At 39.4% G+C, this 72,089-nt stretch overlaps 1 protein-coding gene across 2 annotated transcripts; it reads right to left on the bottom strand.

The window, feature by feature from the left end:
• Positions 1–30,330: 30,330 nt before the first annotated feature.
• Positions 30,331–31,385, bottom strand: LOC6548610 (caltractin). Of its 2 annotated transcripts, XM_026982896.1 has the most exons (3): positions 31,226–31,385; positions 31,071–31,170; positions 30,331–31,006 (listed from the first exon to the last, which is right to left on the bottom strand). In XM_026982896.1, the coding sequence occupies exon 3, from the start codon at positions 30,992–30,994 to the stop codon at positions 30,446–30,448; it is 549 nt and encodes a 182-aa protein (XP_026838697.1). In that variant the 5' UTR covers positions 30,995–31,006; positions 31,071–31,170; positions 31,226–31,385; the 3' UTR covers positions 30,331–30,445. The 2 variants fall into 2 exon arrangements, with proteins under 2 accessions (XP_026838697.1, XP_001973909.1); XM_001973873.3 differs by having other exon boundaries at positions 30,331–31,011; positions 31,071–31,383.
• Between the last annotated feature and the right edge of the window lie 40,704 nt (positions 31,386–72,089).

The following is a 72,089-nucleotide window of genomic DNA, read 5'->3' as shown; positions in this document are numbered from 1 at the left end:
TCAAATGAATTCAGGCTTGACCATCTAAATAAAGAAGAGTCAAATGCCCTTACTAAAATTCTTCAAGAATTTAGGGACATACAATACAGAGAAGGTGAAAATTTGACCTTCACAAGTACTGTAAAGCATGTCATCAAAACTAAACATGAAGACCCAATCTATAGGAAACCTTACAAATACCCCCAGGCCTACGACAAAGAAGTCGAGGTACAAATCAAAGAAATGATTCAACAAGGCATTGTTCGAAAATCGAACTCACCCTACTGTTCTCCTATCTGGATAATACCGAAAAAAAGCGATGCTTCTGGTAAAACAAAGTTCAGGATAGTAATCGACTATCGCAAACTAAACGAAATTACTATTGATGATAAATACCCAATTCCTGTCATGGATGAAATACTAGATAAGCTAGGTAGGTCTCAATATTTCACTACCATAGATTTAGCAAAAGGTTTTCATCAGATCCAAATGGATGAAAGCTCGATTCAAAAAACAGCTTTTTCCACAAAAAATGGACATTACGAGTACACTCGAATGCCGTTTGGACTGAAGAACGCACCTGCAACATTTCAACGTTGTATTAACAATCTATTAGAAGACCTAATTTACAAAGATTGTTTAGTTTACATGGACGATATAATAGTTTTTTCCACTTCATTGGAAGAACACTTGTTATCTCTACGTAAAGTATTTGCTAAATTACAAGAAGCTAATCTAAAGTTACAACTTGACAAATGTGAATTTATGAAAAGAGAAACAGAGTTCTTAGGACACATTGTAACTACGGAAGGCATAAAGCCCAACCCAAATAAAATAGAAGCCATACAGAAATTCCCATTACCTAAAACAAATAAAGAAATAAAATCATTTTTAGGACTTTGCGGTTTCTACCGTAAATTTATCCCTAACTTTACAAAAATTGCTAAACCCATAACACAAAAACTAAAAAAAGGGTCCGTTATAAATTCTAAAGATACCGAGTATATATCAGCCTTCGAAAAATTAAAATTTTTAATTATGTCCGAACCAATATTAATTTACCCAAATTTCGAAAAAACATTCTCAATAACCACAGATGCAAGCAATGCCGCTCTAGGTGCTGTATTATCACAGGATCGTAAACCCGTTTGTTACGCTAGCCGCACTCTCAATGAACATGAACTTAATTATTCAGCAATAGAAAAAGAACTTTTAGCTATTGTCTGGGCCACTAAATACTTCAGGTCCTTTCTTTTTGGTCGAAAATTTCAGATCCTTAGTGATCATCAACCTTTAGTTTGGCTCGATAATATCAAGGAACCAAACATGAAACTCCAAAGATGGAAAATCAAACTAAATGAGTTTGATTACCATATAAAATATGTACCAGGAAAAGAAAACCATGTCGCCGACGCACTTTCACGTGTAAAAATAGAAAACTTCTACGGCGAATCTCCCACTTCAGCTGCTACCATACATAGTAGCCATGAAGATAACCAAAATTACATTTCCTTTACGGAAAGACCAATAAACTACTATAATAGACAAATAGAATTTGTCAAAGACGACAATAACAATACAGAAATAAGAAAATATTTTCATAAAACAAAACTAAAAATCCATTATAAAGAAATGACAAGCGCATATGCAAAAGAATTAATAAAATAATATTTGTGTAAAAAAATAGCGTAATTTATTTTCATAATGAAATAGATTTCCTTACATTTCAAAACGCCTTCTTACAAATTGTCAGTCCGAACAACAGACCTAAAGTTATGAGAGCAACCAGTAAATTAATAGATATTGAAACTTATTCAGAATTTAAAGAAGTAATAATAAAAACCCACAGAGAACTCTTACATCCAGGTATAGAAAAACAAACCAAAATTTTTAAAGAAAAATATTACTACCCAGACTATCAAAAGTTAATACAGAACATTATCAACGAATGTGAAGTATGTAACATATGCAAAACAGAACATAGAGACACTAAATTAAATTACGAGTTAACGCCAGAAATTTTCAATCCTAGAGAAAAATATGTTATCGATTTTTATTTAATCGATAATAAAACATTCCTGTCATGTATTGACGTTTATTCCAAATATGCCGCCTTAATTGAAGTCAGCTCTAGGGATTGGCTCGAAGCAAAAAGAGCTCTACTTAAAATTTTTAATGAAATGGGAAAACCGTCCGAAATAAAAGCCGATAATGACTCAGCATTTATGTGTGCTGCATTACATTTATGGCTAAAGTCCGAAAATGTTCACATTAACGTCACAACAAGTAAAAATGGAATTTCTGACATTGAGAGATTTCATAAAACTGTCTACGAAAAGTTAAGAATTATAAGCACTTAGTCCGACCCAGAGAATAAAATAACAAAATTTGAAACCCTACTCTATGTTTATAACCATAAAATTAAACATAATACAACAGGTAAAACACCAGCAGATATTTTTATATATGCAGGAACACCTGCACATGACACCCAGCAAGAGAAAATTAATAAAATAATTAAATTAAACGAAAATAGACATAGTTATGAAGTAGATACCAGATATAGACAAGCACCATTAGTAAAATCAAAGACAACAAACCCATATAAAAAGACAGGAGAAATTACACAGATTGTCGAAAAACATTATGAAGAAAAAAACAGAGGCAGGAAAATAACCCACTACAAATCAAAATATAAAAAGAAAAAGAAAATTAATGAAACTAAATATAACAATAATTCCAGCACAACCCAAAACGACCAAGGCAATCCAACATAATTACACAATTTTGATGATCCTTTACTATTTTCTATTATGTTTTATCCAACATGTCCAAGGACAAAATCTTGAAGTTAACCCAATTCATGCCAAAAATGGCTACCTTATATTTAATACTGGATCAATAAGTTTACCAATCAATTACAAGTATCACACTTATCTGTAAATATTACAAAAATAGAACAAACATATGATAACTTAATAAAACAATCAGAAGAATATGAAACTTCCCAAGTCCAATATTTAGCAGAGAAATTAAAAAGAGAAATGAATGGCATTAGAATAGCAAAGCGCAGCAAACGCGGCTTAGCTAATTTTATGGGCACAATTTATAAATACCTTTTTGGAACCTTAGATCAAGCAGATAAAGAAGAGCTAGAATATAAAATTCAAAATTTGTCCGAAAACAGCGTCCAAGCTAATGAACTCAACGAAGTCATAAAAACAGTAAATGAAGGCATAACATTAATAAATTTATTAAGTGCATTACATGAAAGCGATCAAAGATTAAACATTTTATTATTTAATTTACAACCGTTTACCGAGTATGTAGAAGATATTGAACTTGGAATGCAGTTAACAAGACTTGGCATTTTTAATCTTAAATTACTAAAACATGATTATCTAACAAATATAAACTCAGAAAAACTTCTACATATTAAAACTTCCACTTGGCTGAAAACGGATACAAATGAAATTCTAATATTTTCCCATATTCCAAAAGAAATAATTAAAACCCCAATCTTTACAATAATTCCATATCCAGATAGTAATCAAAACATTTTGATAGAAAATGTACAAAATAAATTTTATGTTCAAAATAATCAAACTTATTTGGCATCTTCAAAAACTTTAATAATAAACAAATGCTTAACGGGCATACTTAACCAATTTAATACAGAATGCAGATATGTAAAAACTCATAAAGAATTTGAAATCAATTATGTCGAACCTAATATAGTATTAACTTGGAACTTACCAAAAACCATACTTAACCAAAATTGCATAAATAGAGATATAATATAATATAATAGAGATGACAACATAATAAAAGCTTTTAACTGTTCCATACAAATCGAAGACATCTCAATATCAAACACTATGTTAGATTACACACAAACGATTTATGTTAACAACAATATCACTAAATTAAAAGCCCTTTCTTATATACAAGCTAAAGATATTTTTGAAATCCATAACAAAGCAAATAATAAATTTCAAATAATTACATTTACTATTTTAATAGTTTTAGTTGTCATAATAATATTCTATTACATCTACAAATATAAGAATATACCTAAGAAAATTATAATCAAATTCAAAAGATACCCACTCCTATTGAATCAAATATTATAAACAATGATGTAACAGAAATAGAAAATAATGTAAATCCTGTATTGTATCCTAAATTATCCGCCTGAGGACAGGCTAATTTCTTAAGGATGGGGAAGTAGCATATGTACCATAGTATAACACTTTGTCACACACACACACCACACACACACAGTACATATGTACCATTTGATCACACCCACCCAATCCATTTACCCCAACACATAAGACAGATCCCAAGCTCTTGGCGACAATAACAATTTCGGCTGCGTTAACATAAACAATTGATTCATAGACATAAACATCCGCCGATGCCGAAATTCGTTATTCCCACCAAGCAACCAAATAGCTTACGCAGCACAAATCCTGGTAATTTTCCATGCGCAACTCTCTTAAAGAGCGCAACGCATTTGAATAAAGAGGAGAGCCTTCATGCTCATATAAACCAAGGGTTTGCTAAGCGTTCAACTCACACTCCAGATTTAGTTCTAATTCATCCGCTATACCATTAAGACGTGAATTGACTCCGATTCAAAGTTGTATTTTTATCTTGAAATAAAAACTTATATTTTTTTTCAAAACTTACAACCGCGAACTCGTTATTATATATAATTACAACTTCGCGGTTTGTTGCTTTATAAAAAAAATATTTTTAATAATCAAAACCTTAAGCGAATGTCGGGGACAAATTCACGTCTTACACAATTGAAGTATGCATAAAATCTAAATCTAATTTGCAAAGCGAACGCTAAGCAAACCCTTGGCTGAGCTTATTTACTTCTTCATATTGAGCGTACATAGGCACACATTTATGTTTACGTTAATTAGGCGCTCTCTTGAGTGGATTGCGCATGGATACAGATCAGCCGAGTTTGAGCTACGTGGAAAGTTTTGACCCTTTAAGCTGTGTAAGCAGTTTTCACCCTTCTAGTGGGAATAACGAATAAGACTGCGGATGTTTATGTTAAATTGTTTACATCGGCCGAATTTGTTATTGTCACCAAGAAGTTGGGGTTCTTATGTGCTAAGGCATTCTTGTTTCTATGTTCTATTGTTGCTAAGTAAAAGAATATATTATATAAAGTGGCTGGTATATGTTGTAGATATATGTTATGTGGTTGAGCATTACATATGTCACTATATAAATATTATAATGTTATATATTTATGTTTATACATATGTCGAAATGTATGTATTTTTCACTGATGCACGCTCGCACAGTGCTACCGCTATTCGCTTCTCCAATTACGTGTTCACTGTACTTATTATTTTTCTAGTATCAATCATAGATTTGCGGGTCTGTGTCAAGAATAAATAACCCCTCGGAAGTGGGGAGCGTAAGATGGCACAGATGGCACGCCATTAAACTTTTACGGCTGCCTATAAGACCCAAAGGTAGTTTAAAAATTTTGGAGGACTTGCACCAAGTGTTTCAAATGGTCTGTGACCATACGAGCGTGCACTATGATATCGTCGAGGTAAGCCGTCGTGAATTTCCAAACAGGGTCGGAAAATTTCCACCAGGCGATCAAAGGGAGCTGGCGCGTTTGTTAGATCGAACGGTCAAAGAGTTTGGCGTCCCATGTAATAGTCATTTTCGGAGCTCTTGTCCATTTTAAATTGCCTATAGCGTTGATGGAAAATCCATCGTTGAGAACGAACACGTGCCATACATCCACGGTAGATGGAATCCGTAAGTGGTTACGACGTCGATACTTCCCACAGAAGCGGGTTTAACCGTTCTTGACGGTAGCTACCTGTAGATTAGATGGAAGCGGCTCCTCTGTCATGGAGTGGCGAGCACCAGCCGGTATCTCCGATAGAACCTCCTTGAGTTGTCAGACAGCGGCTTCGGTAATAGCGGACTGTGCACCAGTTCCAGACGCTTCTTGATGGGTGGTGCTTCGCAGTTCGCATCCCGTCGTTCTGCATATTGTGTGGGTGATCAGGATGGCTATAAGCTCTTTGTTCTGAGGCTGCAAGTCATTCTCTTCGGGCGGCGACCCTGATGGCAAAGGGGCCCGGATGGCTTCGAGTCCATCTGGATAGGCACCGGCTTCGCGTGGAATTGAAATTACGGACAGGGTCGTGTGCCATCAAAAGTATAAGCCAATTCTGCATCCGAAACTTCCAGAATCCCTAAGTTTGAGGTAAAGTCGCTGCCTGGACGAGTTATCATCCTCCGAGTTATGCGAAAGTAATTCTGTTTACGAAGGATAAACCACAATCGGCCACCCTATAGGGTGGAATTGAATATAATATTAAATGGATGGGACCACGGGTATTTGCTGTAGTACTCTAGTTCACTATTATAACCGTCATCATTAGTTGGCTGAGCATCACTCCAGCACGATGGTTGTCAAGGCTGTCAAGGATAAATATAATAAAATTCAAACCAATTTTAAAAATTAAAATGTTGAAGATAAAAACGATGTACATCTAATGGAGCTTTTGAGTTAATCGGACAATTGAAAAAATTTTTACCCATCTAATTAATTGATGAACCTATGTCAATCAAACATTTGAGTTTGATATCGTTCATAGTTATTTGTACGAATGGGTAGGTTCTTCTTCTTCTACTTCTGATTCTGATCCCGAGGCAAGTTGATGAAAATTTTCACTAGTGTCCATTTTAGACTGACCACTGGAACTTTCACGCTGCCTTTTTTGGGGTTGGTTAGTAGTAGAACAAGATGTGGGTTTTTGATAATTTAGAGCGTTTTGCGCTCTACCTTGGTCCAACTTTTGTTTGAACTCACTGTATGTCGCTTGGTTATTTTCAACTTTTTTTGAATTATTACTTGCATAATTATTTTGATTTTGATTTTGCTGTGTTTGAATATAGTAAGGTTTTGTACCTTGGTCATTATTATTTCCTTTATTCTTTTGAGAATCATTATTTTTACTACTGCCTTGTGATGTAGACTGTGATGTAGACAGGACTGTGATAACTATTCACAAATATTTTGTCACATAGATTCTTTTGCGGATCTGCTTTGTATAAACTGAAGCACAAACGAAACTTTGTTCGCCACGAGTTGCGCTTTATTAATCTCGAACTAATCTATTAGCTCTAAGAGATTATGTTCACACGCGGATCCTACCGACTGCGCCAATTACAACTTCGCGGTTTGTTGGTTTATAAAAAAAATATTTTTAATAATCAAAAACTTAAGCGAACTTCGGAGACAAATTCAATTGAAGTATGCATAAAATCTAAATCTAATTTGCAAAGCGAACGCTTAGCAAACCCTTGGCTGAGCTTATTTACTTCTTCATATTGAGCGTACATAGGCTCTCATTTATGTTTACGTTAATTATGCGCTCTCTTGCGTGGCTTGCGCATGGATACAGATCAGCCGAGTTTGAGCTACGTGGAAAGTTTTGACCCTTTCAGCTGTGTAAGCAGTTTTCACCCTTCTAGTGGGAATAACGAATAAGACTGCGGATGTTTATGTTAAATTGTTTACATCGGACGAATTTGTTATTGTCACCAAGAAGTTGGGGTTCTTATGTGCTAAGGCATTCTTGTTTCTATGTTCTATTGTTGCTAAGTAAAAGAATATATTATATAAAGTGGCTGGTATATGTTGTAGATATATGTTATGTGGTTGAGCATTACATATGTCACTATATAAATATATAATGTTATATATTTATGTTTATACATATGTCGAAATGTATGTATTTTTCACTGATGCACGCTCGCACAGTGCTACCGCTATTCGCTTCTCCAATTACGTGTTCACTGTACTTATTATTTTTCTAGTATCAATCATAGATTTGCGGGTCTGTGTCAAGAATAAATAACCCCTCGGAAGTGGGGAGCGTAAAATGGCACAGATGGCACGCCATTAAACTTTTACGGCTGCCTATAAGACCCAAAGGTAGTTTAAAAATTTTGGAGGACTTGCACCAAGTGTTTCAAATGGTCTGTGACCATACGAGCGTGCACTATGATATCGTCGAGGTAAGCCGTCGTGAATTTCCAAACAGGGTCGGAAAATTTCCACCAGGCGATCAAAGGGAGCTGGCGCGTTTGTTAGGTCGAACGGTCAAAGAGTTTGGCGTCCCATGTAATAGTCATTTTCGGAGCTCTTGTCCATTTTAAATTGCCTATAGCGTTGATGGAAAATCCATCGTTGAGAACGAACACGTGCCATACATCCACGGTAGATGGAATCCGTAAGTGGTTACGACGTCGATACTTCCCACAGAAGCGGGTTTAACAGTTCTTGACGGTAGCTACCTGTAGATTAGATGGAAGCGGCTCCTCTGTCATGGAGTGGCGAGCACCAGCCGGTATCTCCGATAGAACCTCCTTGAGTTGTCAGACAGCGGCTTCGGTAATAGCGGACTGTGCACCAGTTCCAGACGCTTCTTGATGGGTGGTGCTTCGCAGTTCGCATCCCGTCGGTCTGCATATTGTGTGGGTGATCAGGTTGGCTATAAGCTCTTTGTTCTGAGGCTGCAAGTCATTCTCTTCGGGCGGCGACCCTGATGGCAAAGGGGCCCGGATGGCTTCGAGTCCATCTGGATAGGCACCGGCTTCGCGTGGAATTGAAATTACGGACAGGGTCGTGTGCCATCAAAAGTAGAAGCCAATTCTGCATCCGAAACTTCCAGAATCCCCAAGTTTGAGGTAAAGTCGCTGCCTGGACGAGTTATCATCCTCCGAGTTATGCGAAAGTAATTCTGTTTACGAAGGATAAACCACAATCGGCCACCCTATAGGGTGGAATTGAATATAATATTAAATGGATGGGACCACGGGTATTTGCTGTAGTACTCTAGTTCACTATTATAACCGTCAACATTAGTTGGCTGAGCATCACTCCAGCACGATGGTTGTCAAGGCTGTCAAGGATAAATATAATAAAATTCAAACCAATTTTAAAAATTAAAATGTTGAAGATAAAAACGATGAAAATAAAAATGGAAGCCGAGTTCGCTACGAAAAGTTGAGCTTATCTTTTCAGATAGTTGTGGTAACGTCTAGGAAAACCGAAATTAATACAATAGCATTTCTTGGAAGCTTCTGACTTTATTGAGATCCCATAAAACGCTGTTGAATGATGTGCGTCACCTGAATATCGAGTTTGGAAGAAGGAAGGAAAAGTAAAGCAATCGCCCAATGGTAAATCGACCATGTGCTTGGCAATTTATTAGAGAATAAAGGAAATTACGAAGCTACAGAAGACTTCTTTGACGAGTGCTCGGGCTGCTATTTTAGCGGTTTGGTTGGCAAATCCATTCATATCGGCAATTTAGTGAAAGTAATGCGCATGGTTTCATTGTCACGTAACTACCTGTCGTAGCACGCTCGGACCTGTCTGAAAATTTGGGGCGGAGTCTCTCCTTTCCAACGCGCTCGGTCTCAGTTGCTCTGAGCAATAGAAGTGGTAGGACGTGTCGTAGAACGAAGTCATTTTTTCTGTTGTGTCACGGTGCGATGGAGCGTTCGCTGGAACAGCGGTACGCCATAAAGTTTTGTGTGCGACTTGGCAAAAATGCATCGTGCTACGACAGGTAGTTACGTGACAATGAAACCATGCGCATTACTTTCATAGCGCACCCTGTATAACATGACCATCACAATATAACTATAGAATGTAGTCGGCCTACAGTGTCGGCTCCAGTGCTCACCGAATGATCATTCGATCGAATTGGTCCGATCTAAAAATAGCGTTTTTTTTAAGTTGACCCTGTCCCTTTGTCTGACCGTTTCAATGTTGACTAAGCCCATCGCCCACACCGTGGGTTGTCACGTCTGTGACAAGGATGAATAGCCACTGGGGTGCGGGGAATGTTAGAACAGGTGGCATCGTCAGTTTGACTTTTAGTTTGTCGAAGCAAATAACCTTGTAATCCTTTTAATAAAAATTTAATACCAACCTTGGTTTTGAATAAATTAAAATTTCAAGATTGTAGCTATCGCATTGGTTGGGCTGAATGGCGTTATCGTTTCGAGCGAATTCTGTTTGGAAACGGTCCAATAGAGACGGTTCATCCTCGACTTTTTCTCGAACCGTATTTAAAGATCTTTGAAATCAACGGTGGTCTTATAACGCAATAAGAAGTCCATACCTAACCGGCTAGAGGTGCTGCCTTCCACTGACAGAAATTCGTGGTTAACAGTTCTACCGCTCGCAAAAAATTTCTCAATTGATGGTCCGTGAAGAACCACTTGACTAAGTTTACTTGGCAGTCGATTATGCTAGTGTTTATCCTAGTGCTTAGAAGACGATTTGCTCAGGCTCAAATTGTCTTGTACTTCGATTCCGATGGTAATTTCTCGTAGGATTGGGCGGCGGCGTCATCTCGGATGGAAGCTGTTCGGAGGAGTGCGGTTCGTAGACAATCTCGTCGGACGGCAGCTCCGGTAACAGCTGTACGGCAGCTGAGTACGGCTTATACTTTCTCTGAAGGCGGACCACTTCCGGAGGCTACTTGGATGGAAGTGGTCGGGAGTTATTATTTCGTCAGTCTTCATGCTTTATAGGTTATCCGGATGGCTAAAAATTCTTTGTGCTGAGAAGCAAAAGTTGTAAGAAATTGGCAAACGGCGTGGACGTGCGAGCTGACGAAGAAAGTACAAATGTAGTACAAATGTAGCCAGTGAATTAACTAACAATGAATAAAGATTTCAATAATTTCATTGGAGATCCAAGCGAAGTCACCGCGAACCAACATCCTGTGACCAAACGAAATTTAGGTCGCCATTTGGAGTCTTCATGAGTGACTACCCTAGGCATTCGGTGACCTGGAAAGGGTTAAAGCTCGGCTTAATTTAAGCGTTGAGCCACAAGTAGAGGCCTAACCTTATTGCGATCAAGGCTCAATATATCCTACATATGTAAGTAATATTAGTTTGGCAAATATCTCCCTTCCGCCTTTTTGTCTTTTGAATTTCGTGGCTATGTACAAAGCGCTACAGAGCTCGTATCTGGCAATACTATACATAATTTGAAAGGTCTTGACATAACCTACAAAACGCTATGCATGATTAGTTTGGATATTGCGTTCAACAGTTATAGACGTGTAAACATGGAGTTCACTAACGCCGAAATTCGCTCTATTTTAAAGTTTTCCTTTGTTAAAGGCAAATCCGCCAGAGAAACGTTCCGTGAGATTAATGGTGTTTTGGGGGATTGTACTCTATCACTTCGAACCGCGGAGGAATGGTTTCGACGATTCAGAGCCGGTGGAAACAACACCATGGATAAGCCAGCCGGCGGAAGACCTGTGACGACAAATACCGATCAAATCATGGAATACATCGAGTTAGACCGGCATGTGGCATCTCGTGACATCGCCCAGGAGATGGGAGTTAGTCACCAAACCATTTTAAACCATCTGCAGAAGGCTGGATACAAAAAAAAGCTTGATGTTTGGGTGCCGCATGATTTGACGCAAAAAAACCTTCTGGACCGAATCAACGCCTGCGATATGCTGCTGAAACGGAACGAACTCGACCCATTCTTGAAGCGGATGGTGACTGGCGACGAAAAATGGATCACATACGACAATATCAAGCGAAAACGGTCGTGGTCGAAGGCCGGTGAATCGTCCCAAACAGTGGCCAAGCCGGGATTGACGACCAGGAAGGTTTTGCTGTGTGTTTGGTGGGATTGAAAGGGAATCATCCACTATGAGCGGCTCCCATATGGCCAGACGCTTAATTCTACCATCTACTGCGAACAACTGGACCGCTTGAAGCAGGCGATCGACCAGAAGCGTCCAGAATTGGCCAACAGGAAGGGTGTAGTGTTCCACCAGGACAACGCCAGACCACACACTTCGTTGATGACTCGTCAGAAGCTAAGGGAGCTCGGATGGGAGGTTTTATCGCATCCACCATATAGCCCGGACATAGCGCCAAGTGATTACCACCTGTTCCTGTCCATGGCGAATGCCCTTGGTGGTGTAAAGTTGAACTCAAAAGAGGCTTGTGAAAAGTGGCTGTCCGAGTTCTTCGCAAATAAGGAGGGGGGCTTCTACGAGGGAGGTATTATGAAGTTGCCATCTAGATGGAAACAGATTATCGAACAAAACGGCGCATATTTGAACTAAATCCGATCACTGTAACACTTTTTATAAGGCATTGAATAAAGAGCAAAAAAGCGGAAGGGAGATATTTTCCAACCTATTATAAGTGTCCGACCCAGAGCTGTCCCGCGCCGCAGTCCAATGGGAGAGGGGTGGTGACTTCTGTCTCGGCTGTGACCGGCTTCTCGGTCGGGGAAGAGGAGCGGAGTTATTCTCTGCTAGAGGTGCGCAGGCGATCCGCTGCGCAGCTCAGTTCTGGAAGGTAAATATATGATGGGAGAACTTTCTCCGTTATTGCCTGCCCTTAAGGCTAGACAACCAATATATAAAAAATACGGCGAAGGCCGGAGTATGCTTCTGAGCGTGCGCTCTTTATTGTGAGTGAAACCAAACTGAACTTAAGGCTAACAAAATATGGGACTCATAGCGGCCACTCCAACGGGTAGTGTTTGCCGGCTATGCACGGGCTTCCGGCCAGACGCTGTGTCAGCAGTTTGGCCGGAGCGAGTCTTCGGACGATCGGTCGTAGCCGTCGCCCGGTTAACCTTAGTTAACTACTCCCCCCTCGGAAATAAGGCCGCCCTCGGCCGTCTGTAGTTCAGCGATAACCTGCCTAATTTGGCCTGCGGATTTTCTTGCCTCGGTGAAACACCTAAAAATGAGCCCGATGCAGATGAGTGCGCAGCATATTGCTCCTGCAATAGTTACTACGAGACGTGTTCGGTGGTTGTCAATCTCTTCTCTGAACTCCTTGATGAACTCCAAGTTTCGTTCACTCAGACGGTGAAGATACGGGAGGCTGAGGACATCTTGGGTAGCGGTGATGTTCAATAAGGGAAGACTTGCTGTCCCTGGAGCTCTCTTCTGGGTGTTATTGTGGTTGATGAAGAGTGTGTCATTTATAGTGGCCTGTTTGTCAAAGGTTATAAGGTGTGTGCCATGAGTCCAGATTTCTGTGCCGTTGTCCACTCGCACTTTGGCAGACCTTTCGTTGATGATAATGATGCCTTCATCTACGTAGGTTATCGGATGCAGGTCACTTTCTTGTACTCGGCAGTGTGCTACCCCACCGGCGTGCAGTTCTTTGGCGCACGAACTCTCTGAAGCTAGGCGGCAGAATGTGGCTCTCGGTGATTCGGAGCAGTTTTTGATGGCGTAAACTTCTCCGCTGCATTCGGCTATGACATTGTCTATGATCTGCAACATCGTTCCACCATGGGCAACTGGGAAAATTGTGATCTCCTTGCAGGCTAATTTAATTATGGGGAATTTAATGATAAAGTATAGAACGTTACGGCACTGTAAAATCTTTACAGACGAGACGGACAAAAGATCTCCTATAGGTGTGTCGGTGGGTTCCTCAAGCCAAACTGTTTTTAAGTCTTCGTGATCTAAAATGTTCGGACTAACAATGTTAATCCTGGCTAGGGTTATTGCAAGCATTAAATTTTGTAATTCCGCCATCAACATGCGGTTTCTAGCAAGCAGTGTTTCATATAGGTGTCCAGTGTCTATTTGTGAGGTTTTGGCTGATCTCAAAATTGAATTGACGGTAGAGGTAAGTTGATTAATTTGATTTTGGGTTTTGGTGTTAATTTGGATCTGTCTATTGCTAGACTCGACTAATTTCATTTCGGAAAACCTGATTTTTTCTAAGTCGCTGGCATCCGGTGTCCCTGCTACAACCTTTAGCATAGATCCTAAGAAATCCAAGCTCCTAGCTACTCTGTGATGAACGCCCAACGACTCTAACAAGTCCTGGAGGTGGGCGGTATCCACGCTCAGAAGCTTCTTCATATGGGATAGCGGAAACATGTCTATCATGTTGGTTGTCTCCTCTATTACGCGCCCATATTCTGAGAGGTTTGCTGTGTGCGCGACGTAAGCAAACTCCTCCCATACTAGGATTTCGCCATCTACAATGGGGATGTACCTGGCCTGTGAATAATCGGTAACGTGGGCCGACGCCAAGGACAGGAGTATGCAAAATGTTGGTCCGATCCTGTGAAATTAAACCTTAGCTATTTTTATGCTTATAGAGGGTTTTCCCACCACCGATAAAATGAACTTATAGTAAAAAAAACAAAGTGCGCCAAGCGGCTTGAAGGTGAATATAAAAAATAAAGTGCGCCGGATGGCTTGAAGGTGTGATAAAAAATATAATATAAAAAATGAATATAAAAAATGAATAATAAAAAAAACATAAAGGACATTGTAGGTTATATCATTTAAGATTGTCCTTGTGGACCACCCTCCCCTTAATGAGGACCGTGGTCCCCAGGTTCGCTTCTACGGCTCTCTCCTCGCACAAGGGTGTGAGTTTATTTCCCAGCCTTCTATTGGATTTAACCAATACCTTCTCGCCGACTTCGAATACTCTGTGTTGTCGGGAGGCGTTTTCCCTGGTCCTGAGCGTGTTTTGTGCCTTAATGATTCTGTTCCGGACTTCCGTCTGTGGGTCATCTGGGTGCTCCTGCACGATGTCAACTGGTCGTTTGTCAACGACAGAGTGAATTGACTTATTATATTTGGCGGTTGCCAACAAAATAATTTCCACAGTATCGGTTATGCCCTTGTCGATTTTTAGGCAACGAGCAAGCTCCAAAAGGGTGCTATGAAAGCGCTCCACTTGCCCATTTGACACGCTATGGAGTGGCGGTGCATTGGCAATGCTAACGCCAAAGTGATTGTCAAGCATGGTCGAGATAGTATGCGAATTTAATGAAGGTTCATTATCGCAGTAAACTACTCTAGCCCTAGGGAAAAAATTCATAATCTGTAGTATGGCCGGTTTAAGGTCTTCGATTGTCCTAGAGTGGACATGTTGCACAATTGCGAACTTCGAAAACTTGTCAATGCAAGTGAGAAAATACTTTTTATCCGTAGAAAAAATGTCGATGTGCAGTAGTTCTCCCACATGAGAGGGGATCGGAGTCTCGCCTAGCTCATTTATAAACCCAAGGAAGCTCACACTTTTCTTAAAAAAGCTGGACTTTTCTACTGATACCCTCATGTTCGCATCGTGCAGGCTCTTTAGAACCCAATCTACGTGCTTGATGTGAGAGTTCTCGTCTTCGGAGTAGATAATTACATCGTCAACGTAAACATAGCAGAACTTGCCGATTTGCTCCCGTAGGATGTCGTCGATTGTCCTCTGAAAAATGCTGCCTGCATTTTTGAGGCCAAACGGTAGTCTGCGAAATTCGTATTTTCCCCCATTCACAGAGAAAGAGGTTTTTTCCCTGTCGCGTTCTGCAAGAATGATTTGGTGATAGCCAGACTTGAGGTCCAGCGTGGAGAAATACTTCGCATTGCCTAGGTTGCTCAATATCATGTTAATATTTGGCGTGGGGTATTTATCGGGCACTGTTCTTTCGTTTAGCTTGCGGAAGTCGATAACTAGTCTCATTTTCCGGTTGCCATGGTCATCGGTCCCTTTTTTATCCACAACCCATATCGGGTTGTTGTAAGGGGATGCCGACTTCTGAATTATCCCGTTTTTAAGCAGATCTTCAATCTCTTTGTTGACGAAGTCCGCCGCCCCCATTGGGTACGGGTATAATTTTGCGTATATGGGCTCCTCACTAACTGTTCGGATGGTAGCTACCACCGATGTGTTATAGGGCAAAGCCTCGTTAGGGTTTGCAAAAGCCTTCTTCCTAGTCTTCAGCATTTCTAAGAACGCGTTTCTTACTAAGGGTGGCGCATCTGAGCAGTCCACTTCGGTAAAATTGACGTCGGGGCATGGGTGGAATTCAATTTTCTCTTCTCCATTGCCCCATCTGAGGTGGCCGGAGGCCAGACAAAGCGATGCCCCTGCCTGTTTAAGTAGGTCGAGGCCAACGATCGCGTCGAAGGAAGACAAATCAGGTAAAATGAAGAACGTGGCCTTCAAATCAAAAAGCGACACGAAGCATTTTTTCGTGATCGTGGTAACGCCATGGAGTGAATGAATGGTGAATGGGGAATCGACGGGGCGAACGCCTTTTAAGCCTTTGTGAGGCCGGATAAAATTTTTTGACGCACCCGTGTCGATGAGGAACTTCATCTCTTTCCCTGCTACTCTTCGTCTGATGACGGGCAGCAGGGATTTTCCCCTAAAAAATTAATCACTTCTAAATCATATTCAGAAATGGTGTCGTCGTCGACTTTGCCCGCCGCGCTGGAGGCTGTAGTTGCGTACGTGCCCTCGGCCTGATCTGCGCTCTGAGCGATCTGATTAACCCTCTGTCTCTTGTGAGCGCGTGAACGACCGGAGTGGGCGGGCTTCTCGCTTTGGTAGGCCTGTGCCTGAGTGGGTTGTCTCAACCTGGACATAGACGGGTCAACCTCCATGGGTTCTGGTGTGTTTTCACGACGCCTGTCGTTATGCGGAGCCGAGTGTACCTGAGCCTTAACCTGTTTAGTAAAGTGTGGGTTTTTTCCCCCGCTTACTTGGGAGTGCGCTTGGTAGGGCGTTCGTTGGCGTTCTTGCGCCATTGGGTATTGTTTCCTATCCCTATCCTCCAGGCTTTTTGCAAACGATGTTGCGAAGGTGTACCTTTCGTGGTTTGATTCCACTTCCTGAGCTAATGCCAACGCAGTTGGCATGTCCTTCGGCTTCGCCGAGAAGAGGACATCGGACAGACTGCGCTTGAGTCCCTAAATAAATATACGGAGCGCATCATCCCGAAATTTGTCGCATAAGATTTTTGCCGCCGCCGTTTCATACGACATGGTGGCTTTATTGGTAAGCAAGGTGAGCTTTTTCTCGACCTCGTCGTAGTATTGTAGTATAGTCAGGCTCCCCTGTCTGAGGGTGCCCATCTCCTGCTCGATGACGTGAATCGCGCGTTTGTCACTATATGTGAAATCGAGGCGATCTATGATCGCATCGAAATTCAATACAGTGCCGAACGAAGATAGCACCGCATCGGCAGGGCCTCTTATTTTACTTCTGATTATAACGACCGCCTGGTAGTGGCGTGAGCTATTTACATAATTTCTAAATATGTAATATGCGGCTACCGCCGCCTGTCGCCAAGAGACATATGTCTCTTGTGCTCCCGTAAATTCGGGCAAGCATTTTACGGCATCCAGAGGCTCGTTGCACTCGACGGTGCCCGTGATATCAATGGGTTGGTATACCTTGATTATAGGGGCTGCCGCTTGTGTGGGTGCGATTTGCACCGTTGCAATTTGGGTAGCCAACTGTTGTATAGTTTGGCGCATTTCTTCTTCTCTGCGCATGGCTTCACCGGCCGCTTCTGCCAAGGCATGATTAACGGCGGCCTGAATCACAGCCTTAAGCTGATCTGGGTCCATGGTTCTAACTGAAGGGGGGTCAGCGGGTGCCCGTATTGGGGTGGAAGTGCGCGGGGGCCCTTCACTGTCGGAATCTGAGCTGCTAGCGTACCGTTTATTTTCCCTATATTGTGTAAACGGGGAGCTCATATGTGCTTAAGTTAAACTGCACTGGTATGCAATGCCCGCTCAGCTATTTTGCCCATGAAGGCAGCTGGCAATGCAAGAAGTACGCGGGGACGGGGCCGCCGCCTTAACAATTATGTATGTGAGCTCAGTTGCCGCCTTTCCAAGTACCAACACTGGTAAGGTGAGGGGTGCGCGGGGACCGTCACTATAAACAAAGAAGCGAAGAATAAATAATTGAAATACAAATGCATGCGCGGCCGTATTGGGTTCACAGCGGTGGAGTGGGGACAATAAAAGATACAAAGTGGACTGCGAAGCTAATACCAAGAATTTCTACTCGAGCGATGTGATACACAAAACCGAATTAAATGTAAAATAAAAATTCAAATCTGGTATATTAAATTGTCTCACCAAAAATATTTGCAGTGTAAAATTTAATTTAAAATTAAAAAAATTAAAAATTGGAATTAACACCAACACCTATTAGTCGTCGCGTTCAAAATTGAGATTTTAGAAACACTCTATAGACTGGTTTGTTTTAATTTTTTTTATTACTGATCTGAACTGTCGAAGACGTAAAAGAGGTTTGGCCAGCGGGCCCACTTACATGTTATGTTTGTTATGTGTGGTATGGGCGGGTGTTTCCCGCTAGTTGGGCGCCAGTAATATAAGTGTCCGACCCAGAGCTGTCCCGCGCCGCAGTCCAATGGGAGAGGGGTGGTGACTTCTGTCTCGGCTGTGACCGGCTTCTCGGTCGGGGAAGAGGAGCGGAGATATTCTCTGCTAGAGCCGTCGCCCGGTTAACCTTAGTTAACTTGTATATAGCGTTTCATAACGTCTAACACGTGATCGTTGAAATGCCTGCACAGGAGAAGCAAAGGAAAATAAAACGGAAAATTATGTAAATCTGCCCCCTGTCGGGTCACCATCGGATTCCACGCTAACCGATATACAGCCCCGTCCAGGTGAAGCTGGGCGACATGGAACAGTTCGGCTAACTGGGCTGATGTCTACGCCACTCAACGCGTATGCGAACATCGCGAACATAGAAGGCGCGGGAAATATGAGAAAGATAAACAATGGCGAGTTGATTAATCAAACAGAAGGACTTGACGTCACTGCTAACAGAGGCTATTTGACTCGAACACAAACCTTTCAAGAATGTGCAGCCTTTCGAAACATCAGCCGTGTTTCAGGCTAACACGGCGAGCCTCGGAAATGCAACCGCCCCTGGGGCGCGGGAAGCGTTAGTCAGAATGCCGTTTCAGAATCACGCCCCGCAACTATCCTCGTCGTCCTGGAGATCTGTTCAATCCATCAGCCACTAGACGGGAACGGGTTATCATCTATGCACATAGCCGCATGACAAGTACTGAACAGAGAGCTGCCTATATTCAATCCAGAAGAATAACTGCATTTCGTCAGTAATTACGAGCAGTCTACTGAGAGATGCGGTTTTAGTAATGATGACAATATTGTACGGCTTCAAAAATGCCTAGAAGGAGCAGCTTTGGAGGCCGTGCGTGACAAACTTATGTGCCCGTCTACAGTTCCTTTTGCGATTTGGACCCTACGAATGGTATACGGCCCTCCCGGGGTTGTATTCTCCAGCCTTCAATTATCAGAGTAGCACTGGCCGTTCAAAATTACTGCACGACAATCAACGGTCGGTCTTAGCGAGTACCTAAATGATCAAGCCGTGTTATAGGACCTCGTCAAGAAGCTGCCAAATGATTTGAAATTTCACTTGGGCCGACATCGGCTATCATCAGGAGGAAGCAGTTCAAATTTGGCTATGTTCGACAAACTATGGTTACGCCAAATGCGATCACAGAAACCCGAGGGAGCGAGTGGTCGTGCACTCCGAAACTTCGCCACACGCAGTTCGGGACTGCAGATCGAGAAAGAGTTGCGGAGTGGACGACTGTAGAAGAATTCACCACGCTCTGCTCCACGCTTATTCATCAAACGACACGTTCGGGAATAATACCACGGATCTTAGAGGAAGTGCGCTGTCACCTCAAATCCATTCCGATTACAACTTATCAGAATGTGAGGGCGAGAATTATTATCGGTCTGGACATTAAAAACCAGCGTCCCGCTTGAGGTGCGCGAACTGGAAAGTAATGATATTATAGCACTGCTTTGCCGACTTGGATGGTCCGCTTATGGGTGGCACAGATCTAACGTATTATGCACGTATTATGCACATCTGCGAGTGCAACAATGCAAATCGCCTACAGGATCTAGATGAGGCTATGAGAAACCATTTTGCAGTGGAATCTTTAAGCGTAACTGTCGCCAAGATGCCCCTTAGGTCTATAAAAGACGAACGCTCTACCCGCATAATGGAGGCAACGACCACATACGACACCGCGGCAAAACGTTGGTAAATTGGCTTAATCTGGAGGTATGACAAAGTGGATCTACCCGACTCTTTCCCTATGGCGGTAAGGCGACTCCGCTGTCTGGAGACCAAGATCGCCAAGGACCCAGCTCTCCGTGATTTCAGAAATGGCAGCATGCTGAATTATCTGAAGAAGGGATACATCCGTCAGTTGGAAGTAAAGGAGATCGTACACAGCTCACGCTCCTGGTACCTTCCAATATTTATAGTCACCAATCCAAGCAAAGGGAAAAATAGGATGCTGCGGCCGAAGTTAATGGTATATCGCTTAACAACGTTCTGCTTAAAGGACAGGACATTTTATTGGCCCTCTTGGGCGTGCTACTACGATTCCGTAAACGTGAAGTCGCTATAACCTGAGGATCAAAACTTTCAAATGTTTCTGTGGAGATGGGAAGAATCTTCACGTAGACCTGACGCTTTTGCGATGAAGGTTATGTCGTTCGGATCTTCATGCTGTCCAGCTGTAGAAACACCTTTGTCGACGAGTGGCTGGAATCAGCCGATTCCGACGATGAAATGGTGTCGCTCGCAACAACTGCAAATAAAATTTACGCCGAAGTGGGATTTGAAATGCGACGGTGGACTTCAAACTCACCCAAAAGGTTGCGCAAGCTCGAGGATGGCGACGATATTTCCGCTGGGTGCCTTACCGCTCCCATGGAGAACCAGGAGAAAGTGCTTGGAAAGTCCATTGTGGATGCTAGAATCGGAAGTCCTGACTTATACAGCTTTGGAGCCAACAGCCACAAAAAGAAAGAGCGTTGCCCATTTTCGACACACTCTATTAGCGGTTTTCATTACGATATTAGGGATTTTCATCGTGCGGGTCAAAATCATGCTGCAAAATATTTGGCGATCCAGCATAGGGATGAGTCCCTTAACGATGACGACGCATCAGACTGGAGACATTGGCTGAATTTATTGCCCCGGCTAAGGGAAGTGAGGATACTGAGATATATTCCGATGATAATCGGCAGTCGACAAATTCGACTGCACATTTTCGTAGATGCAAGCTTAAACGCGTATGCAGCTGTGGTGTTCCTGCAAACTGAGGTTGATGGGAAAACACAATGCTCCTTAATCGCCTCCAAAACACGCGTGGCCTCTCTTAAGCCGGTATCCCTCCTTAGAATGGAGAAACATTCTTCCGTGGAAACGAGATGACGATCCATATCAACCGGAAAGTGTTCTGGTCAGACTCTAGAGAAGTTCTGTGCTGGATACGATCCGATGCCCGCTAGTTCAACCAATTTGTGGCTCTGCGAGTTGGAGAAATACTGGAAAACTCTGATGTCGCGGCCTGGCGTTGGGTACCCACCGCACACAACGTTGCTGATGACGGTACCAAGTGGGCTCGAGATCCAAGCTTCACGGTATCTACAAGTTGGTTCATCGGCCCGGAATCCTGAGTAATGATGAAGACCGATGACCCATTACGGAGTCTGCCAAATAACAAGAAAGAGCCCTCCTTATGCATCATGAGAATGAGGAATATGAACCCTCGCCACTGATACAGGTCAGTACTGCCTGATCCGCAACGTTTTAGCAAGCTAGAAAAACGGCGGTCCGCACAAAGAAGAGTTTCGTAATTCCTAAGGGCGAGCAACAACAGCGCCTTCTACGGCTGACGCGGACTGAGGACTCTGATGTCATTCTACTCCGAGTCTGCCAAGAGGAGGAATTTTCCAGGGAAAACAAATGAAATCTGGCAACAGAGTGAAAGATCACAATAGCCAGTTATTCAAATGCGCTCCCTTCCGAGACGAATAAGAGTGACTTATTTAATATCTGAATACTATCACCGGAAATTTCACCATATGCATAACGAAATGAGACAACTGCCCTCGTAAGAATGCTGGCAAAAGACTATCTGCGCTATCCATCTAGAAGTTGCTGTCTCACCCTCAACGGACTAATTCTTACGCGTTTTAAAGGCATTAGTAGCTCGACGAGGTGTTCCCCGACGGATACTATCGGATAACGGAACACACTTTAGAGGAGCAAACGGCGTTTTAAGGGATCATCTAGAGCCGATATCGACCACTCTAACCAGGAGGCCTAAATGGTTTCAGCCTCCGACAAAGCCGCTTGCTGTTGGCGATGTGGTCATCATTGTGGATGAGAACGCCAAAAGGAATACGTGATCCAAGGGCGGGGTCGCCGACGTGCACCACGAAGCAGATGGCCAGGTTAGCAGCCCAGTTGTGCGAACAGTGGATGGATTAGTGACACGACCGTCGGTAAAGCTGGCAAAGATGGATATATCAGTTGGTAATACACAGCTGGAGCAGGTGAATTACGGGAGGGGGAATGTTGCGTCGACAACTGAAATGTTGCCGTCGTGTCGTAAGTCCGAAGATATTAATTCGGCCCAGATTTACCTAAGCCCTAGATAACGCGCCCAAAACCGAGGTAATGCAGATGCATCACTGCATTTTGATGTATATTTTCGATATTTTACCGAAGGCTTAGAACCGTAGTATTCTGGTCCCGCTCCCTCTTACTTGTTCACCGTTTCAATGTCATGCGCTGAGAAGCAGTAGTTGTAAGAAATTGGCAAACGGCGTGGGCGTGCGAGCTGACGAAGAAAGCACAAAATTAAGATTAATATTGTAAACCACTGAATTGACTAAATAACAATGAATAATGATTTCAGTAATTTCAATGCTTAACGATCATTGGAGATCCAAGCGAAGACATTTCAAGTGTTTAATGAGCGAAGTCACGCGCATTAGCCGCGAGCAAACAACTACTTATTAAAGTTTAAGAGCTTTAAAGTATTCATTTAAAAATATCGTAAGAAAAACCATACATTTTTTCTTTTTTTGTCAATTTTGTTGTTTTCGATGTTAAGCGATGTTGGACGATGCTTCCGATGTTTATTGTTAACGTGTAAAGTGAAAACCACTTTTTAAATGTAAAACAGAGAAAACTTAATTGTTTCCACATTGTTTAGGTACCTCACTTATCTGGAGAATTGGTAGATACCCAATCTTCTATAGTTATTGTATTAAGTTTACGGTAATCAATAACCATGCGATATTTATTTTTGCCTGACACATCTGACAATCTACACAGGGTCGAATAATGTCATTTCCTAAAAGGTTTCTTATTCCTTGTTTACTTCTTCTTTCAATATCTTGGGATTTTATATAAATTAGAGTAAGCCAGAGTTCCGGACGGGGTTCGGATTGTAGCCTTCTCTTTAGTTGTTTAGCAATGCCCAGAGTAGCACCTGTTACTCAAGCTGAAGATCCACATCATCCAACTTTTGAGGTGAAAATCGACACAGGTACGGTAATAAAAGAGAAATCAGAGAAATCAACCAACCGATTTTATTGTATTTGCAAAGCAAACTTTCTGAGACTTTCTGAGTCACTGTATATCTGGCTTTAATTGGTGCGATCTTTACCCCTGCAACGTAATGGCGGATGCCATCACGTAATGTTTAAACTCTTGTGTTCCGATGGTATAGTACTCCACTCTAGTACAAAAATCTCAACAGTTTTGGGCGGTGCAGTGGGCGTGGCAACATTTGGAAACAAACTTGCACTGCGTCTCTGTCTCTGGAAGCTGCATGCTTAATCCCAACATTCTAGCTTTTGTAGTTCCTGAGATCGAGGCGATCACACGGTCAGACGGACGGACATGATCCTGATCAGGAATATATATACTTTATATGGTTGGAACGGGTACCGCTCGCAAATACCGGTTCGCAGTCTATCTTTCCTAAATATTTAAGTGCTCGGTTAAATTTTACCGTGCTTAATGCTCTGTGTTAGTGTTGTAAGTTCCAGTTCGCACAGGATCAGCAATAGTTTTAAATTTTCGTTAGCACTAAGCTCAAAAAGTTTCTTACCCTTCCTCGTTATTTTTTGAAAATACTACTGTAAGTTCGGGTCTAGCAATAGCCGATCTATTTGCCAGTTTTTTCAAACAACATATTCTAAGTTACCTCATTCCGAACACCCTTAATCTTACGCGTTATCAATGTCGAATTAAATGTTTTGTCCCACTCTAAACGAAAGCTCACTGCTTTACGCTCTTCAGCGTGTTAAGCCTGTCTATTCGCCAGTTCCTGACGGAATTCCTGGCTGTGTGCTTAGGTTGTGTGCCTTGTGCATGTCTCTACTGAAACTGTTGCGAACTGTGAAGCTCTACGAGTAACGGATATAAACAAAATTTGGTCAGCTGGGCTTTCCGGTCGACAGACAAGTGAAATGTTGTTGGAATGATTGTGCTTGTTTCCTCGCTTGTTTTCCTGCTTTTTAATATGGATTCTGATACCGTTGTTAAGAATAATGAATTTTTTGCTAGTTTTAATTTTAGCATCCAGTTCTGTAAAACTGTTATTGCACAAAGAAATTTAATGTGCGCAGCAGTTCCTTATACGAGTTTATGTGTACTATTTGTTGACTTTTTGTTAGTTTATTAAAAATTTGAATTGATTGTGTAGTTTTACATTCCTAATTTTTTGTTGTAGTGACTACTGGGGATTGTGCAATGCATACCTTATTAAAGGGTGTTCTGCGGCCTTGCGTACAATCCTTAGAACGCCCCGAAGAAATGAAAGAACAAGCGAAATTCGGTTTGACGGAATTGCTTGATTCAACAGTAGTTTGAATTTCTCATGAGTTGCTCGTTCATTTCGCAACTTAATTGCTGGTAGCAAGTGGCTCCTGAAAAAGGGCGGAACGATGACGATAAAAGGTCCAATGTAATCAAACTGCAGCGAATTCTACCGGATGGGAGCGTTGGTCATAGCGTCACTTGTTAACTTTGGCGGCTGTTTTTAAGTTTTGGCGTTTGATCTGCTGCGTCAGTCGGAGGTGATCCTGCAATTTCTGCACGAGAGGTGGTTAAATTTCCGGACCTGGTATGGTCAACAGCAACTCGCTTGGGGGGCGAAGTGAAAGCCCGGTTGCCCCATGCGGTGCAGATCGATAGGACCAGAGAGCTATTGACAACAGTTGGTCCCAGTCTCGTTGATTGATAGCAACCAACTTTGCAAGTATTCCAGAAGGGGTCCGGTTAGACCAATATAGCGGTTCCCGAGCGCGGTAGTATGTAAAGGAATCGCAATCGCAAGTCTTTTAAACGGAGCGCCTAAAAAGGTGGGCTGTAGTTGGCCACGGTGCGTCGGGTAGGAGCTTATTTGGCACTGCATTCGGTGCAGCGTGCCGACCAATGGATCACGTCTATTAAGCTTGGCCACTGTCGCGTCTGTATCAAGAGGCGGGCATAACTTCTCTGGGACGGGGAACGTAAGAACAAGTGGCGCCTGCAACATGGCTTGACGCGTCTGTGTCAAGAGGCGGGTATAACTTCTCTGGGGCGAGGAACATAAAAACAGGTGGCGTCGTGAGTTTGACTTTTATTGTGGCATTTTTTTGAAGGCATCGTGAACCCTTGCTCACCATGCGAAAGGGTGTTTAGCTTCCGTTAGCTCATGCAGTGGGCGAGCGATGTTGGCGAAGTCCGGAATGAACTTGCAGTAATACGAGCCGAGTTTAACAAAGCATCGCACTTCTCTTTTGTTTCAAGGGGGTGTCCAGTCGGCTACTTTCCGAATCTTTTCCGGGCACGCCATTAAGCACTTGGGGCTAACGCTACGACCCAGGAAACTAACCTCAACCTTAATATAATTTAATTTTAAAGACCTGAATTTCAAAGATGCCAGCGTCACATGTGAATGCAGTTTTCGGTCTAAAACTTTTGACCTGCCAGTAGCCGCTCTGGAAAGTCGACGGATAAGTCTGTGGAACTGGCAGTGTGTACTTCTGCGCGCTAAGAATCATGAAATACATGCTACTGGTACGGCTTGAGGTGTCCACTAAGGCATTATCGAGAAGAACTTTGGGAGGCAACTGAGATCCCATGTTCCAGTAGAGCTAAAGGTAGCTCAATTAGATGGGAAATGGCGGCACCAGAGCCGCGCTTCTGTAAGAAGATCAAACAGTGTATGTGTTGGCACCCAACTGCACTACAGGTATACCTAGCTATGGCAGCGTTTCCAATTGTCTGGAAATTATCTCCACAATTGAGGGGGTTTGTGTCGTATATCCGGACGTAAGTTCAGCGAATAATAAGCCTAATACGGAGTCTACGTGATGTATGTTTGGAGGGGTTCAGCGGCGGCGGCATCCTGGATGAAATCTGCTGGGTGGCTGTCCGTAGACGATCATATCGGACGGCGGCTCCGGTGTCAGGTTTAAGCGGACTGGGAATGCGCGGCGGGGCGTCAATAATGTTTCGAACTGGGTGTGCGCGGAGCTGCTCCTTGTTTCCACGCTGGTTACAAAAAATTTAATCAGGAAGGGGGGGAATTAAATGTTGCGGTAGTCCTATGCGATCCTCGAGTTTCTGTTCGGTCATAACTAAGGACCTGATATCCTGTCTCCCGGAGACCGTCGATAAAGCTCGTCGATGTTGAAGGTCGCGGTAATTCGCCAAAGATGGCTCTGCCCAGGCGTTCCAGTTTATGGGAAAAGTCCTCTAAGGACTCTTGTGGTTCCTGCAATTATGGAAGGCGAGATAAACGGTATACGTACTGATGGTGAAGTACAATAGCGAATAGCTATTGTGAGGACGCTGTATGAGCTAAGTGTGGCGGCTGATAGGGTTAATTGAAAACGCTGTGTACGCCCACGCAGGCTGCTATACAACTTCCTGCTCTTTTTCCTTACGAACCACTGGTATTCTTTGGTCGAAGGTAGGAGTAGTAGGCCTCTCGCGGCAGTTCCATTCTGTGCCTCAGCAGATGTTCTTATTTTTTGAGTGGCAACCAAACGAGCGTACGGGGAGAAGTTTATATAAGAGACAAGTACAAGCAAATTAAATCTCCGTTCGATATGTTTGTTTCAAATCGTGAGTTGTTTCACGAGTTCCACCATTAGCAAAGGAGACTTTGACTCGAGTAGATTCATGCCCTTCGGGCCTGCAGCGCGACATCGGAAACCAATTACTGGCATAAGTATTTTCTGCAGAATTTACGAAGTCAAGTTGGCTGTGACCAATTCCATACTTAGCAATTATAAACTGTATCCAACCTTTCTCTTTACACATAATTTGTTTTAAAATAAACATATTTTAATACCAAGTTATTGTTAAGTTTACGTAATAAGAATAGGTATAGCTACAAAGACCAGCTTAACTCATTGCATTCAACAGGGGTTGTCGCTGAGACTTCAAACCGCGGATCACCGTACAAAGTAAACGAAACCGAAACTTGTAAGCAAACAGCTTACAGAACGACAAAAGTACCCCACTCATTACTTCGGATTTTGGGTGAGAGAGCGGGTGCACAGTGCAGTTGATGTGCATGCAAAAGTACAACGCACGAAAGAAAGAGTACACGTATAAATAAAAAGAAAAAAACAAATAGAAAATATATATGTATTATATAAACATATTTATTTAGATTGTTAAAAAATCATAACAGATTCACCGGCACGATAATAAATTTAATATTTAACGAATTTATTGAAAACTCCGCTGGATTAAGCAAAAACGACCGTTCGCTTTGAAGTCCAAGTATGATATTGGTACTTATGAGAACTTGCAAGCTTTAGCAACTTTTCGTTCGCTGATTTAGTTGGTTAGAGTAACAATTATTTTTGTAATTATTTATAAATTTTGTGACTAACCAAAGTGATTCTCCATTTTGGTTTCGCATATGGTTCCCTTAACGTGTAAGGTATCATTCCCAACCAGCTGCTGTTCAGCAATACCTTGAGCTGTTCTCCCGAATGAATATGGGGCGGTTTCCGTTGATTTTCCGATTGAATATTGTCATCTTTTGTTGAAACCGGTAATCTTTTTTTGTTTAAAGCTTAAACGAATATGGGACCGTTCAGTTTTGAAATTTTTAATCGGTTCAAATTTTGTAATTTTCTTATTTGTTTTTCAAACTTCTATTGGATTGCCAAACATTTTTTTTCCATTTTTTATAAACTGCCACGCCCACAGTTCTGGAAAATGTGTTCAAATTGTTTTTCTATTTAATTTGTCTTTCCAATTTTTATTGATATGCTAAAAAAAATATGGTCTAACGCCCTCAAACCACCCATATCCCCCACGCCCACACTTTTGCATTTATTATACCCGTTACTCGTAGCGTAAAAGGGTATACTAGATTCGTTGAAAAGTCTGTAACAGGCAGAAGGAAACGTTTCCGAACATATATTCTTGATCAGGATCAATAGCCGAGTCGATCTCAGGAACTACAAGAGCTAGAATGTTGAGATTAAGCTTCCAGAGACATAGATGCAGCTAAAGTTTATTTCCAAATGTTGCCACTCCCACTCTAACGCCCACAAACCACCCAAAACTGCAACGCTCACACTTTTAAAAAATGTTGTCTTCTTTTTAAATTTTTTTTATATAATATATCTTGTAAATATCTCTAAATATTTCCAAATGTTGCCACTCCCACTCTAACGCCCACAAACCACCCAAAACTGCAACGCTCACACTTTTAAAAAATGTTGTCTTCTTTTTAAATTTTTTTTATATAATATATCTTGTAAATATCTCTAAATTTGCCAACAAATTTTTTGCCACGGCCACTCCAACGCCCCCAAACCGCCCAAAACTGTCTCGTCCACACTTTTGAAAAACGCTGTAATATTTTTTAATTTTTGAATATATCTTGAAAATTTTTGAATATTTCTATAGATTTGTCTAAAAAAAATTTTTTCCACGCCCACTCTAACGTCCACAAGCTATCCAAAACTGTCACGTCCACAATTTTAAAGAATTTGTAAGTTTTTATTTGAAAAAAAATAATTTCCCCAATATTTACCGATTTTTCGGAAAATGTTGAAATTTCTCGTTCGCACTTCTATTAGCTGAGTAACGGGTTGCAGGAACACAACTGTAAAAATTTCAATTTCCTACGCAACCTCTTTGTGAATCTCTAAAGCTAGAGACTTTGGCAAAAAATATGACTTTTAAACAAGCTGGCTGAATAAGGTTTATACCGGGTGCGAACTGTGCGAAACCCTCTAGCGATGCTCCCCACAAAAAGCTGATTTGTTTCAGGCTGTTTTATTTAGCTTCAAAAACCAATGGTGCCAAATTGTTTAAATCTAATTTTCGAGCCGAGTAAGCGATGCCGCATTCTTTACTTTTATTTATATTCGCTCCAACATTTCAAACATTCTTTATTCATAAAAGTCTTTAAATAACAATTTATTAATAAAATAAGTTTAAAAAAATAAATTAAAGAATAAATATCCAAAAAACATACATTTTCCTAAAATTAAAAATAAAACATTTTCTTGGGTCAGTTCATCCGGTAACCAATCAGCCAATATCGAAAACGATCGTAAGACTGCTTCAAACACTAAATTTTTAGATGTAATTGCTTTGGCTCAATGACTTTTGGCTGAATTGAAAACCGAGGGTATTTACGGAGCATCTGTTATAGCCTTTTTTAAAATATTAAGGTCAGTTTTTAGCTCGTCTATAAGCTTTTTTTTTTTTTGTTTGACCATACTTTATTTTGGTGTTAATTTGATTAAGATCGAATAACTTATTCATGTAGCTTTCATTGGAATAGTCGGAAAACTAATTGAAATTATTATAATAGATAAAAAAAAAAGATTAATCATAATGTGTTATTATGCACCAAATATATAATAATGGTGCTATCTTTATGTCGTATTTTATAATTAAATGTTACAAAATCGTGCTTTTAAGTATGAAAGACTTCATTATTTAAGAAAGCTTTAATAAAATTGTTCATTTTATGTTTTCATTTATTTATAAAATTGTACTTTTTTGAGTAAAACAATTTCTTATACATTTCATTAAAAAATAAAATTGCAAAATCTTCGAATTAAAAACATAAATGTAAAATAGGTATATCGTTTAAGTTAATAATCTTCCCAAAATCTTTTTAAACATTTATAAGATTCAATTACTTTATTGTTATTTTAAAAAAAAACTGGTTCTAGTGATGGTATTTAGCTATACCAATATCAAAAATATAATTTTTACGATGTGAGATGTCAATATTGTACCCTTTTATCTCAAAAATGTATAAAGTACTTACGTAGTTTGGATTTCGGCAAAAAAGCTGTAAAAATTAGCGTTGTACAAAAAAAAACTAACAAAGAACTAATGGAAACTAATAATTACTTGTAATACATTTTTATGACGTTACTATTTATCGTCATGAAATTTGATATCAGAAATATTTGCACTTAATGTTGCAACGTTGCTTTATCACACCTCGGGAAGAAGCATGTTTGTTTAATATTCAAAACAAGCTAAACCATTTTTTTGTTATTAATATTAATATGACAAATTAAATAATTTCTATAGAACTTACTCATTTATAATTAATGAATGACTTAGAACTGCAAATTATTTATGGAAAGATTCTTTAATTATTTAAAGTGTACCTCAAAAGTGTACATTTGTTGAATAATTCATGAGCAGGAAGGAACGAAATGTTTTAAAATATAGCTAGATTTGCTTTTTAATACAAACTAGTCTTCTTCATGATACGCAGAAATTCTTCTTGATTTACCTCTCCGTCATTGTCCAAATCGGCTTCATCTATCATCTCTCGTAGTTCCTCGTCGGTCAGTGTTTCACCAAGTTCGCGAGCCACCCTCTTTAGATTTCTAAAGGAGATTTTTCCAGTCTCGTCGTCATCGAAAAGCCGAAAAGCTTTAAGTATCTCTTCCTTGGTATCCTTTTCGGCCATCTTTATAGTCATCAGTTGCAAAAAGACGTTAAACGCAATACGCCCGCTGCAGTCCTTGTCAATGTCAGAAATCATCCTCTTTATCTCCTCTTTTTTTGGTTCGAATCCCAGGGCCCTAATCGCCACCTTAAGTTCCTTCACCTCAATGTAGCCCGTGCCTTCGTTGTCAAATAGATCAAAAGCCTCCTTAATGTCGGATTTTTGGGCCTCAGACAGTTCGAACTTGGGCCCAGACTTCTTTCGACCTTGTTGCGTACCCCTTTTGGCAGGAACTGTAGCAGGGTTGGCGTTGCCAGCAGCAGTTGAGATTTGATCCATGAGTTGATTGGCCTAACCTTGGGAAATGATAAAAGTTTACAATTTTGTGTAGGCCCCAGTTATATATGAAACTCACGCAATTTCAGATGTTGGTAAAAGTTGTTGATTTACGTCGCATGGACTATACGATTGGTAGGTTTGGGTTTAGGATTTGTTGGATGCTCCTTAATTTTTTTCTAATAAATAAACATTAAAAGCTCTATACAACACCCTGTTACTATCGCAACATACAAATAGATTACAGTTCAGGATTGCAAGTCTTATACGATGTTTGTAAAACCGCCTTTATATCGCTCAAAACGGGAGGAAAACACAAATTATATTAAAGGCCTGTTCACACCCGCAAAACATCTATTTCCACGGCAACAAAGTCACAGTTGTAAGGACTCATACTAATGATTACGAATAATGGGCCAGTCACCTACTCGTGTTCGGTTTAATCCATAACAATGCGAAACGATTAATTTTTTTTTTTTTTTTAATATTTAAAAGCTATTTTTGCTACAATGCAGCTTTTAATAAAACTCGAATGAATGTGTATTTTTATTTAATTTGATTTGATGTTGTTAAAAATAGATTCTGCTATTTTTAAATGATACTTTGCTTCTTTTTAACTTTCTCTTTCCGGCTCTCATTCGACACCAAAATAGTTCAAGCCTGCAGTTCCATACCTAAATTTTTTATTGATTAATCACCAAAAAGCATTCATCTCGAGCTCTTGATCACCTTTTCAATTTGTATGAAAACTAAAGATGACTTCAACATTGGTAGTAGTAGTAGATGACACACAATTGCAAAAACAACGCAAGTCATCGATATAAATCACCTCTGTTGATGCACATTTTATTCGCAAATAATATAACTATTCATAAATTTTTCACCAAATAATATTACCAAAATCTTAAATATTACCAAAATAGAATCCGCTAATCCAATTCGTTCTATACTACGCTTGAAAAAATCGAGCAAAAACATAATATCAAGAAACCACCTTTTTCGGTATTGCCAGCGGATTATTACTGTAAAAGCAATATATATGTATGCGAACGTGATATATATGTATTACGTAACACTATCAAATATTTTATCCAAATTAAAATACAAACTTATTACTGATAAGAAATATATTCTTTACTTAGTGATATTAGCAAGTCCATTTTTTAAAGATATACTCAAGTTTCACGATTATCAGATAAGCGTTATTCAGCTAAAGTGCGTGAAAGCGAGATGGAGACAATGACGGATGTGGCAATCCATAAGTGGCATTTGATGCCGCCGGCAAAAATTAAAATCTGTCAAAAAGAGCTGAGTAAGCAGCACAATTAGAAAATCCTCTCGAACGGTCTTACTTCGCCAAATTAAAAGGTATTGTCTTCTTTTTACGGACCGCGGCTTTTGATATTTGATAATTGTACGCATAACGATAGCAGAAACATCGTTCCGACATAATGTCCGATTAATGATTGCGAGAAGACTTTATTTTACTGACAACGAGAAACCAAACAACAACGCAATTGCTGCAAATCCTGACGACAGGACCTGACGAATGCTTTAACTGCAGCTGGAAGCTTTGAAACAAACGATGCAGCCTTGTCCGGTGTTTCTCTTATGGCTTCACGTTGGTTGGAGTATTTGCTTTCATTGATGAAAGCCACTCGATCAAACATAAATAGATGTGAGCCGTTGGTAGCTATTTTAAAATTATTTTAAAATTGTTACCTTACTACAAGTGGCTTCAATATTGGGATATGCAATTATCACATGGATAATATTATCGGACTGGAAGATTCTAATATTAGATGCCTATATTATGCTTCTGGGATTTCTGTGGGGTGATCAATTAGTGCAGACTTCAAATCGTCATGGTTAAAAATGGCAGGGTTTATGGCTTTAGCCAGTGTGACAGTGAGCATTAAATTTTGAATTGCTGTTATTAACATTCTATTTCTAGCCAACAGTATTTCACACAAGTGAGGAGTGTCAACCATATTATTTTGTTTTGCTTGAATGATTTTGTTAACTGCATCTGTTAATTCATTAATTTAATTTTGGGTTTGGGTGTTAATGATTACCTGCCTATTATTTGACTCTATTAACCGGGATTCCGACATTTTTAACATTTCAATATCGGAGGCATCAGATGTGCCCGCTAATACCTTAAGTGCAGTGCCTAGAAAGTTTAGGCTCCTGGCGATCCTATGATGAACTCTTAATACGGACAATAAACTTTTTATAAGGTCGGTATCGACATTTAACAATTTTCGCATATGCGACTCTGGGAATAAATCGGAGAACCTACAAGTTTCTTCTAGTATCATTTGGAATTTGGTCAGATTTCTTTAATCTCTAAGCAAATTTATCTGTGCGACACCGTCCGTGATAATGATATATTGGGCGTGCGAGCAGTCTGTCATTCTAGCGTTAACTATAGTTAAAGTTATCAATAATATTCCCGGCGATCATATAAGAAGGTGAAATCTAATGTGCATATAATAAGAATAAGTATGATTAAGTATAAGGTGCGTGAACAAATGTAGAAAAATTGCGGGAGACGAAAAAATTGAGAGGTTGTAAGATTGTAAGGTTGTCCTTATGGACAACCCTCCCTCTAAAGAGGACAGACGTTCCCTGCTTCTACACGCTCTTCTGTGTAGAGTGCGGTTAGTTTATTTCGTAACCTTTTGTTGTTTTTAAGGTAAGCCTTAACCTTAAACCTCCTGCCTCATAAAAAAGGGTTACACCTGTCTTGTTCTAAAAAAAATTAGCCTGTTGCGCTTTTTCAATGATGTGTTTATTGCCAGTACCTGAGCAAGGAATATTTTGTTCGTAATCTTGTGACTGAGTATAACGTTTTATTATAATCTAACGTGGCTCTCGTGATGAGCTCGACGGTATCGCCTATGTCATATTGGTTTTTCAATAACGAAGTTATGGTCTCCGAATTTAAGGATGTCTCGTTACCGCAGTATATTGTTTTGGTATTTTGGAAAAAATTTACCCAACGTCGTACGTCAATTATGGCCCTAGGAGTTAATGGTTGTAATACGGCTAACTTTAAGTACTTATTCACACAGGTTTTTATCCGTGGAGTAGATGTCTATATACAGCAATTTTCCCGCATCTTGGGGTGCCTATTGTACTTACCCTTGGTGCAAGTCTTGCAATTTATAACCACTTCGTTGGCGAGATTGGACAAATTTGGAAAATAGTAATCCTGAAAGACTTGTTTAACATTTTCCTGAGCTGCAATGTGGCCGCGGTCGCATGTAATAATTTTCCTCTTCTCATTAGAAACCGTGATATCATTCACGAAGCTTAGGTTGTAGTAGACATTGTCCACAACATCTACGTTTACAAATTCTTTAATCGATCCGAAAAGAGATATTAAGAGATATTATAATGTGTTGATTTATGTCCCGAAAACTATAAAATGACGCTGTGAGGGCTGGCTTGCTTCTTCCAGGATTATTTGATTCCTGTAGCAGTTCAGGGGCTTCACGGTAGTTTCGACCGTGTAGGTGTTGACCACTAAATTTTCCTTTCCAGCCCTATAGAACACTGTGACGTTGTGTTCTTCGATGAATGCTTTCCATCGTTTCATTTTAGAATTTGTATTCCATTCGGACAAAAGCGAAGTTGAGAGGCTGATGGTCCGTAAAAATCCGGATGTCTCTTTTTATCTTTTCTGGATCTGTCTTGGCTCCGTTTTATGTGACAATAAAACCTACAAATTCAACATTTTCTTTGAAGAATATGTTTTTTTTTTGAGCCACTCTCTGAGTTGAGTTGAGTTTTGTGTCACTCTGTTGTATTGAAAAACATGCGTCAATGTGTATGACGTGGTAAGAAAAAAAATGATCACATCGTCTACATAGAAGTAACAAATTTTTCCAATTTGTTGGAAAATCGTCAATCGCCCTTGGAAGATATTTGTGAAGTTTTGCAGTACCGCGTTCGTAGCATTTTAGCAGTTTAGATATGTTTCCATACCTGATTGCGCTGTTGCGTAGATCTAATGCCGCTCCGGCCTGCGTTAGCAAGTCGAAATTTATTATGGCATCAAACGTACTAATGGTATCAAGTATCTGTTACTTCACTGGAGCCATGAATGGAACTCACAGTGAATGAGGGGAGTCGACAAGTGTTATGTTTTTCAGCTCCTTTGGGGGGTTTATATTATTTATTGGTTGCTTAACATTGTAAACCCTCTGACGTATTTGCCCAGACATTCTGTCAAAAGAGTTTCGTCTTTTAGAGACATATACCCTTTGGTCGGATACCCAGTTGTCCTGTTTGCACCATGAATCAGTATATTGTTTCTTTGGCTTTTTAAAAATATTATACTGTAATGTTAAAGGCCGTCATTAGCTGATCGCTGCCAGTGAATCGAGCATTTAAATATATATGATAATATGTGACACAATAAAAAATAATTTTGCATAATACAAAAAAAATTTAACAAACATATTTAAGCAACATATTTGCGCATCGGACCATGAAAAATACACATAATCAAATTTTAAAGCTACACTTATGTCAACTAAAGAAGCATTTGAAGATACATTTATTGAAACCACTTGGGCCGGCGGCTTTAATAGTTAATTTTTCTTGATTGGGTAAACATATATTAATGATATCCAAATCAGTTAGGATCAGAACGATACACAACATTATACTCGATAAGTACAAACGAACCAACAACATAAGAACTTAAACTTGAAAAATACAAGGGAAAAAATCCTACATTTATATCTCACATATGTATATGTATATACATATGTATATATTTTTTGAATATTTTACCTATATTTATATATTATTATTAAATATCCCTGCGCATTTTCAATATTTCTTTTATTTTTATTTATTTAATATATATAATATATATTTATATATTTTAACAATTTTTTATATTTTTATATACATACTCAAAAGTATTGAGATAAAAAGTATTTATGTACTGTAAAACAACATATATGCATATATACGAGTACTTTTGGCAAACTATAACCATATTCACGTATCCCACGCTGGATTATATTATATATGTCGCAGTTTCGTTGTTATTCGCCATAATGCTAGCGCAGTGAGTTCCGATCGCACTGAAGTACTACGCACAACTGCACTCTGTCGCACACTTCTTCTACGTGCTTACCATCGAACCACAGTCGGCGTCAGCGACAACACGCTGGCGCCGCGCTAAAACGGTTCTTCCCAAAACTACAAACTACAAGCAACCAATAACTGCGCAAAAAGAGGCTGATGCAATATTTCCATTATGATGAAATACACTACCAGAATACCCATACACTAACACATGCAAAATTATGCTCCGACACGGCCATCCTGACCATTACACGACCTCGTGAAATATTATCATAATGCTTCCTCTTTAATACAACAAAACCATTTTCAAATTACACTTACATTAACAAATTAAATTTCACACCTCAATATCATTCCTAGAGCAATACAAAACTTTTTAACATAATTCATTCATCATTTCATTACAATATCTAATGCGCCACACGCCATGATCAAAACAATTGTTTTGCACTTGTGTTTACATTATTATTATAAATTTCATTAAAAGCCCTTCAGGCCTCCGCATTGTCACTTGCTAAAGCTTATATTCTAATCATTTCATTACTGTCTCTTTCAACAGCTTTCTTTTCTTCTTTCTTTTCTTTTTCCTTATCACTGTCTCTTTCAACAGCTTCATTTTCCTTATCACTGTCTCTTTCAACAGCTTCATTTTCCATTTCTTCATTACTGTCTCTTTCAACAGCTTCATTTTCCATTTCTTCATTACTGTCTCTTTCAACAGTTTCATTTTCAACCATTTCATTTAAATTCTTTTTACATTTTTCTAATTCTTCTTGTACTTGCCAATCTGGCATTTTTCTTATGTCATCGTGAGCATATTTATATTTTCTATTGTTCGTCAACGACCTGAGCATATATCTATCCGAGACCGTATTTGAATTTAATTCTCGATAATCAACGCATAAACGCCGAGAACCGTCCCCCCTGCTAACCAACACCATGAGACTTGCATAGGGTGAGCAGCTCGGCTTTACAATCCCACACTCCAACAGCTCCTTAATTCTTTCACGCACTAATTCTCTCTCATTTGGACCAAGCCCAAATGGTCTTCCCCGAACAATTTTACTTGGGTCCACCAATCCAATTTTCATTTCCCCTGAGCTCACTCTAGACAAAGGAGTTCCGTTAATAAAAGATTTTGAGTATTTTCCCATTAGACTCTTTAACCTGCTCATATCTTCACCAACAAGATCAGTATTTAACTCGCAAAGCTGCTTATCATTCGAACAATAATTTACAGTTTCCGATCTGACAATCTGAAATTGGCCAGGTGACACTATTACATTAAATCCTGAGAACAACACCTCTCGACCAATAATGACATCATTTCTTAAATGCACATCGTCCAAAACATGAAACAATATCTCAATACAATAGTTGTTAATTTTTACGTTACTAAGTATTTGCAATGTGCTACAAATACTACCATTGCCAATACCTTTCAACAGCACTACATTGTTAATACTTTTACCAACAAATTTGTTACTTAGCTTTTGTTTAATTAAAGAACATTCCGATCCAGAGTCAAAAGTTATTGGATATGTCTCGCACTGATGAACCATCTCGCCCTTGGGCTCAACAACTTCACAAAGTTCCGCCTTTTTTTTTCTGAAGCGTGCCTTTTTCTTTCTTCGGTTTACTGCAATATGTTGAAATATGGCCACGTTCTCCACAGTTAAAACAGGTTACATCCGATTTTTGATGGTGACCAACTGCGCTTCTATCGTTGCTGTCCTTAGCACGAGATGAAAGATTTTGCTGCTGTTTAATTCTGCATTCGATGGCCTAGTTTTCCACAGAAATGACATCTTATTACAGACGGAGCCGCTTCTTCTTGCAGAGTTTTCTTCCTTTTGTTGAAGGTAAATGTTTTAAGCTCCGATTGCAATTCACTTCTGGTCCATACATTTGAAGGAAATGTCAATCGCTGCAATCTGCTATCCACATGTGCCATCTTAGCAAGCGTTACGAAGCTGCAATTTCCTCCACATTCATATCACGCCATTTCGTAATAAGTGACGTCATCATGCGACTAGCATAATTGGAAAGGCATTCACCGTCAGTTGGACAATCTGCCAGCATTGCCAAAAACATAGCCGCTGGAGTTTCCGCACTGGCAAAACGTTGAACGAAAAGTTCTTTAAATTCGGCCCAAGTTATGCCAGGATAACAAATTTGAGCAAGCCACTGCGAAGCACTACCTTCCATCGCTGCACTCAAAGCCATCACCAACGCGCTGCCTTTTATGGTGTTTTCTGCGAAAATTATGTCCACTGTAGAGCACCACGCCGTTGCATCGACGCCAGCACCGTCTGCGTTGAATTTGGGTAGCACTACCGAATTTATATTTGTTGTTTCGGATGTCGTTGTTTGCAGTGTTTTAACAAGCTCAATAAAGTTTCTATTTTGCATTTCCATTAAAATCCGCCATGGTTCACTAGACATATCAGGTAGCGAGCCCGTTCCCACTTCTGATGTCGCAGTTTCGTTGTTATTTGGCATAATGCTAGCGCAGTGAGTTCCGATCGCACTGAAGTACTACGCACAACTGCACTCTGTCGCACACTTCTTCTACGTGCTTACCATCGAACCACACTCGGTGTCAGCGACAACACGCTGGCGCCGCGCTAAAACGGTTCTTCCCAAAACTACAAACTACAGGCAACCAATAACTGCGCAAAAAGAGGCTGATGCAATATTTCCATTATGATGAAATACACTACCAGAATACCCATACACTAACACATGCAAAATTATGCTCCGACATATACATATATTCTCGAACGCATAAATTGTGGGTAAATCCCTAATCTTAAGAAACTCAGTAATTTCAGAAAGGAAAAAAAAACGCAAACAATTTTTACCTGCAAATAAGAATCCTTCCGGTTGATAACTTGCAAATGTCCAGAAAAACAATTGTCGATAAGACAAAGTCCAGGCTAGTCCTTAGAAGCAGTAGAAGTCTACTAGAGATAAGGGAAGAGTAATCATGGATTCGGGAAACGCGTCCGGGGGTTCCGTCACCCCATGCAATTAACATGGGCAGCGCTAGTACTCTGATGAACACCTCAATAAACACAACACTGAATCCTCAAGACATATTGGCATTCGGTAAACAATCGAGGGGGCCGCGGGGACCCTTCAAAAGTTTATAGTGAGCGTAAGAGGTGATTATGCTAATTAGAGGGACCGACGCAATATTGCTATGCACTCTAAGAAACAAAATAATATAATAGGGAAGGCAGACGAAACTCTGAACATGTTAGACACGAAGGTATCCCAGAGCCCACTTAACGTGTTCAATATGCAGGCCAGTTTTGCGATTTCGCCAGATCCATCACGAACGGTCTGTGCCCCATTCAAGAACAAAATCAGGAGACAGATATCCGAACCTCTCTTTACCTTAGATATAGTAACGGATATTTTAAAGAATCTGACGAAATTTTCGGAATAATACAAGAAGCTTTTTCCAAGTATTTCGCGGGAACAAAACTTTATAAAATCCTCAGGTGCCTGACATTCCTTAAAGAACCCTCAACCAACAACGAATTAGAATCGCTCATTCAGGCAAAACCACATAAGTAACAATCACTGAGGGGTAGACGAGATGTATGCCCATTTAAAAAGGGAAGTCTACGTGCCCCATTTAAAAGGCCTCATTAAACAGGCAATTCGGTCCTGCGAGACCTGCCTTATTCTCAAGTATGACAGGCACCCGCAAAAACGAAATTACAAACTGCCGAAATTTCAAACGGACCGTTAGACATCTTGCATATGGATATCTACACGGTCAAACAAATATAAAAACTTGACAATTATAGACAAATTCTCCAGATTCGCACAGGCATTCCCACTGCCTGATAAAAACTCCGTAATTGCACTAAAGCATTTAAAAAATTCTTCTGCCAATTCGAGGTACCCAAAAAGGTAATCCTTGATCAAGGAGCCGAATTCACGGGAAACGTTTTTACGGACTTCCTAGCGCAATATGTCAATTATAGACAAATTCATTAGATTCGCATAAGCATTCCCACTGCCTGATAGAAACTCCGTAAATGTCACAAAAGCATTTAAAAATTTATACTACCAATTCGGGGTACCCAAAAAAGTAATCCTTTATCAAGGAGCTGAATTCACGAGAAGCGGACTTCCTAGCGCAATATGGCATGTGCATCGTTTCAAGAGTCAAGTAGTAACTCGGTAGTTGAAATGCTCTATTCGACACTAACTCGAATCTACCGAATCGTCCTCGCAAAGAGGAAGGAGATGAAACTAGACCAGGATCACAAGGAAATTCTGTCGGAAACAATGATTACATTTAACAACGCGATACACTCTTTTTCGAAAAGACAGTTAAAGTTCAATAATGAACATGACTTCTTGAGCAAGCTCCACGAATTTCAGGACAAAATCTATCCAGAAGTCAAGACTCACTTGGAAGAAATTGCCGTAAAAAGCTCAACGAAACTGAACGAAACGAGGGTAGATCCCCCTGCCTTGCCTACCGGAAGCTCAGTCTTTCGGAAGGAGAACAGAAGAAATAAAATAACACCCCATTTCACGAGACACAAAATACTACGGGACAGCGGACATAAACTTCACACGACAAGAAAATACATTTAATATTAAACAGAAAGAAAAAATAAACAGAAGATTAGGAAAATTATAACTGTTTAAAGGACCGTCTTTTACAGGCTGACGATGACCAACGCCATGACCAACGCCAAGGAAGTAACAATTGACCCGCTACCCAACGACCAGGCTATCGTAAAAGTCGAACTAGGAACCGCCAGAACGCTGTCGTAATTTACAACCATACGACATATGATACACCTGAGCGAGTACGAGAGTGCAGCCGAAAGGTTACACAAACTCATAGTGAACCTCCCGAACTAATCAGAGGCTACGAGCCTCAAGTTCCTACTACTCGCGAAACTGGACCTAATTAAACAAAGACTAGCCTCACTGCTACTTAACACTGACAGCAGTATAACTAAAAGAGGCTTAATTAACGGATTAGGTACAATAGTAAAGGCAGTCAGTGGCAATATGGACTTAGCCTCCTTAGCGGCGGAAGCCGCAAGGAACCTGCAAATCTACAGACCAATGGAGGGAATACTTATCATTAACAACGCAGTAAAATCAAACTGCGCACCAGATAGTGTTCTATCTTGGCGAATGGAACGAGATATGCCGACACTATTACCACGATCATAGAAAAGCTACAGATTAGCTTGGTCAAAGCCGAGGAGGTAAAAATCATATCCGTAGGAGAACCTCTCAGCCTACGGAAACTACACCTAAATACACTCAAGACCGAAGGGGACATCGCAAAAATCTACATTGTAGATGTCATTTACGTCTTGATTTGACACTAAGGAAGAACAAAACAACATACACCACCACACAAGTAGTTCCTACCGTAACTCCAGCAATACCTTCATTATGGCCCTCGTTCCGTCTTGAGGAGGGAGAAGTTATCGGTGACGGCACAGTTATGCCTACACCTCCGAAACCTCTTAGAACAGCGACCTAGATACGGAGCAATCAACCCGGACACCGAAGACCAAACTAGCGGAATCATCAGATCGCCAGCCAGAGGATTCCGCAGAATTCTACAAAGCACTGGAGGGGGGCATCCGGGCAGAACTGTCGACGCGGCGGTTTCGCAGCCACAACATTTTGTACACTAGGCTAAGCTGTAAAGTTTTTGAGAAATAAAAGAACACTTGAATTTGAGCCACTGAACACACCAGATCGGCACAAAAAAATCCTCCTTGCCTTGTCCTTATTACCAAATCACATTGGCATGATGTAACTCGGGCACTGTTCCTTAAATTTTGTTTCTAAAAATTGTAAAATCTGGAATTGTTTTCACTATGTATAAAGGTGTGTCACACGGTGTTGCTCCCGTTGTTACAGATACGGTCTCGTAGGTATCTACACGCAAATTTTTTAACTGTTGGGAATGGGAACCAGGAACGGCCCCTAAAGGCGTTTATGCCCAAGACTTATACCGACTTAAGTTTACAACTTAACAGAGTGAACTTGTACAGCCTACAACGTATTCTACGTGACTGTTTTTTTTTATTCTTCAATAAATTTATGTACATTTTTTTTATATTTCGTCTATCTTAATTAAGCTTTCGTAAGATGAGAAGTAGCTGGGCTGTTGATCTCGTTGATCTAGATCTAGACTCTGGATCTCAACTGCACCTTACAACATGCCGATTCGCAAATCAGTTTCCACTTGAGAAGGCAAATTCGGCAGCTTGCGATACCGGAATAGGGAATTCTAGGTTTGAGACAGATGGTTGGTCAGTAAATATTTCAATGGCATCTCGAACGTCTAAATTCTCAGCTGACATCACCGTCGAAGATGCTTTCATGGAAAGTCTCCGTAAACTAAAGGATTAGTAAAGCCACCTAGCTTACGTGCCTCGCTTTCACCCTCAGTCGAATATATGGTTAGCTGCAGAAGTCTTCGTTGGATGCAGTGACCGAAACATAATCATCATACCGAATAATCATACTACAGCAGATCAAGGAAGCGAGCAGTCAATGAGCTGCGTCTGCTGTTCCTTAGCTCGGCTCTGCTGTCTGCCATCAGCTGGCAGCTGCTGTATATAAGCATTGTAGTACTATGTATTACTATGTAGTTACTATTTATGTTTATGTTTATTTCCTACATTGGAGCCGCACCTCAGCTGTGTGATTATCTTTCCTTATCTAACCCGGTCTCTCTCGCGCTCTCTGTATCTTGTACTCAAGCGCTTGCACATTTGGCATATCGATCTGGTGTTCGCTTTGCATTTAAGTCGCTCACATCAATCTTTCGTTACTTATGAAACAATAATTCATAATAATTTTAAATCGCTACACCCTAACTCGTCTTTCATTTCTCAAAATATAGCTAATAGGAAAGCTTATAAGCTCAACATTGGTGGCCCTGACGTGATTTGTGCAGAAACAAGACATAGTGCAAGTCATATAAAGTTGTTTAAAGCTTTAGCATTAATTAAATCGCTGTTACTGCTGAGTGCGTTGGCTGAACCACAAATTGTGTCTGAATTATTCAGACAAGATTAAAGGCAGTAAGCAATAAAATAATTTTCGTTGGTTCCTCAAAATTGCATATACATAAGGAGTTGTTTTTGTGCGCGTATGTCAACATGCAGAACAATGAACCCCTATATGCAAGCTCCACGTCTGCATAATTTCTTGATAAGCAGAGCTCCAAGAATCTGTTTGGCAAATGCTTTGCTCCCACTAGCGCTTGTGATTCCAAGAAGACTGCAGCTCATCGTGGCCTACGGGAAACAGCGAAGCCGACGTCGAACCTCTGCCAAAAAGGGCAGAACAGCCGACAGCTAAAGACTCGCAACTTAAAGGAAGTAAGGTAGTTTAGTTGCTAATTGGATTTTAATAAATAAAGACGTTGTTCTCACTTAAATTTGAAATCCAATTCTTTTTATTTTTATACTTACTTTGCCGATTTAATTTAGTAATTAAATAGGAACATGGTACAAAATATAGACAGAGCTGCGTAGCAGCTACCGTTAGTGAAATCCTAGCACAACAATTGCCAAGTCTATTGTGACGTCAAAATTATTCGAGAGTTTTCAGGTGATCCGTCCGAGTTCAGCTCATGTAAGATACTCCCTTCTATTTTGGAAGCGTATTTTGGAAGCGTATAGTGCTCTCCAGGGTACTCCAAAATACTATGGTATCTTACATACCATACGTAATAAGATTTTAAGACATGCGGATATGGCACCAGAATCCTATAACACCCTAAGCGGGCTAACAATAACATAAGAATATCAAATGGCAATGCTTCTACAAGTTGCTAACCAATCGGTGGAAGAATTCCATCATGCAGTCTACAAGCATCTATCGATAATCCTTAACAAAATCGGCTGTATGGAATTAGGAAGGGAAGCAGAAATGTTAATGACAAAAATGTAAAGCTTTAGACACTTTGGACGTGGGTTACAAGGCGACTTGCCTCGTCTACTGGGAATGAAAGATCCAGTAGACTTACCCTCAGCGTTACACCTTTGCCTCAAACTAGAAAACGCACGCAACAAAAGACTTTGTTGGGACTCACAGGACAATTTAGGAATTCAAAGCCTTTACCTGCTCCTCGCAGCAAGCAATTTATAATAGGTTGGAAAATATCTCCCTTCCGCTTTTTTGCTCTTTATTCAATGCCTTATAAAAAGTGTTACAGTGATCGGATTTAGTTCAAATATGCGCCGTTTTGTTCGATAACCTGTTTCCATCTAGATGGCAACTTCATAATACCTCCCTCGTAGAAGCCCCCTCCTTATTTGCGAAGAACTCGGACAGCCACTTTTCACAAGCCTCTTTTGAGTTCAACTTTACACCACCAAGGGCATTCGCCATGGACAGGAACAGGTGGTAATCACTTGGCGCTATGTCCGGGCTATATGGTGGATGCGATAAAACCTCCCATCCGAGCTCCCTTAGCTTCTGACGAGTCATCAACGAAGTGTGTGGTCTGGCGTTGTCCTGGTGGAACACTACACCCTTCCTGTTGGCCAATTCTGGACGCTTCTGGTCGATCGCCTGCTTCAAGCGGTCCAGTTTTCGCAGTAGATGGTAGAATTAAGCGTCTGGCCATATGGGAGCAGCTCATAGTGGATGATTCCCTTCCAATCCCACCAAACACTCAGCAAAACCTTCCTGGCCGTCAATCCCGGCTTGGCCACTGTTTGGGACGATTCACCGGCCTTCGACCACGACCGTTTTCGCTTGATATTGTCGTATGTGATCCATTTTTCGTCGCCAGTCACCATCCGCTTCAAGAATGGGTCGAGTTCGTTCCGTTTCAGCAGCATATCGCAGGCGTTGATTCGGTCCAGAAGGTTTTTTTGCGTCAAATCATGCGGCACCCAAACATCAAGCTTTTTTTTGTATCCAGCCTTCTGCAGATGGTTTAAAATGGTTTGGTGACTAACTCCCATCTCCTGGGCGATGTCACGAGATGCCACATGCCGGTCTAACTTGATGTATTCCATGATTTGATCGGTATTTGTCGTCACAGGTCTTCCGCCGGCTGGCTTATCCATGGTGTCGTTTTCACCGGCTCTGAATCGTCGAAACCATTCTTCCGCGGTTCGAAGTGATAGAGTACCATCCCCCAAAACACCATTAATCTCACGGAACGTTTCTCTGGCGGATTTGCCTTTAACGAAGGAAAACTTTAAAATAGCGCGAATTTCGGCGTTAGTGAACTCCATGTTTACACGTCTATAACTGTTGAACGCAATATCCAATCATGCATAGCGTCGTTTTGTAGGTTATGTCAAGACCTTTCAAATTATGTATAGTATTGCAAGATACGAGCTCTGTAGCGCTTTGTACATAGCCGCGAAATTCAAAAGACAAAAAGGCGGAAGGGAGATATTTTTCCAAACTAATATATAGACAACCACCAACCCCACCCCCAAGAATTCGATATTACCAATTCGATCAGCAACCGCCGACTGTTTTACTTTGACGGAATCCTCATTACCTCGGTTACCAGCCTACACGGCCTACAGGTGCATCCCGACAATTTAAATATAGACAATTCCCGTTACAACAGTCAGCGAGTCCGTCGATACAGATGGACTATGAACAAGCTATTGCAGAGTACGAGGACAATAACAACTTTGACGACAACTTGGACGACTACGTAGATCAGATACTATGACGACGCATCTGTGAATTTTTTAGAATAAGGAACTCCTCTCTTCCATATTTCGTATGTATGATAAAGAATGGAAAATTTATTAGGATGCCTATTGACACCGGCTCAAACAGATACTATATCCAACCGAAATTCGTTGATAACCCAATACATTACAAATCACCGTTCAACGCTGTTTCAGTATGAGGAAGTACGCTAGTCACCCATCATAAGGTAGGGAACCTTTTTAATATTCAGGCTTTTAAAGCAAAGTTTTTCCTGTTGCCCACATTCAAATTATTTGATGCAATTTTGGGCAACTATAGCTTGAAAGAATTAGGTGCAGAGATAAAAAACAGTAAAAATAATTTGACGAAGCAGTCAATACAATTATTCCGAGAACATAGCACGCATAAAGGTTTTATAATATAGGCATGACTTTGAGTTCCTTTTTATTTTATCATCTATTCGTAGGTTCTTTTTTTTTTGTCATTAGGAAAGATAGTTTGTAAAATTCCGTAAATCAAAATATGGAAGGTTTCCTTGTTATAATATCAACCAACTAAGTGCCGACTGACCTTTTTTTTTATTAACGTAAATATAATTGGTGTGTGCATTTTGGCTGACGCTTCCACCGTATTAGGCCACGTAGTCAGGTCTTTTGTGTGGCTCGAGACCGGGGAAATAGGACACTGTTGCGAGTACCCCGACCATATCAACTGGACAGCCGGTTTTTCCGATGACTGGCGGGAGGGGGTTTTCGGACTTACACTGTCTAAGGCGGACCAGTTCACGGATGAACCTAGTAAAAGCGCATCAACAAAAGGGAGCACTGTTCCAGGTGGTCCAATCCCGGATGAACCTAGTAAAAGCTCACCAACAAAAGGAACCACTATTCCAAGTGGGTCAGTTCCCGCATGAACCTAGGAAAAGCACACCAACAAAAGGAAGCAGTGTTCTAGGTGGGGCAGTTCCCGTATCAACCTAGTAAAAGTTCCTTAAGCAGTAAAAGACAGAAGCATGTTGGCCGGATGAAACCATATCAGGGCAACGACCGACAATTTCGGGTGGAGGAGGGATGGATCTACCACTAGGACTTCCTAGAGGTCGCCCCAGCGTGCTTCCGCGGTACCAGGCCAGTTCGGAAGACCGGTCGGATGGTGCTAACCGGCGGGAATGCGAACTGATGGATTTAGTGAGGCAAAGTAGAGGGACGCAATCGGAAATGAGCGCTCAAGTAAACGCTTTGAAGAAGAAAGTGGTTAAGCTGCAAGCCGCACAAACCCTTACGGAGCAACCAAGAATGGGACCACCACCTGGGCTACACAGAGACCCTACGGATAATTTCCTAAGGCAACAAGACACCCCGCCACTAGAATCACGCCACTATCCACTTACCAGGGATATGAAACGGGTTTTTTCACAGCTGGAAGTGACTTAATGAAAGTCAAAGAACTGATTGAAAGGCAACAAGGGTATTACGAATCATTCAGCGATTATGTTTCCGACATACACAACACTTTAAGTTGAAGCACAAGATCGCTGAGGATGAATTTGTAGAACTCCTAAAGGATAACATGAACTCCCAAATGGGTGGTTTACTGTTAGCGTCCACAATAAGAAGGAAGGGCTACGAGTGGATCGATGGTTGAATAACCATGGGAAACCGATTCGAAGTAGACCCGTAAATGAAATCCAACGCTCAGGCGTACAAGGACGTATTCCCGATGTTGTCCTTGTGGAAGATTTCCAACGTAAGCCGGAAGACAGCCGCACGTCTAACAGAACTGCGCCTGGGTGCAGAAACTCTTTAGACGATATGGTTTGCTATATGTGTGTGGATTTCTACCACCAACACCCTGCAAACAAAAACGCCTGCATGTTTCGATTCCATGAGGCCCTTTGTCACTTTCGACGGAAGCCAGGTAATGACGCTAAACCCACGGGTTTTTACGGAGTCCGCCAGGCCAGACCGGGGAAACCAAGCGAACTCGTCAAACCCGTAAGTGTCCTTAAGCAGAAGCACTCACTCCGTAAGTTTCTTTTTAAGGGGGGGATATTTTCGCGTAAAAGTTCGGCCTTACTTTCCTCGGGAAAGGAGGCCTCGAGCTGTCGACACTAGCAAATCGAAGAAAGGCGATCCAAAGGAAGACTCGGACATAGTACACATTGACACCCCCACTACTCCGTATCCGATCGTGTTAAAACGCTCTGTGCACAGCTAACCCGGTAGATCATGAGTTTCTTAATCTCAGGAGTAGATCGAAGCCGCACGATTATAGGCGCCTAAATAGAAGAGAGATCAAACATCAGATGGCGTACGAGTTTCTTTTGCGAAATCATTCCGTCATGATGCGTAAACGCATCAATCACTTCGATAACTTCATAAAACTTTGCAGATTCGCACATAAAACCCACCAGAATCTAAAGCAGTGGAAGGGGTACAACCATTTCGTTGAACTATACGGAATGCAACCCAGAAAATGCAGTTCGGCAATTAACGGGTGTCAGATTACAAGTCCAACGGCCGCAATCGACCTCATGGAAATGCTACTCCAGTAACGGGCATAGTTAGCAACAGGGTATTGACTCCCAAAGTAGGGGAAAAATGTAACGTGACTCCTAGGTGGGAACACTTGGCCTATCTGACCGATGACCAGAGTGGCCAAGAAAAAGCTCTAAGCCGGTATAAAATGGCGGGTTTTATGTGCGAATCTGCAAAATCTTATCAAGTTATCGAAGTGATTGATGCGTTTGGAGAACCATGCCGTTGTGAAACAAACCATACCACCTTACACTTATATATAAGTACACTTAGTGTATAATTCTTTGATGTGTATTACGTTCTTTTTGTTTACTCTACAAATTATTGGTGCACGAACATATATAATTACGTTTTAATTTACTTTTGAGTCTATTAAATGGACCGTTGAGTAACTAAGGCCAACGCTGTAACTAAAGTTTTGTCAAATAAAAGAAATTACAAATCGGGTTGGATTATGATCTTTATTGTTCAGTGTTCAGCTTAAGACTAAAAATCAAATGCAAGTAAGATTGAGGAGAAACCTCAGTGTTTTAGGAATATTGTATTGTAGGGGAGCATTGCTCTTGGATACTTAAGTTTGGAAGAAGCTCCATAGAGAGTAGGCAAGCTGCTTAGGTCACGCTTTAGGATTTGTTTAGAAGAACGGCTAAGTGCCGTTGCCAAAGAATTGTTTACTAAATCGCAGACTACGCAGATAGCATACAGTATGAGAATCAATTAAGTGCTTTATTGTTTATAGTTATTTTAAATAATTAAATTACCCGGTTTTGGTGGCGCAAATACGTCACCAAATACCTCCCCTTAAAGAGAAGCCTATACTTGGGCTTGGATTGATGGATACAGCAGTGGTAATGGAGCTTCTTCCATTTCTATTTGTTGTGGTGTGATTTGATTTTGATTTCCTATTTTGAATTTTGCATACAGCATCATAAATGGGTTAAATGATACAAACCTTAAATATAAGTACAATAAAATAAGTGCAATTATGATAATGGTCATTAGTATGTAAAGTGTAATTTTGTTTTCTAAAATCATTTTAACAATGTCTATATGTTTTACAATTTTTATTTTTGTTATATTAAGTGGGGTGTAAAGTGGTGTCACATCTATTTCTGGTTTTAAAAGATTTTCACTTAAAATTATGCTTTCGATTTCTATTCTGCATTCCTTTATTATTTTGTTTCCTTTTATTTTTATATTATTAATTGGATTTTGTTTTAGAATGGTTTGGGTTAAGCTCCAGGTTACAATTGTGTTAGGTTCTATGTATTTTTATTTCTTTCGTGTGCACTGGTTTAAAGTGTTTACTAATATTTCATTGCTAATAATTCATTGTTTATTTCTTTATTTTCGTTATTGTAAGCTTTGTTTGCTCTTTCAAAATATGCTGATAGCCGTTGGAGTCTAGATAAGGGATCATTTTAATTGTGTTTATGAGTGAAAAGTTAATAGGTATGTGGGATATGATTAATAATTGGATATGATTAATAATCCAAGTGGATGTTTTAATGTTTAAAATATTCTGTTCACATTTTCAAGTTATTTATAGTTTAGTAATTTGGAGTTAAACAGACCGAGTCTCAAAAACTGCATTGGCCATTCCCAAATCTTCTACGTATTCTGTAAACTGCATTAGTTCGAATAAACTAGTGTTAATGATCCTATTGTTATTTTAATAATTCTGTATCTTTTGCATTCCGTCATTTATCAAGCGTATAGCGTCGTTCAGTTCATCTAGTTTTATTGAGTTATGGGCGTTTATGTCAAGTTTATCCTGTATTTCTACATTTTCTCATTTTCGTCGAGTGTGCCAAATAGATATTTAAAAGCTGAGCCCACAATATCGGAAAAAAGAAGATATCATTGGTTGGTGTCAATATTATTCATTTGAATCTGCCGTCCATGAACCGCTGTGATCAGCACAAGATATTGTTATCAGGTGCCAGCTGCCTGAGAAATTGAAAATTGATTCTTTTTCTTTCGTTTTATTCGTTTTATTGTGTTTTGTGTAGTGAGTAACTCAATTTCTATTAGTGATTTTGTAATGATCAGAGTCTCTCTGTTCTACATTTTTGGTTGGTTTAAATGTGTTATCTAATTTGCCTTTCTGTAGTTGGCCTTTTGCAGGGTTCTGTCCAGTGGTATAGTTTTTGGTCTTGTGATTGTATATGCTAAGTATTGTTTCTATTTTGCTTAATTTGGTTTCGTCGTCGTCAGATGTTTTGATTATGCGAATCTTTTCATTAATTGTTTTATGTAGTCTCTCTATGTCCGCCACACCGGTCTTTGTTGTGTTAAGCTGCAATTCGATTTCCTCACTGCCCAGCCATCGTTTGAGGGCCAAGCAGGAAAAGGCGCCATCTCGGTCTGCCTTTAGTAATTTTGGTTTGCCATGCGCATAAGCGCATTCTTGCATTCTATCCAGTCTTTTTGTTTTTATTTCTTCTAATGTGGCGAATTTCGAATATATGTCCATGCAAATAACGTAATGTTTGCCTTCAGATGTGTAAATGTCTATCATGAATTTTTCTCGGCAATGTTCTGGTTTGGGTGGGGTTTTCATTGGCATGTCTGTGTCGCGGTGCTCCGTTTTTACTAGATTGCAAATATTGCATTCATTTATTATATTTTGGATAAGCAGCTGGCTATTAGAGAAATAGTAGGTCTCCCCGAATAGTTTATTAGTTTACTGTATGCCTGGGTATAGAAGTTTTTCATGAGTAGTCAAGATAGTCACTTAAATTCTGCGTAAGTGGTTTGTTATTCAATAAAATCGAGCTCGATTGTATATTTGGTGTTTGTGGTTTGTTTGTTTGCGGCCTGAATGACTTCGAAATCTGCGTCACTCTCAATATACAACATACTCTTCTTACCGCAAAAATGGTCTATCAAATATTGTTCAGCTCTTTCTCTAGTCATAGTGTCCTTGAAGTTGGTGGTCTTTTTGAGAATATTGCTTGTCTTGGTTTTTCTGTAATAAAGATAAAGTAACTATATATAATATATATAAGTCTTCTGCACTATGTTGGGTTTGTTCGCTCATGTATGTTTCCTCAATTTTTATTCTGGACAGGGCGTCCGCTACGCAGTTTTCTTTTTCTTTAATATGCTTTAGGTCAAAGTCGAATTCGGATAATTTTACTCTCCATCGGGTTAGTTTTGAATTCTGGTCTTTCATGCGGTGGCATGATTTCAAAGTGTCTTCCAAGTAGGTAGCGTCGAAAAGTTTTTATCACACACACAATTGCTAAGAGTTTTTTTTCAATTGTGCTGTAATTAGTTTCGTGTTCATTAAGCGTTCGGCTAATGTAACTAAGTGGGTGTCCCTGTTGTGAGATTACAGCTCCCAAAGCGTCTGTGGTTAATGTAAATTTCTTTGTAAAGTTGGTACTTTAAGAATTGGGTCCTCTGATATTAGATATTTTAATTTTTTGAATGCCGAATCATATTCTGGGTTGGTAGTGTCAATTTTCGTGTTCTTTTTTAAATATTTCGTCATATGTTTGGAAAATGTATATATGTCATAAGTCTGCAAAATTTGGAATGAACTTACGGTAGTATCCCGTTAGTCCAAGAAAAGCTTTTATTTCTTTTGGTTTAGTGGGAATTGGATATTTTTGAATAGCTTTAATTTTTTTAGGGTTTGCTTTTATACCGTCTGGTGTTAGGACATGTCCCAAAAATGTGGTTTCCTGCTTTAGAAACTCACACTTGTCAAGCTGTAATTTAAGGTTGGCTTTTGCTAGTTTTTCGAAAACCGGTTCGAGCGATTGTAAGAGCTCATCAATAAATGTTGAGAATACAATTAAGACGTCCAAGTACACGAGACACTGTTTTTTTAAGAGTGGTCGCAAAATATCATTCATGCACCGTTGAAAGGTGGCTGGTGCGTTTGTTAATCCGAATGGCATGCGTAAGTACTCATAATGACCGTGCTTGGTGGAAAAGGCTGGAAGAGTTGGAAAGGAAAACTGAATCTAGATCCATTTCGATTTGGTGGAAGCCCTATGCCAGGTCTATAGTTGTGAAATAATTGCATCTGCCTAGTTTTCCTAAGATTTCGTTCATATTTGGGATTGGGTGTCTGTATCCTACTTTGATTTCATTCAATTTTCGGCATTTTATTACACTTCTGAATTTTTGTTTGCCTGATGCATCTTGTTTCTTTGGAACTACCCAGATGTAACGTGAGTTACTGGTACGTATAATACGCTGATTTAGCTTATCTTGTATTTAGCTTTCGACGTCTTGCTCATAAGCCTGTGGGTAAATGTATAATTTGGTATAAATGGGTAGATTGTGCTTGGTGTTAATGGTATGTTTTGCTTAATTAGTAAATGTCAACTTGCCACCTTCGTGGTACTGTATGTCATGGTATTGCTACAGGACTGCACACAATCTTTGTTTTTCTTCGTTATTTAAGTGTTCCACACTGAATAGGTCTGATTCTAATATGCGTGAAATGGTGTTGTCTGAGCATAGTGACAGGTATCATATTTACATTTTGATTTCTTCTATTAATTTGTATTTGTTGTTGTAAAGAGTTACCTCTTGTTCGCGGTAACTTATTGTTGATTTTGCTTCTGTAAAAAATTTTCTTCCTAATAAGAGATCGTGATTCTCGGAAAAAGGATGCAGTAAAAATTCGTTTGCTGTTGAGAACAAAATCTTTGAAGGTACAGTTATACATTTGTTGACAACGCGGTCCATTGCTGGTTTGAATAAGAATATTAGTATTTTGGATTGGTAAGTCAAATATATTTTGGGATATCATGTTTACGGTATCAATAAGGCATTTCAAATTATTTTCTTTGTATTTAATTGTTATATATTGAGGTTTTCACACGATTGTGGCTGAAAATTTTCAGCTGGTTCGACATTGGGTTCTTGGTTATCGTTGTTTGTTAATTAGGTTGTATTACTCTGCTGTGTCATTTGTGTTGTTTGTGGGCTTTATTTGTTTTCATTAGTTTGATACTAATACTCCGGATAATAGTCAGAATAGTCGTAAGTTGGATAGTAAAAATTTTCATAACGAACATATTGCTGATAAGCAGCGCTCTCTTGATATAACTATTCATCAATACTCATCCCAGTCAGTTTACTGTCAGCTGGTCTTGACTGCTTCATTGGTTGGTTGGCCATTTTGGTTGGCTGATTGTTGGTTTTGATATTGGGGTTGTTGTCTATACCTATTCTGATCAAATGCATTGCTTCGACGGATGTTAAAAATTGGTCGAGGTGCAAAGCTTGCATGTTGGCCTGGTTAAAAAATATTGTTTGTATTAGTGTAACTGGGTGTTGGATGACGATGTGGCTATTAATTGGTGGTGTTTGATAAATTTGTGGGGCTGGATATGGCATTGGTAAATTATAATGTAGGAAAGGTGTTGGATATCTTCTGATGTTGTTATTAGTCTGATTAGTATTGTGATTAAAAGACTTTTGTGGCTTATCAGAGAGATTTCGTTTTTGGATAGGTGTATTTATGTGATTTATTTGTTCGTACATGCCTGGTAAAAGGTTTATATGTTATGTTATGGTTATTTATTCTTTAATTAATTTTTATTTAAATAAATGGTCGTAGGTAATTTTTCAATAAGGGATTCTATACTGGATTTTATTAATCTTAAATAAAGGGTTTTTTTTCAAGGTTATGTTCTAATTCAAGCTTACTGGTAACTGTTTTTCGGAGGTTTTCTGCTTCTTCTTTTTTTGGATAGGTGTATTTCTGTGATTTATTTGTTCGTACATGCCTGGTAAAAGGTTTATATGTTATGTTATGGTTATTTATTCTTTAATTAATTTTGATTTAAATAAATGGTCGTAGGTAATTTTTCAATAAGGGATTCTATACTGGATTTTATTAATCTTAAATAAAGGGTTTTTTTTCAAGGTTATGTTCTAATTCAAGCTTACTGGTAACTGTTTTTCGGCGGGGTCTTCCGAAACTCCTCCAAAATAACGTGGTTAGGGGTCTGGGGTTAATAGTTGAGTATTACTTGTCTTCTAAGCTGGGGTCAGATGGTCATGTCGTTGGCTCCAATGCAGCGCATAACATCTCCGCTGATACTGCGTTTGATATGCCCAAATACGTTCTGCTGTTGGCGTTCATCTCCGGTAACATAAAGGGCCAGTATGTAGTCAATCCGGCTCAAAGTGTGCCCGGATCACTGTTGAATTTCTCCACATTGCCAATCTGGTAGGCAACCTGGGTTGCTAATTGACAAGGGTGGTACGTTTGTCATTTTGCTAATGTTCTTGTTGTTGTTTGAAAACAAATTTATGTATTTATTTGTTATTATTGTTTTTTTGTTTCGGTCTTTCCTTTGTCTTCGGTCTGTTTTTATCAATCTCAGTTTGTATCTTATTTATCTTACTCAATATTGTTTAGTTTTGTTTTTATTTATTTATTTTTTTTTTCAGGTTTTTTTTTAATTTTTCCCAATTTAAATTTTACCTTTCACAAGGGTGATGTTTTGAGGTAACCAATTGGATTTACAACCTCTCACAAATTCAATAGCGTCTTCCTGATATTAAATTCAGGTTTGTTGTTGACACTGCGTTACAGCGTGGTGTTTTTTTCGATAGCGATTCAATAGAACTAACACTATTATTACGACCGACTGCGCCAATTACGTTTTTATTTACTTTTGAGTCTATTAAATGGACCGTTGTAGTAACTAAGACCAACGCTGTAACCGAAGTTTTCTCAAATAAAATAAATTACAAATCGGGTTGGATAGAGGAGAGTTGGAGAGTAGGCAAGCTGCTTAGGTCAGGCTTTAGGATTTGCTTACAAGAACGGCTAAGTGCCGTTGCCAAAGAATTGTTTATTAAAACGTATACAGTATGGTAATCAACTTAGTGCTTTAATGTTTATAGTTCTTTGAAATAATTTAATTAGCCGGTTTGGGTGGCGCAAATACGTCACTATATGTATATATTTACGAATTCAGACCGAGGGTTTGATAAAAAAAACACACGATTGAGTTTTATATTTTATTAAACCTTTTTATTAATTCCATTTATGGAAAGAACTAGAGCCATTTGATTATCACGAGATTGGAAAGTTAAATTGGCTTAAGCGGTGTTATCGCGGTTGATAACGTACTCAGTACTGAACTGCTGCATGGAGGCATGCTTGCTGTTTTATAGGCATTTTGGGGAAGCCAAAGAGCGAAGTTTAAGAGAGTTTGGTTGTAAACCTCTATTTTCTTGTTGGAAGAGAGTCTTCTGAAGAATAGGGGTAATTGGAGAATCCTGGGACAAGTGCGTAGGCGTAGGCGCCGATCGCGAAAGTTTATTATTTCAGTTGGCTCGCCAAGTGGTCGGATGCAAATGATTAGGGGACGAGAGTCTGTGTTTATAAAGGCGGCAAGTGTCTATGTTTATGATAAGGCGACAAGTGTCTATGTTTATGATTTCCGATCTGTGAGAAAGGGTGGCTTTGGAACATGACGCTGTGTCCAAGGTTAATCGAAGGGCTCTCGTTCTTTGATTACATTTTGTGCTTAGACTTAGATATTTTGTGTTTATACATTAATGTGTGTATATGAGCTTATACTAGTGTATGTTGCTTATAGTTATCTTATGGGGAGTTGTGGGTGTAATAATGGATATGTTACTTCCCCATCCTTAAGAAAAAAGCCTGTCCTCAGGCGCTTATTGTAGGGTACAATACAGGGGTATTTACCTGGGGTACAACGTTTTCTGTTTCAGGGTGTATAATAGTTTCGTTTTCTGGGGTTTGATTTTTGAATTTTACAATTAATTTTTGGGGTATAGTTTTATATTTATAAATAAAGTACAATGCAACAATTATAACTAGTATGATTAATGCTGTAAGTGTTATTATTTGAAAGATATTATTCGTCTGATTGTGTTGTTCGATTATTTCTTTTGTGTGAATGTATTCTAGTGGTTCAAGTTTTGTTACGTTATTATTTACATAGATAGTTTGAGTGTAATCTAACATTGTGTTGCTAATTAATATATCTTCTAATTGAACGGAACAATTAAATGTTTTTATCATATTGTTACCTTCTATTATAATTTCTCTATTAATACAATTTTGGTTTAAAATAGTCTTGGGAAGGTTCCAAGTTGTAATTATATTAGGTTCTACATATTTTATTTCAAAATCAGAATGTGTTTTACTGTATCTACATTGTGTTGAGAGTTGGTTTAGTATACCTGTTATACATTTATTTATGACCAAGCTTTGGGAACTTGCTGTGTAAGTTTGATTATTGTGTAAAAAATATTTGTCATGTATTGTTTCAGTCAGTATGTTACTGTTTTCGTCTGGGTATGGTATTATTTCAAAAACTGGTGTTTTAATTATTTCTCTCGGAATGTGGGATATTATCAGAATTTCGTTCGTATCAGATTTAAGCCAAGCAGAAGTTTTGATATTAAGGATTTTTTCAGAATTGACGTGTGTTAATGAATCGTGTTCCAAAAGTTTTGGGTTAAAGATACCTAAGCGTGTCAGCTGCAAACCAAGTTCTATGTCTTCTATGTATTCAGTGAATTGTTGTAGGTTGAAAATTACTAAGGCTAACATTTGTTCTCCTTCAAAGTTACTATTTAGATGATTGGTCAATTCAATTCCTTTATTAATGGCATCTATTACGTGGTTGAGTTCGCTTACTTGTACATTATTTTTAGAGATGTCACCTATTTGTTGTTGTAATTCTTCTTTATCTTCTTGGTTTAAAGTGCCGAATAAGTATTTGTACATTGTTCCTATAAAATTAGCGAGACCGCGTTTACTACGTTTTGCAATTCTTATACCGTTCATTTCTCTGTTAAGTTTTTCTGTTAGATACTGAATTTGTTGTAGAGTTTCAAAGATTTGAGCTTGCTTGATAAGTTCTTCATAAGTGTTTTCGGTTTTAGTTAAATTAACAGATAAGTAGTGATATTCATAGTTTATTGGTAAATCTAATGATCCGGTTTGAAAGATTAGGTAACCGTTTTTGGCCTGGATAGGTGTTACTTCTAAGTATTGTGTGTTAATTGTCGATAGGAGGCATAACATGAGTATCATGCTCGGGAGTAGGCCTGGAATTATCGTTATTATATTTACTTTTATTAATTTTCTTTTTCTTTTTAAACTTAGATTTATAGTGTATTATTTTTCTACCTCTATTTGTTTCCTCAAAATGTTTTTCGTCTATTTGTCTTAAATTTCCTGTCTTTTTGAATGGGTTAGTCGTTTTTGATCTAACTAGAGGGGATTCTCTGAAATTGGTGTCTATACTAAAGTCTTGTCTAGTTTCATTGAGTTTGTTAATTTTGTTCACTTTATTTTCTTGTGTGTTATAGCAAGGGGTTCCTGCAAAAATAAAAATGTCTGCTGGTGTTCGACCAGTTGTGTTGTGTTTTGTTTTGTGATTGTATACGTAAAGTATTTTTTCGAATTTTGTGAATTGGTTTTCGGGTTCATTTTCGCTTGATATTATTCTTAATTTTTCATTAACGGTTTTATGAAATCTTTCGATGTCAGAAATTCCATTTTTACTTGTCGTTATGTTTAAGGTTACTCCTTCTGAATCTAACCAGAGTTTAAGTGCGACGCACATGAAAGCGGAGTCTTTGTCGGCTTTTATTTCTATGGGTTTACCCATGTCGTTGAATATACGTAAAATAGCTCTTTTAGCTTCAAGCCAGTCTCTACTATTTACTTCTATCAGGGAGGCGTATTTAGAATAAATGTCAATACATGATAGGAATTGTTTATTGTTTATTAAGTAGAAGTCTATGACATATTTGTCTCTGGGGTTAAAGGTTTCTGGGGTTGTTTCGATAGTTAATTTTGTGTTTCTGTGTTCGGTTTTAGCGATGTTACAGATTTCACATTCATTTATGATGTTTTGGATAAGCTTTTGGTAATCGGGGTAATAATAAAGTTCTTTGAACTGAAGTGTTAGTTTTTCTATGCCGGGGTGTAAATATTCTTTATGTGTTTTAAGAATGATTTCTTTGAATTGGGCATATGTTTGAATGTCTATTAGTTTGTTACTGGTTTTCATGGTTTTAGTGAAATTGTCGGGACTTATGATTTGAATATAAGCATTTTGAAATATCTGAAAGTCGATTTCATTAGGGAAGTAAATAACACTTTTTTTATTACAGAAGTATTCTTTAATTAAGTCTTTAGCAAGGGTGTCGGTCATTTCTTTATAACTAATTTTTATTCTAGTTTTGTGGAAATATTTTATTATCTGGACGTCGTCAAAATTGTCTTTTATGAATTCGAATTGTCTGTTATAATAATTAAGGGGTCTTTCTGTTATTGGAATGTGATTTTGGTTATCTTCTGATGCACTATGTATAGTAGCTGCTGTGGGAAGGGAGATTGGATCATCTTCTCCTAGGAAGTTTTCTTGAATTTGAATTCTGGATAGAGCATCCGCGACATGATTTTCTTTACCAGGTAGGTATTGGATATTATAATCGTATTCGTTAAGTTTTATTTTCCATCTCTGTAACTTCATGTTAGGGTCTTTTATGTTGTTTAGCCATACAAGTGGCCTATGATCGCTTAATATGTCGAATTTTCTACCGAATAGGTAAGATCTGAAATATTTTGTTGCCCATACTATAGCTAATAGTTCTTTTTCTATTGCTGAATAGTTAAGTTCGTGTTCGTTTAGAGTTCTGCTTGCATAACAAATAGGTTTGTGTTCTTGAGATAATACAGCGCCTATAGCTATATTACTTGCGTCTGTCGTTAATGAGAATTTCTTTTCGAAGTTAGGATATATTAGGATCGGATCGGACGTAATGAGTACTTTAAGTTTCTCGAAGGCGGACATGTAGTCATTATCTTTTGTGTTAATTGTTGCTCCTTTTTTCAATTTAAGTGTCATAGGTTTTGCTATTTTTGCAAAATTGGGAATGAACTTACGGTAGAATCCGCAGAGTCCAAGGAAAGATTTTATTCCTTTTGTAGTTTTTGGGATAGGAAAGTTAACAATTGCTTTTATTTTGTTAGGGTTTGGTTTTATACCGTCTGTCGTGATAATGTGACCGAGAAATTCTGTTTCTTTCCTTAGAAATTCACATTTATCAAGTTGCAATTTTAGATTTGCTGATCGTAGCTTATCAAATACCCTTTTCAATGACATTATGTGTTCCTCTAGTGAAGTGGAGTAAACGATAATATCATCTAAGTAGACTAAACAATCCTTATAGATTAAATCTTCTAGAAGGTTATTCATGCAACGTTGAAAGGTTGCTGGTGCATTTTTCAAACCGAAAGGCATACGAGTATATTCGTAATGTCCATGTTTTGTTGAGAATGCGGTTTTGGGTATTGACTGTTGGTCCATTTGAATTTGATGGAAACCTTTAGCTAGATCAATGGTTGTGAAGTATTGACAGCGTCCAAGCTTGTCTAATATTTCGTCCATTACAGGAATGGGGAATTTGTCGTCAATGGTTATTTCATTGAGGCTACGATAGTCTATGACTAATCGAAATTTTGGTTTGCCAGAAGCATCGCTTTTCTTTGGGACAATCCAAATTGGAGAACAATAGGGAGATTTTGATTTCCTAATTATTTTTTGTTCTATCATTTCGTTGATTTGTTTATTAACTTCTTGGTCAAATGCTTGGGGGTATTTATATGGTTTTTTATAGATAGGGTCTTCGTGCTTTGTATGAATAGAGTGTTTAATCGTACTTGTGAAGGTCAAATTTTCACCTTCTTTGTACTGAATATCACTATATTCGAGCAAAACGTGTGAAAGTTGTTCCCTTTCTTCCGTATTTAGATGTTCTAATCTGAATACGTTGGATTCTCTTAACTCGTCGTTTAAGGCGTAGTTAGAGGATGTTACTAGAAGGGCTTCTTCTATGTAAGGGGTAATAAGAGGGTTTTCCTCAGATTCAGAAGATTTGGGACACTCATTGGTAGTCTTGGATTCTTCTGGATTGGATGGCTTTGGCTCATCTGGTTTTAAGTGGGGTTTCCGCTTAATTTTACGGAGGGATTTTTCCTTTTTTGGGGTATGTAAAGGAGTTTCCTCTAGGTTAGATGACTTGGGGTACTCATTGGTAACTTTTGACTCATCTTTTTGGATGTGATCGTACCACATTTTAAATGGGTAGCCATTTATGTTGACTGTTTGTGTTGAATAGTTAATTTGAGTGTTGGTTGACTCTAAGTAGTTTCTGCCTAATAGTAGATCATATTTTTCTGAGAAATTGTGAATAAAGAATGTTTGTTTAGTCGGACAAAGTTTGCTTGAATGCAATGAAACGCTTTGGTTCAATACTATAGTGCCATTGATAGTGTGGACTTTCATTTTAGAGAATTTTATTGGGAAATTAAAGAAATTTTGTTTCATAATATTGATAGACGAACCAGTGTCTACTAGGCATTTGAGAGTAATATTATTTAGTTTAATTTTTAGGAATGGATTACCTACTCCTCTGGATCGCTTTCTGATTCCGAGGCTGGTTGAAGAAAATTTTCGCTTGTGTCCATTTTGTATTGGTCACTAGCACTTTCTCTCTGCCGTTTGACGGGAGGGTTTGGTGCCTTACTATTATGTTGTGGGTAATTTAAAGGGTTCTGGGCTCTACCCTGATTTAGCTTTTGTTTAAATTCATGCATAACCTGCTGGTTTGATACAATAGGTTTTGAATTATTGTTGGGATTTGATTTATTTGTATTGTGCATAACATAATTCGCGAAATTTTGATAATTTCCTTTATTCTTAGAAGTTTGGGGTGGATTTGTGTTAGTATTGGAGTTATTTTGGTGTTTCGTTCGGTCATTGAAGGTTATTTCGTATACACCTTCTTGTTGAGCTATTTGTTTGAGCTTAGATACTGTCGTTATGTCATGTCTAGCAAGGGTCATAAATAACCTATCGGGCAATTTTCTCATGATCACATCTTTAACTGTGTTATTTAATGCATTTGTGTATAATAAGGTGTTGTTAACGTTATTTTCTAACATAAGCTTATTTGATATTGTGAATGATTTGACTTCTAATTCTTCGACGAACTTACGGATACTTCCGTTGAAGGGTGTATTGTAGAGGCGACGGAGTAATTCTTCACATGGTGTTTGTGTTTTATATTCGCTGATGAGTGCGTTCATTAGGGTGGGCCAGGTTGTTGCTCCAGATAATTGTGACACTCGTTGGGCATCTCCTGCAAGCTGCATCTCTATTGCGCTGAAGAATACATGTTTTTGCCTGGGGTCCGTTGTTGGATACAGTTGGAGTATGAACTCTATCCTTCGTATAAAGGCACTGAGCTCTTGGGTGTCTCCACTGAATGAAGGTATTTGCCTAATTTGATTTAAGGCTTGATTCAAGTGGGATTCTGATAATAGTTGGATTTGTTCGGTTGCCATGGTTGATTTTTGTTTCTGTAGAGTTTTTTGGTTTTTTGTTTTTACACTTTTATTAATCGTATGCAGTAGGTTGACTATTGTGTGACAACCACCGATTATACGTAGTTCTTTTGCGGATAAATAGAGTTTTATTGTATTACGATTTACGTTCACTTAGCGCCGATTCGCGTGGTTCAATCACTAAAAGATACGCTTGGTCGTACAAGGATCTTTTGTCACTAGATTGATATTGTAAACGAGTCGTACAACTTTTTTTCTTTTTATCCTACCGACTGCGCCATTTACGAATTCAGACCGAGGGTTTGATAAAAAAAACACACGATTGAGTTTTATATTTTATTAAACCTTTTTATTAATTCCATTTATGGAAAGAACTAGAGCCATTTGATTATCACGAGATTGGAAAGTTAAATTGGCTTAAGCGGTGTTATCGCGGTTGATAACGTACTCAGTACTGAACTGCTGCATGGAGGCATGCTTGCTGTTTTATAGGCATTTTGGGGAAGCCAAAGAGCGAAGTTTAAGAGAGTTTGGTTGTAAACCTCTATTTTCTTGTTGGAAGAGAGTCTTCTGAAGAATAGGGGTAATTGGAGAATCCTGGGACAAGTGCGTAGGCGTAGGCGCCGATCGCGAAAGTTTATTATTTCAGTTGGCTCGCCAAGTGGTCGGATGCAAATGATTAGGGGACGAGAGTCTGTGTTTATAAAGGCGGCAAGTGTCTATGTTTATGATAAGGCGACAAGTGTCTATGTTTATGATTTCCGATCTGTGAGAAAGGGTGGCTTTGGAACATGACGCTGTGTCCAAGGTTAATCGAAGGGCTCTCGTTCTTTGATTACATTTTGTGCTTAGACTTAGATATTTTGTGTTTATACATTAATGTGTGTATATGAGCTTATACTAGTGTATGTTGCTTATAGTTATCTTATGGGGAGTTGTGGGTGTAATAATGGATATGTTACTATATGTATGTATAATCTCATTAGCATGCTTAGCAACACTCAGGATCCAACGCGTCGAGATCTCATCGCTCAGAATTAGAGTGGTGTAAGTTTGACGGACCACAGTCCCCGTATTTTCTTTATATGTCGTGTATATATACTTACATTCTTGTGCCGATTTCGAGTTTTTTACAAATACATATAAATATATAGATATTATTGTAATAGCGGTAACCAAAACGAATTAGGCATAAGGAATATTTTTATTGTTAGCCTCTCCAAGGCAATATATCTCATGAATAAAAATTAGATGTTCAATGTTTAATACTAGTAAAAATAAATATGACTTCCCAACGGCGAGTATCAGCCTTGTTTTCGATATGCAAAAAGAGCGACTTTTGTAGTCGTGAATAGCCAACAATTTTTGCTGACGTATGCACCGTGGTCCGGTGATGAAACTCGCTTACCCTCGCTAAGACGATTGTTGTAAACTTCGTAAGCGTATGTATACTAGCCGTTAATTTTTGTATGTTTCGTAGTCCAAGCCAGCAATATATTAACCAATATAAAAAGCTATTAATTTAACTACAACCAAAATGAGTATATAAACATTTTCATAGGGGGTGCTGAGGCGAGAAGTGGAGTAGGTCAAAAGGGGATCGTATTGCGCGGTCAGCGAGGATCCATTTGGCACACAGGCATGTGAAGGGGAGGGAATGTGGCCGAAACATTGCCCGATCATTTTACGATCAAGCCAACAGCTAAGCTTGTGTGGCAGTGAGGACTGATGACTGGCGAACGGCGAACGAATTCTTTTATTTTTAAAGGCACGTTAAATATTTATTCTCGTAATGTTATAGAGGCTTACCAAGATCCCACGACCAAATACGACGAGCCTACGCTGGCAACCTGTTGCCTGAACATCGGATGTCTCTCCCTCGGCCCTAGTCCTCTTCCAGGACACGGGCATTAATACGCTGACGTAACACCGCCTTTCTTGCCACAAGTCTCAGCCCTTCGACCTGAGTCTTTTGTAATGCTTCTGGTTATATATGTAACTATATATTAATATATTATATGGATATATATGCAGGATATATTGATATATTATATTAATGCTAGACGTAAATGCTAGAACTTCAAAAACATAAATTGCCTTAAGACTGGTCATCAACTAAGGCAGTTCAACTTAGACAATTGCCCTGCCTGCAGATCTGAACACCACACCCTGCTTCATCTGTGAAACTGGGCCTCGCCTTCGCCTCAAGAAAGCTCACAACTTGAAGAAATGCTTGACTCTCCTCTGACTCTGACTCGCATCATTCCGAGGAAGCCTCTGCATTGGCTGGAACGTCTGCTGCGCTTTTTGCACAGAATCTTAGTTAAGATGTTGGGTTCTTAGCCACTGCCGCCGTGTTAGTGAGGAACCGTTCAGGAGTATTGCCGTGCTCTGCTCGACTCTGGATCTCAACTGCTTCTTATAACATCCCGATTCGCAAATCCGCTTCAACTTGAGAAAAAAAAATTATCAGCTTCCGTTACCGGAATAGGGGATGCTACTCGGCTGACATCACTGCTATTATTGCCTCCAAACTCATTAAAAGTCAGCCGTTCTTAAACATTGACACTTGCAGCTGGAACATACACCAAAACCTTAGGCTTACGGACCTAGAGTTTCATCGGTTTCAACGCTTAGAAATACTGATGGCGCTAGTCTCTTCTACAAAATGCTGTGCGTCGGCCAATTCAAGGTTATGCAGGGATTTCCGCTTATGTAATAGACTCAGTTAGGCTGGGTTGTTTCTGGAGGTTGCAGTCGCTCAGATCTCACGGTCTCCATAGCTGCTTGGCCACCTACAACATTAACGGGGAAGCTAGTACTGGAATTCCATCGAGGAGCCTCTCTTGGAAAATCTCCGCACACTAAAGGATCATACAGCAGCAGGATCGACGAAGCAGTGAATGAGCTGCGTCTGCTGCCCCTTAGGAATTCTGTTGTAAGCCACGCTTCCCACGGGAGAGTATGTCGGGTCTCGCATCCGCCAGCAGCACCTAAATTTATGTCTTCTGTTATTGCCAACATTAGTCTTCAGCACCTCAGCTTTTGTTATCTATGCATATCAATTGTGCTAAGCTCTCGCGCTCCTCTCTTTCAAGTACTCTCGCACCTACTCCTTAGCGTTCTGCTGTTCGCAATGCAATTAATTTATCATTGGCTTTCGTAACTTTCGCTGAAACTAATAAACAATCGTTCGAAATCGCTACATATAAATCGTCTTTTCATTGCTCGAAAATAGCTAATAAGAAGCTTATATTATATAGCTAATATTATAAGCTATACAGGGGTAATGACACCCTATTATTGGAACATAAATCAGACAATTTAAATTATTAGATGTAATTATAAACCAATCCTATGTTGGTTTGAAATCTAATTGTCAATGAAATAAACTGTGTGTGTTTATGGGGAAGACATCCAATATGCCATCATTAGTCTTATAATTAATAAGAACGAACAAATATGTTATATTAATGTATATAACTTACGCTCTGTTTTATTCGGAGATGCAGACCGACTAAGCAAAGCTTGTCTTCAAAATATAAACTTATATATACTTTAGAAAGTAGTTTAGCTGAATAGATAACGCGACAGCTTAGCGAAAGAAGGACGAAAAGAGAGACTTGAAGAGCGCTGCAGATACAGTGGCAGAGTGACGACTTAACCAGGTCATCACCTCCACCGAAACCCCCACGGACAGTGACACGGTATTAAAACATTCAACCCGAACGCAGAAGTGCAGACTCAGGATTGAATGTCAACATCCATAAAACATCAACAGACCACGGGGCATCCGGTCAGAAATGCAACGTTAGGGGTTTCGTAGCAAACGGCACTTGAAATGTATCCTACATGTAGAACCGAAAAGAAATATACTTTTACTTATTCTTAAGCAGCCAAAGCAGAAGGTTGAATTTATTTCCAAACTCATAACTCAATACAAGGCACATAAACACAACTGAGACGGGGACACGACGTAATTGGCGCAGTCGGAAAAGGAACCTAAAAGGAGAAAAGGATATGGATGCCACAAGGGGCTTCATCATCTATTACACGTAAAAAGCGGCCGAGGGCCAAAGTGATAATAGTAAGTCAAAAAGAAATAATAAAAAGCAATACAAACAATGTGTACAAAGGCAGTGTGATTTAAACCAAAACCAAAAAAACAAAAGAACCAAAAAAAAAAAAAAGAAAGGGCGGTGTGCGGAGCATCGCGCATTAAATATGTAAATAACTCCCCGGGCTCCGTGAATCGCCATAGTACGAGTATAGTAGTAATCGCCATAGTAGAGTGGGGGAGTCAGCAGCGGCTCGGAGTAGCCGCTCCTTATATTTGAATAATAACTGAATAATAATTTACCAAAAACATTAATATACGTATACTATATATACATACATATACCATATATTCGTTCGTACCCTTTTATATTTTTAAACATTTAATCCAATCTTATAATCTTAATTGCATATATTTTCTAACGGTATCTAACATATTTTTTCAACCAACCAAATACGGGGTTTTACGCTTTTACCTTCACCGAACATCCAAGAAGACCATCGTGCAAAAAACACGATCTAGATTAGGTCCTAGGAGTAGCACAAGCTTGCCAGAAATTAGGGAAGAGGAAATATTGATCATGGACTCAGGAAAGACCATTGCGGCTTCTAGAACCACTATCCCGATCTCCGGCGGGTCAAATAAATCACTATACTAAATACCTCAATCAATACCACTCTGAGCACTACGTTAAGTCCGAAAGATATCTTAGCATTTGTCAAACAAATACCGACCTTTGATGGAACCCCGGGGACTCTTCAAATATTCATAATCAGTGTAGAGGAAATTGTAATGCTCTTAAGGGGTACGGACCAAAACACTATTACGAACACTAAGGAACAAAGGAAAAACGAAGCATTAAATGTTCTCGACACGAAACTAGAATTGGACAGCATTAGGGACAATCTGAAACGCTTGTACACATACAAAAAGACGGAGCCAATCCTCATAGCGGAAATTCAAAACCAATTGCAAGGACTGACTCTAACAAAACTATTTTCCGAGATCACCAGATTCAGGAGCGAGATACTGGCATTACCAGTTGATCCAACCCAAGGCAACATCAAAAAGAGCAGTATATGATAGAATTTGCCTCAATTATTTTTTGGTTGGATTACGCTATCCACTAAGGACCGAAATCCGGGCAAGAAGTCTACAAACAATTGAACAGGCGAACGAATGGTGCCAAACTGAACCAAGTTCAGCAAGGGGGATCCCGTGTAACTTTAATAACATTGACGACAACGTAAATTTTCAACCAGAAGCCTCGACCGACAGGTCGGTTCCATAAATAAGACAAAACATGGGGTATCATTACCTTATGTAGTTTTACAACTTTTTGATTCCCCGCAATTATACAACTTTCTCATTAATACCGGCTCTTCCTACTCATTCATTGACACCTACCTCGTTCCTGCAAATAGGACCCAAACCCTAAATAACCACGTTAAAATTACAACAGTCTTGGAAAGGTACATATTGAAAACAAAAACTACCATACCCATACCCGCGGAGTTTAGGGAGGAAGGCGAAACAAGCCTTCTACTCGTTAAATTTACTTTGTCGACCTCCTCGGAATGGATTTTCTGATGGCGCGAAAGGTGAAAATATATATAAAGAACACTCCTCTCATGCATTCATATACTGACGGAAACTAACAAGGGTACTGACGAACTTTACATACAACCCCAGAGTAAAACATGCGTTAGATTACCGGTCAACTTCGCTAATGGGGATTTTTACTGTAACTCTCTAAACATTAACGACAGCCTTACCATCACCGGGAGGCTCTAAACGGCCACCGACGGCCATAGTTTTTTGGAAATAGCTAATGGCTCGGCAACAGAGAAACCCCTTTGCCTACACCAAAGTTTAAAGTTTTACCATATAAAGAAGAATAATTCATCCAAGTATACAGTTTAACATAAGCCCAGACCCTTCAAATGGACTAGAACAGACCTTTGACCATATTCACACGGAGGATCTTAATAAGGAGGAAAATAAATGACTTCTTACTGTCTGTAAAAGTTTCCAAGAACTTTTTTATGACGATAAGAAGCCCTTAACTTTATCCAATACGGTTAAGCATTGCATTAATACTACAGATGTAAAAAGAAGTCCACGGAAAGACATATCGATACCCTTACATCCTTAAGAAGGAAGTCCGTAAACAGATAGGGAAGATGATCGAGCAAGATATTACCAGGGACAGCCACTCTCCATGGGGAGCACCTGTTTGGGTAGTGCCGAAGAAGGCCGATTCGGACGGTAATAAGAAGTGGAGGCTGGTTATAGACTTCAGGAAGCCAAACGAGAAAACAGCTGATAGATATCCGATCCCCAACATTAATGACATCCTCGACAGATTAGGTAGAGCCAAGTATTTTTCAGCCTTAGATCTAGCAAGTGGATTTTATCAAATCCAGAGGACGGCCACTACAAATTCAATAGAATGCGTTTCGGGCTAAGGAATGCCCCTAAAACCTTCCAAAGGGTTATGGACAACGTTTTAGGCTCATTGGTTGGCGACATTTGCTTAGTCTACTTAGACGAAATCATAATTTTTTCGACCTCCTTTCAAAGTCGCTTAGCTGATCTGATATCACTTCAGTCTTCACAAAGTTATCTAAAAAACCAAGTAATAAAATCAACCCAAGAAGGTATAAAACCAAATCCGAATACAAATTGGGCAACTAAAGATTTTCCGTGCCCTAAAACTCGCAGACAGATTAAATAATTTTTGGGACTAATTGGCTACTAAATGAAGTTTATAAAAAACTTTATAAAAGACTATTGGTTTACCATACCAATAACCCAGCAACTAAAGGGAGGAAAGTCAGTCAAAACAGACAAAGAATTTTTAGAAGATTTCGAAATTTGCAAAACACGTTTAGTTAACGACCATATTCTTCAATACCCGTATTATTGTCCCAGGCTCCAAGGAACTTTGCCAGGCTATTCTGCTACGCCAGTAGAACTTTAAGCGACACGGAGATTCTATATTTAACAATCGAAAAAGAGATGCTGGCCATTATTTGGGCAGTGAAATATTTTCGACCATATTTGTAAAGTCACAAATTCATGATAATTACAAATAAGCCATTACTGGGGTTAAGGAATTTTAGCGGGCAAAATGCTAAACTAATTCGTTGGAGGGTCTATTTGAGTGAATACCAGAATACACTGGATCACGAGAAAGGCTCACAAAACGTAATAGCGGATGCATTAAAAAGAATCGAGCCGGACGTGCACTTTAACGTAGCCACAGCAAACGACCCGAATACCATTCCACTCTCCAAAAGCCCTCTCAATATCTTTAACTTACAGGCCATCTTTGAAATAGGAGGAAGGCCCTCACTTGTGGTGAGCACACGCTTCAAAAACAAAATCAGGAGACAAATTTCGGAACCTGTCTTTAATTTAGAAAGGTTAATTGAGATCCTAAAAACAATACAAAAAACAACATAAAACCTTAGCCATATTAGCCTTTGTGCAATGATACAGGAAGCTTATTCCAAACACTCGCCCTTACAAAATTTACACATGCTTAATAGACTTAAGCGAACCCTCAAATATAGAGGAAGCTAACGCGATAATCAAAACCCATCACGCAAACAATAACCTTAGAGGGGTGTACGAAATGTACGCCCGCCTCCCGCAGCTAAAGTCTGTAATATCTCAAGCAATCCGGGAATGCGAAATTTGTTTAACTTTCAAATACGACAGACATCCACAGAAAGCTCCGTATGCTTTACCTAAAATACCGATCGGACCATTGGACATTATACACGCAGATATCTATACCATTAACGGAAACTATAACCTGACAATTATAGACAAGTTTTCAAAATTCGCGCAAGCATTTAAGACGTTCTTCAGTAACATTGGTATACCAAAGAAAGTAATCCTCGATCAGGAGGCTGAATTCGTTGGCGCTGTATTCACGGACGTACAGTATTGAACTACACGTTGCATCCTTCCAACAATCTAGCAGTAACTAGGCTGTCGAGCGGTTACGTTCTACATTGACGTGACGTGGTGACGTGGTGATTCTATACATCCTCACCAAGAGAAAAGAAGCTTAGTTACATTTGGACCATGACGAGATAATAGCATAAACCATTATAACATATAATAATGCAACTCACGCACGAAACTCACGCCGTATGAACTTTTCAGCGGTCGTACTCATATTTTAAAAAAAACAGTACAATTCAACGACGCACATGAGAAAGCGTTTCCCCGACATTAAGAACAGGTTGGAGACTAAACGAAACCCGGAAAGACCCCAATACGACACCTATTGACGCCTTTGGCTTCCGTAAGGAAAATAGAAGGAATAAAATCACTCCCAGGTTTACCAAGCACAAAATTTCGCGAGATAATGGGGTGACTGTACGAACAATCAGAAAACAGAAAATACACAAGCAAAAAATTAGGAAAATCACATTGCCCCCGATATCATAAATTACGATCTGATCATCCCGAAACTTTCCTCTTTACAGGTTGACGTTGAGCATGGGCCGACGGCTAGACATAAATATACTAGACGGGGAGCAATCCCTCGTTAAACTCAACTTAGGGACAGACCGTGAATAAAATCGTTTACGACAATTAGACACTTGGTCCACCTGTAAGAATATATGTACACTACTGACAAATTACATAAATTAATAGCGAATTTGCCAGACCAGCCAAACATTAACGAAATGAAAACATTATTATCCAAGAAACTAGAGCAAACAGAGCAATAATTAGCTATACTACTACCCAATAACAGATCTAGGAGGGGCCTTATTAATGGATTAGGGACCATAGTCAAAGCAGTCAGCAGCAACATGGATGCCGCTGACGAAGAGAAAATCAATTCAGAATTAAAACAGTTAGGGAAGAACGCGGAAAATACCGCGCAATTTCAAAACGAGACAATAATAAGATTCAAAGAAATTACGACCCATATCAATAGAGAAAAAAAATCATAAATAAATTCATTAACTTCAACCAGAACAGGATATTCAAAGAAATAGATACAGGACACCAAGACAGCCTATTTTTGACCAGAATTACCATTAATCTAGATCTTCTTTATACCCATTTGGCAAGCATAGCAGAAAGCCTCTTATATTAAATAATTCTGAAGTTAAAAAAATCAGGAAATCATTGACGGAACAAAAAATTAGAGTAAAAGCGGACCATGAGGTCTATGTCTTATTATCACTTGAAACTAGTAGGGATAAGAAAACAATTGTCTTTGAAATTGAGCTAACAATTTTGTCACCGAAAAATTATACATTGTACCAAATTGTAACCATAGCGATATAACTTAAAAAAGCAAAGACCTAAAGTTCTGTAAAGTGGAAAAACATACCCAATAGAACAAAAGGGATCAGAGCCGGATCGTTTTCGTGGCAATTGTATGGTTCCAATCCGTGAATATCCACGCAATTCTACCCCTTGCGCCGAGTACAAAGGTAACATCGCACATGCGAACGAATATTATACTATTTATATATATTTATTTTACATTTATAATAATTTTACATAAAAATATTAATAATCGAATGCAATCAAGCTATGAATTATTTTCTATAGTTTACCTACAGTTTTCCGACTGCCCCTTTAACAGCTTTTTAATATTGTCATCAATTTTCTTTAAATTAAAGCTAAAAATAAATTTCGTTTCGATAACTTAATTTCTCGGCAGCTATTAGTACAACATCATATTCTGTTTTCTTCTTGATACGGTTGCTTTCACCGTTTGGCCTCCTGTTATAGGCGTCCTTTAACGCTTAGTTCTTGACGTCTCTTTGTCCAAGGCTCACGATTTAACTTCAGTTTTAACTTCTTACACTCTTTATATGTGAGTTCAAAAAAATGATGTGGGCCGAATTCCATTAATTTCTCTTTTCATTAAGAATATGATGACCCAGGTAAAGGAGAATATCATATGCAGTCCGTCGTAAAATAAATAAGCAGATTCAACAGGTTGTAGATGCAAAAACATAACATTCATTTTTTGCAATCTAGAATCAATATTGAACTCAGCACTGCAATGTTAAGAGTGGTGTTAGATTTATCATGTAAAACGGCGTTCAATAAATCATTAAACGGACCAATTGTTCAATATAAGCAAGTGCAATCTAGCTCCGCCAGCAAACCCACAAATACGTGTTCACAGCTGACATAGAAAAAATGTATCAGCCCTGATCACCAGTTTTAGTATCTTGTCATCTGAAGAACGAATGAGTTTTACGTCGACGACAGACTTACTGACCGCTATTCTTATATGGATCGCGAGACCATTTGGCC

This window comes from Drosophila erecta, unplaced genomic scaffold (assembly GCF_003286155.1).
Source record: "Drosophila erecta strain 14021-0224.00,06,07 unplaced genomic scaffold, DereRS2 tig00000246-arrow-arrow-pilon, whole genome shotgun sequence".
In the NCBI taxonomy this organism is placed as follows: Eukaryota; Metazoa; Arthropoda; class Insecta; order Diptera; family Drosophilidae; genus Drosophila; species Drosophila erecta.
This window is presented reverse-complemented; position numbering and strand designations above follow the sequence as displayed.

Excerpts from the sequence above, each read along its gene's own strand:
- LOC6548610 (XM_026982896.1), bottom strand. The coding sequence starts at position 30,994 with ATGGATCAAATCTCAACTGCTGCTGGCAACGCCAACCCTGCTACAGTT.